The sequence below is a fragment of the Sabethes cyaneus genome, chromosome 1 (assembly GCF_943734655.1).
Source record: "Sabethes cyaneus chromosome 1, idSabCyanKW18_F2, whole genome shotgun sequence".
Classification (NCBI taxonomy): Eukaryota; Metazoa; Arthropoda; class Insecta; order Diptera; family Culicidae; genus Sabethes; species Sabethes cyaneus.
In genome coordinates this window covers 137,527,496-137,599,584 of record NC_071353.1, presented here as the reverse complement: position 1 = coordinate 137,599,584, position 72,089 = coordinate 137,527,496, and the positions used below count along the sequence as shown (strand labels likewise).

The 72,089-nt window shown below is 40.5% G+C and overlaps 1 protein-coding gene across 1 annotated transcript in view; it reads right to left on the bottom strand.

Annotated features, from left to right (window-relative positions):
- Positions 1-71,723: 71,723 nt before the first annotated feature.
- Positions 71,724-72,089, bottom strand: part of LOC128733179 (TSET complex member tstF-like) — a 770-nt gene continuing 404 nt past the window's right edge. The window contains exon 2 of the mRNA XM_053826852.1: positions 71,724-72,089. This exon is cut by the window's right edge and continues 258 nt beyond it. Coding sequence (XP_053682827.1) covers positions 71,724-72,089 — 366 coding nt within the window.

The window sequence follows — 72,089 nt, the reverse complement described above, 5'->3', positions numbered from 1 at the left end:
GACTTTTGGTAGAGTTACCAGTCTTCTAGATGGAATGTTTTTGCAATTACCTATCACCTACCGATCTACGACCCGACCAGATAAGAAATAGACACACATTCTCTTTACGTCCTTACCCAGTAAACCATTTGGTTTGTATATCTCAATTGCAACTGAGATATACGAAATCATATCTGAACGAAAAAGTTATATTTCACGCCATATAAGAACATATATGTACCAAACTGGAGGCGATATACGTGCGAGAATTTTGACAACCATTTGTAATTCTATTTTGCGTAGTTTTTATAACACGCAACTAAATACTCCTGAATATATGATTAAGATATAATCAAATACTGCAATCGTCTATACTCCTTTATAATTCACAGTCATGAATTGTATATGAAGACACGCACGACTGCAAAACAATTTATTGTTCACTTCGGTTTGACATATTCTAATCATTATACAATTCCAATCTGAAATTGGCATGAAAACGATTTAATGTGAACTTTCTATTACGATTTTGTGTTATCTGGGTAAATAAATAAAAAACGGAGATATTCAGTACTGAAATAATATATTACTTATTACTATTATTACTTATAATATCATTACTATATTATAATAGCATTTCTTTTTCATGCATATCGACAGTTTACATACAACTAACAATATTTGCTTATATACTAACAAACTTTTTAAACTACCAATTTTTTACACTTTGCTATTTTGCAGATTGGAATTTTCGAAAAACTTAATTAGATTCCTAACATTGCCTTGACCTGCTTCTAAACCAGGAGCGACTCGTTCTACCTTAACAGCGACCTCCTTTTGTGGTTTGATGGTTCCAACATTCACTTTGCTTTTTTGTACGTATTTTACGATATCACGTAGCGTCTTTGACGTTTCTCTTAAGCTTACTGCAGAGATCAGATTCTTGACCTTGCCATGCCCAATTTCTAATCCGGCAGCAGCTACCTTAACGATGACTTTTTGAGTTTTGCTGGGTCCAGCATTACGAATGGCCTTTGACGTTATTCTAGAGTTTTTAATGCCACTACCGTAGGCTGTACCAGGCTTTGGATGTGCGGCAATCCCCGACTTGCTACAGGCGACGCTTGTTATAGATCGGAGAACAAGTTGCTCAACTAGTTGTAGGGCCTTAGACTCTTCGCTGATTTCAACCTTTGGGACCGTTGGTTCTGCCATCTTAGAGTTTTGGTGTTCATCAAAATTGATCCCATTGGTCTTCGGAATCATTGCCACGATGCTTGGTATGTAGCGCTTAGTATAGTGTACTTTGCGGACGTCCACATTCGAGGGTTTCAACTTAGGAATCATGCCGACAATCCTCGGAGTATGATGTTTTAGCGATGAGCTGCATTGCGCCGATTGACATTCGCCGCACATTTTCGATTATGTATGTAGAGTAGCTTATACAAGGAACTGAACGGAACTGTTGCAGTTCGGTCCAGTCACATAGCTTTTAAAGTATCAGTAATGGATTTTTTCCTGGGTAAATTATAGAAGGGTACAGGTGTATATGTTGAATGAAATAGGCTATCTGCTGCACTCTTCTAATTGATTACCCCAGGGATAATACTCTTATGTGTACGCTATCTGTGCGCTTCTTTCAAAAGTTAAAGAATTGTTTGCGTACGGCTGAAATCATTGAAATTTTCCATGGACAAATTTTATTCATTTTCCACAAGCACACCTAATTTGATAAATGTTTCTTGTAGCATTTTTGCTAAGCTTCCCAATGGTGGCCTTAAAATTAAAATCGATTAGGGGGATCATGGCGAAAATAGTGTTTTTTTTTATAATATTCAACATAATGGTAAAATCCAAGATGGCCGTCAATTATTTTCACTATACCCCTTTTACATGCCACATTGACGAAAAACGACAAAAATAAATATGAAAATACTATAAAAGGACGACGAAAAGACACCAAATCAACGACAATACAAATACAAAAGTAGACAAAAAGACAGGTAGCAAATGTACCGCACTAAGCCGACAAAAAGGTAGTAAAGGACAACAAATAAGACTTGTCGTTTTTTGACCAGAAATAAGACGAAGAGAAAATGGAAGAAAAGTGACGAAGACAACTGAAAAACGAAGAAAGCGGAAGTCAAGTCAGACGAAAGTGACAAAAATACCAAATTCAGAGCTAAAAAAACGACGAACAGACGACGCTAATACGATCAAAATGTAGCAAAAGTACTATGAAAAGATGATAAGAATACAACGATTTTGAAGAAAAGACAACAGTGAGATGGCGAAAGACATCGCATCGGCATCGAATAGACAACAGTGAGATGACGACAAAGAAGGACAAAAAATAGTAAATAGACAACTAGGTAAAAACTAACTAAGGGCTAACAACCATTAAAAAGACAACATAAAAATGACAAGAATATGACAGCGAAAGGTAGTAGATCACATAATGAAAAAGACAAAAGACTGCTGAAAGACGTAAAAACAAAGGTGAATCGTAAAAGATCTAGAACAAAAGCTGAGAGTAAGCGCCCTTGAATGATTTAGGTCAAATCTCAAATGTGTTATGTACTGATTTGATTCAAAAAAGTATGAATTTCCATCAACAAGAACAACAATCAATCAACAATCAAGAACAACACCAAAACGAATGCGATAAAGAGTGCGCATATGCTTAGACGGAATAATCCGTGTTAATAAAATAAAATCTAGTAGATATTATAAGAAAATCGTACACATCAAAATAATTGACACCTATGAGCAACACTAACAAACACTTTATTCTAACAAACCTTCAAATGAAGCACAAATGTCGGTTAAACTTTCAAAAAACCAGTGGCGATGCTTAGCTGTTACCTGTTTACCAGTCGGGGATACTTACCTGTTCAAGCTTTGTTCAAGCAAATTCGTCTATCACTTTCTCATAAAATGAGGGCCTATGCGTTAGCTCCTTAAGGAACTCACCCTGTACTGCGATCAGCATCAAACCTAAAAGATGTGAGATTATCTAATATAGGGTGTCGTGTACTGATAGTTTAATTGTCAAAACACTTGGGCGCAAACCGAGAGAGTGTGGGTTAGAGTCCCACTCAGTAATTGAACTACGCAAAATATTTTTGGTCCCAAATCGAAGTTTCGCAATACATATCATCCAGTCTACCATTCTTCCTCACTAAACGTTCCACCACCTTTAACTAAAAGTTGGGTTTCCCCATTGTCATCCTCATCAGTGATGCCTGGTTTTGCTGAAGAAAAATACGTAGTTGTACCATTTGTGTTTTTATCGCAGAAAAAAGGGTTATAATTTCACTTCAAACTTCAAATCAATCAAATTTGAATCAAATTTTTGGACATTTGTCTTTCAATTGAAAGTTTGAGAATGAGAATGAATCAATTTCGATATGTATTGTTTTCTGTACTCGACTCTCTTTTACACGGACAAATCCCGCTTCATTCCATCCGAAAATGAAGCAGGATTTGTCGTGTTATCATTTTTTATAACATATTGTTCTTGATTGTATTTGAAGGAAATTAATAATTTTTTGAATCAAGTCAATTTAAATACATTTTAAATTTTCCCAGAATAGGACACTACACGAACCGTTACTTTTCAAGAGATGGCGTTTTTCTAGTGATAGATAGTAAAATCAAAATGTCTCATGTATCTATATTTACCTACCTGAAAAACAATCACTAATCACACTTCATTTGTGGTACAGTTACTCTGGTATACTTAATTTTCATGACTTATCCATAGCATCTTACTATCCATTCGTCCGTAAGCTCGGAAAAGTGATTTGAAACCTTACGAGAGCCGGGAACTGAGTATGTTTGCGACATTTCAATTCCAAACAATAAAGTTTCGCAATATGAACGCGATAAATAAAAGCAATGTGTACCAACTAGGTATTTATTGGTTCAGATGTTAAACGTTATATTGCGATTAGCGATAAACACAAAAGAAACTGAGATGCATGAGAGAGTAATGTTGCTGCGTTGAGTATTTATTGTCGCGCAAAATTGAGCTGTTTCCAATATGTACAATATGTCATATATGGGTAACAAACAAACAATAAGCGTTACAAAATAACGACATCTGTTGTATTCAACAGGGAAACATTGATTTGATAGTTTCAAGCATACTCTCACGCATGACGCATGATGAGACACTAGCGCCAACTTCTGTTCTTTATTATCAGAAACTAGAGGCGGTGTCCTATTATTCAAGGAAGCAAACTCACGTCTTTCTACATCCGTCTTTGTTTTCCATATTTCAGATTTCATTTTTCATCGAATGGTTCTTTTGTTTTCTATTTAATACTATTGCCTTTTGCTATCGGCTTCTTTTCGTTTTTTAATTTAAGTTTTGATTATAGTCACATTTGTGACTTCTGTGGGGTAGGAACTTGAGCCCGGTGTGAGAGGCGCGAATGCTATCCACGACTTTCGTTGTCTTTTCAACGTCGTTTGTTAGTCGTTTTTCGTTATTTACATTAAGTTTCGTTCTTTCGTTATACATCTGGCTTTCTGGCATTCGATTATGGTCTTTTCATCGTTTTGTTGGCATTTTTATCGCTTTTTGTGCTCTTTCGTCTTTTCGCCTACTTGTCTTCACTTCTTTGTCATATTTCCGTCGTCTTTTCGCTGTCTAATTACTGACTGTTTGTCGTCATTTTACCGTTTAAGGCTTGTTCGCGACACCCCTAAATACACACAGCTTCGGAAATACAGTAACAATGAGTGAAATATTTTGCAGAGTGGTAAACGTATGTCTGTTGTTTCTGAAAATATTACACTTGTTTTTATTACAAGCGCTCAGCGTAAAATGGCGTCGAAAGAAGAGCAGCTGCGAAAAGCAATTGTGTGCGGTCGCAATGAAAATCCGGATCTCTCATTAAGAAATCTTGCCAAAAAGCTTGGATTTCCTCCAAGCACTGTTCACAGTGTTTTAAAATCATTCGATACTTGCTTGACAATAGCTAGGAAGAAGGGAAGTGGAACAAAAACGGATCTAAGGAACCACCACAAGGATGCCAAGGTAAAACAAATATTACGGAGGAGACCAGATCTTTCTGTACGTACCATTGCTCGTAAAATAAAAATGTCGCCAACATTCGTGCACACTTCTAAGCAACGACAAGGCATGAAGTCTTTCAAGGTGCCAAACTGCAAAATACGACGGCCAAAACACGCGCTCGTAAGCTTTATCGCGAATATTTAACGAAATTCATGCGTTATAATGGACGATGAAACGTATATCCTAGAAGAATTTAGAATTTAGAATTTAGAATTTAGAACTGATTTCTGGTATGTCTTTTTACACTGCCATAAAACGGAATAGTGTTGCAGAGCATTTTAGGACAAAGGAGAAAGCCAAGTTCCCCAAAAAATATTTAGTATGGCAGGCCATATGCAGCTGCGGTCGAACAAGCAAAAGTTACATCACTACGGGAACGGTTAACAAGGAAATATACTGTGAAGAATGCCTGCAGAAACGATTATTACCGTTCCTACACAGCTACGATGTATCCTCGTTGTTTTGGCCTGATTTGGCATCCTGTCACTATGCTAAAGATGTTTTGGAGTCCATATTGTACTGAAGGAGGCGAATGCACCTAACTGTCCAGAGTTACGCCCCATCGAGCGGTATTGGGCTTTGGTAAAGAGAGAGCTGTCCCAGCACAAACAAAAACGAACAACTATAGATAAATTTCGAAAACCTTGGACAAACGCAGCTAAATTGGTCGCCAACAAGTCTGTACTGACCCTCATGGCAAGGGTAAACTCCAAAGTTCGCCAATTTTTCATGCAGACCAAATAAGTCATGTTAATTTGTTTGATTAACGATACACACATAAATGATATAAAATTGTTTCATGGATTAAACTTCTACCAAATTTGTTTTATTGCAAAATTGAGGTGTCCAGATTTTGTCGCGAACAAGTCTTATTTGCTGTCTTCGCCGCTCTTTCGTCGTCTTTTTGTCATCTTATCATTGTCGATTATTGTTACTTATTCGCAGTCTTTTTGTCATCTTTCTGTCGTATTACCGCTCAGTTGGTTTCGAGGTACGAATGCTGGTGTGCAGGTCTAACGCTGGTCTAATAAGCCAGTCGTCGTATGTTCGAATCTTGGCTAGGCGGTGTTGCTAGATAGAGTCAGTAGGATTGTTGCACTAGCCCCGTAATTGTCCTGTACTCTACTAGCCGGCTGTGAAGTCTGTCGATAAAGAAGGGTCAAGTCTTAGAAAGCCGTTTAAGCCCAAGGCTATGCCTTTTTTGCTGTCGCATTATTGTTACCATTTCATGGTCTTTTTGCCATCATTCGTATGTTCGTCGTTTTTTGACGTCTGTTTTGGCATTTTCGTCACTTGCTTTTGGCGGTGTATCGCCGTTTTTGTTGTTGTTACTGTTTTGGCGTTATTTTGTTTAGTTTTCTTCGTTTTTTTGTCGTCCTTTCATCATTTTTTGTCCTGTCTGTTGTTTTTTAATTGTTTTTTGTCATTCATTCGTCGTCTTTCTGACGTGTTCGCCATCCTTTCGTGATCTTTTTGCATGTTTTATTGTCTGTTTCGTAAGTGTTTCTTGTCGCTATTTTCGCGTCTTTTCGTCATCTCATCATCGTATTGTCACGTTATTTTCATCGTATTTTTGTTCGTCAATTTTTCAATGTATGTTCGTCATAACAGTGATAACACTGTTCCGTCATCTTTTCATCACATTTACGCCATCTTTCCGCTGTTTTGTCACCGTCGTTTCGCTGTTTTTTCTGCGTATTTTAGACATCTGTTCATCGCGTTCTGAAGGCCCTAATATCCAACAACGTTTAATTATCGCGTGAAAAGAACGTATAGCATTATCATATGTAGAACAAGGTTTCTTTTTCTCCGAAAAAATAAAGTTATGGTTTTCGGGACATAATTCGCGGCACGTAGCGTCGTACTCGTTATTTTTGTAACTAAATGAAACTTTCAGCCTTTTCTGTAATATTTATGACAATCCGTAGATATGAGCGAGGAGTTTTAAAATACCACAAGCAGTATGTGGTAGTAAGTAAGTTCAATGGTATCGCTGAACGAGCATGATTGCGAGGAGCGTACTGCTCGAGCCAAAGATCTTGGTTTTCATATCGAGTAGAAGTTGTTTCACATTCTCAATTTTGATTGATACCCTTATTGATTCTTATATTTATTTATTGTTGTTTGTACCAAAAAAGTTCCTACGAATAGCCCTACGATTTCGGTAGAAGTCGAACCCAGCTGATACTTGACTGAAAACTCGTTATAACCCAACGATGGCCCCGCTTGCTGCATAATTTGTCCTTCGAAACGGTACTTGAAGGAACATTCTGCATTCTGAAAAGGTCGTGGTTGAGACCGTAGACTGATATGGTGGAGAAGCCATGAACAATACTGAATTAGAACCAGGAACAATGTGCCGGTGTGCTTGTTCAATGAGAACGCTGAACCAACAACACTCTTGTCGTGTTGAACGTTTCGTAGCTGAATGGAAAAATGGAATCGAAGCGCAGGCCATAGGAATATGTAGTAGTAAGTTGTACAGTGAAATCTCTGAATCAGCTAATGGGAAATTCCATTCTGTATTTGTAGCAATGAAATAGGAAGCATTCTAGCAAGAAAGTTAAATAAAATGCGTATTGCGTGTGAGTCGGTTAGAACAAGTTGAACATGCGGACGAGTTGCCACTGATATAAACTGCAATTTGATTTAATTTTGCTTGTTTTTTAATTTAAGAACGAAATTATAACCTTTGCTTCGGTGATAAAAACACAGATGGTAAAACTTCGATTTTTTCTTCAGCAAAGTCTGACAACGCTGGTGTGACTTTCGACACGCGCAACGAATTGGAGACGAGTGGCCCAGGATCAACAAGTGGAATTAAGTTCTTATTCTAGCACGAATCACGCCGGATCTAGGCTGCTAGCAGGAGGAGGAGAAAAGTATAATAATGTGTACACTCAACCCCCGCTAATATGAAAAACAGCTCGTTCAGATTGGGCGAGTTCATTTTTAATCTGAATATTTGGTAACTCTATTCATTTTCACACACGCGCAAGATGCGCACCCTATGAACTTGTTGTTTTGATTTGACGAAAACAAACGTTTTGAAAACATCTCAAACATGCGCGAATTCTAAAGGTTCGGTTTGTATAATACGAAATTGACTCGGCAGTTTCTACTAAAATGGTCTATTTTAAAAATTTTTGAGTGCTGGAGAGAGATAAGTTGCATATGAGCTATATTGCCAAAGCTCCTGAGCAAGAGGAAACGCATTAAGATTTTTTGCTTTTTTTTTAATTTACCGGTCCACTTTAACGTCAATTGTGTGTGACACTTGATCGGTTTTTAATGTGAACGCATTCATACCACCGGGGTACAGATTAAAAATGTTCAGATTAAAGAAGGTCATACCAACGGGGGTACACGGTATGCAATTTGTAGCATCCCAAACAATTGGCGTGCTGTCCAAACCTCAATCGTTGATGCGGAGGTGTCGAGAATGGAAAAAATGAGTGGACAAGTGCATTCGGTAGTTTTCAACATTTTTTGTTTGCAGTACAAATGGTACTAATTATCATTCATATTTATTGCAAACAGTTTTAGGGCAAAGTATGATTTATACTATTTATAATGGAAGGATTTTATGTTTTATTGAGAGATTAATATCAAACAAAATGATTCATATACTTAATATATTTATTGACTAAATTTTATTCATTGCGTTACAGCTGAAATTGCGAATAAAATTAAGATTCATGATGATAATAATTGAATTACAAAATTAAAGACAGCATCCCAATAAATATTTTTAACGCTTTTTCCGACAACGATACTTGTGGAAAATTGTTGAGATGTTTAGTTGTTATAAGCGTCTGTAATTGTATTGTGATTCTGCAAGACTGTAATGCTATTTATTTGAAATCGATGGTTGTGATGCCCAAAATACAAAATAGTACGTCAGGCACTCTGTTTTTTTTTTTTAACTTTTGCTCAATGATGCCAATTGTCGGCGGAGACCATGTAGCGTCAAAACAATTTTTTCGTCGTATAAAAATTACTACCTAAGCTTATAATGGCTACTCACAATCGCGTTTACGAGCGCGCTTTTTGTTCGAAAAACTTGCACAGCTCCTTTACAACCCGTCGCTGCTTTAAATCGGCCCTTACGACTTCGTCTTCGGGTGTCCCGTTTTCCTGCTTCACCGTAAAGACCGTTCTGGTGAGTGGCTTTGGTGCCGCCGCCTGTGACAGTGATTGCTCGGTTTTCGCCGGTTGGCGTTCGGAAATCAGCGGAAGCACACTGATCCGTTTCTGGGCGACCGGTGGTGGACGTGTGTAATTGGTATTCCGCGAGACTCGGGGCATAGTATTGCTACTGTTTTCGAACTGCTTGATTAGATGCGTTACCTTGTTCGGCGGTCGAGGTTTTTGTTCCGCTGGCTCCAATGGATATGTCGGACATTTCGGCGGTGGTATCTTTGATTCCATCGGGGCGGGTCTCAGTTTCGGTATGACGGCCAGTATCTTCGGCATGTTAGGCAGCGTTGAGATCTTCACATTGATCAGCTTTTTTGACGGTGTTCGCGGCACAGGCTGTGCTTTCCGTTCGACGGCCATAATTCTTGGCCGATGTGAAATATCATTGCTGGCGGGACGTTGTCCGTTCCGGTGGCAGAGCTTCATGCCAGTCGGCATAGAGTGACGAACGGCTGCATCGTTCGCCATTGCCTCGCGATAGATTTGATGTAACACTTTCATCTCTAATTTCCCATTCGGGGAGGAAACCCTGATGGTTTTGATCGAATAATGCTTAAGGTGATTCTCGGAGACCATCTCGAATAAATTAAGACACTTTTGGAAATTATTGTTTATACCTCGACGTAAGCACAGTTACTGATAAACTGCCGACAGACTTATATGAGCTAAAGATCGTTTCTCCACACTCTTTACCTACATTACATTACCTGAACATTCTAATTTAACGGTTTTTGGATTACCCGTGCAGTAGCTCGTATGCTTTGACTTGGGGAAAAAGGAGGAGACATTCGATAGGTAGAATAATTGAGAGGGCTTTCTATGCCTACCGACATAGGCTAGCGGCTTGTTGTTTAATGTGTTTGAGTTTTTTTGGATAGACAGAACAATCATCTAACTGATTACCTCCTTTATTGTAAATTTGTCTACCTACCATGTTGAAGCCTTTTTTTACGCGGTTTATTTTTACGATTTTTCAACATTTTTGTAAAGTTCATTTTCATGCATTTTTTTATGAGGATACGCATCCTGTAAAAAAAGATTTGAGTGTATAATTTTTCATCTTAGATTAAAAGTTCAATAGTTCTTACGTTGCACGAAGATACTAAAGCGAAAGAATAAAATTGTAAATTATTTTTGAGCGTCTTAATTTACTTCACCTTAAGTCGCTCAGCAACCATCATGCGACTGCATTACTTCATACTTGATGGAAGGAAGCATCTTTCGGAGGGACGATCCGTTAAGTCAAAAATCAAAGCCATAATTTTTTCAACACAAAAGGCAAATAAAATATTTGAATGCGCCCGCATAACAAATAGTAAAAAATGATTTACGACGTTGCTAGCAGATTCCAAGAAAAAACTAAAATAAAATAAACATTTGGTCGTGGTGGATGAAAAAGCAGAATACTGATAGGACAGCATAGGAAGTGGACAGCATATTGCAGTGGCGAAAAAAGAAACAATCACTGAGCTCTCTTAACAATGTTTGTCCGCTTTAGAATCGTGCAGCATCACCTCAATGCAACAGAACGCTACGGAAAAAAGCATAGTGGGATTTGATCCGGCAACGAATGCACGGACGTCCTGAAGAGTTGGTTGTTTCGATTTATGTTACTGACGAGCTCAGCTCCTCGAGATGATTGGTCATATCATGGTCGTACACTGTACTGATTGTGGAGCCAAGATAGAAGCAATGAAGGGAGAAAAAAACCTGCAAGCTCGAGAAACTGATGCTCTTCCTGCTGCTGCTGCTGCTGGAATATCCGTTCTGAAAACGGGCGTGAGAGAATGTAGGTCAAGTCTGTGCTGCCTGCTGTCTGATGCTGCTGCTACTGCTGCTGGTGATGTGCGCTGAGATTATGATGATTTTACGATTCTGCGGTGTGGTGGTAGAGGTTCGCCTAGAAAACGATCACTAATTGCTGGTTACCAGCGTACTATACGGAACGAACGTCCAAGCTCTCGATGGGCAGGGATCCAATGACGCGAATGAAAAGATGCTGAAATTTTTATTGGTCATTTTTATTGCTTTCCCCACTTTGGCAGAGTAATTTATGACATTCGAGATAAAATTGATGAAATTTGCTTGCAGGCAATTAAGGGGTGATTTCCATAGGGACTATTGACTTACTTCTTGGAATTGAGCATCTGCAGAATATTATTTTGAAATTGATGCTTTATTTCCAACAAAATATACCGATCGATACTCAATGAGAAATTTTGGCAGTTTTCAATGCTCTTTACGGCACTCAACGATAGGTTTGCCAGTGCCAGAAGTGTTTTTATGTAGGGTACTTGGAAATTTTTTGATTTTTTTCTTCTTTAACAATTCAACAAAAATTTTACAGTAGCGTTAGTTATTGCCAATAGCACAGGTCCGCATTAAAAATAAAATCAAGAGATTTTCAATAGATTCTTAAAGATGTGTATTTACTAGATTCAGGAAAAATAATAAAACAACCCATTTAATTCACCTGGTCACCTGGTCCCCGTGATTCATACGAATCCGCCACTCTCCGCTATCAGTTTGTACTCCAACAAATATCGTCTGCAGTACCTTCCTGTCGATTCTCCTGTTTTTGATCTAGCGTTTTGTGAAGGGCAGAGTAGGTCCGATTTCCCGCTTGAATATTGTGTTGTCTCGCTTGAACTAGTGTTGATATCCGCGGTCGCGAGTGATGCCTATTTCTAGTTCGTCGCCAATAGTTATTGTCCATGGGAGATACGTGTTTTTTCCTTGGAGCCTCTTGCTTTCATATATTTGGTGTTCGACGCATTTGTTTTAGTCCAATGCTCCGCTTTCAGTCTGGTGTAGATTGTCTTCGCCGTCGCAAAGTTCATGGCTATGATATCAAAGTCATCGGCAATGCCTAGGAGCTAGCTACCCTTAGTAAACATCATGCCTCTCTTTCCGATGCCCGCTCGTCGGATCACCCCCGTCAACAGCGATGTTGAACAGCGTGCAGGATGAACCGTCACCTTGTCTGAAGCCTTGCCGCTTATCGAAGGGACTCGAAAGTGTCTCCGAGCTGCGCACGAAACACACCACTCGATGTACTTAGCTCTAATCAGTCGCGGTAGTTTATCCAGAAAACCGTGTTCGTGCATTATCTGCTATAGCTAGTCTTGATGGATTGTATCGTTTGTTGCTTTGAAATCAATTAAAATGTGATGCTTGGGCACATTTTACTTCCGATGTTTCTGCAAGATCTGTCGGATGGTAAAGATCTTGTTTGTAATTACGTGAGCCCCTATGAAACCCGCCCCTATGAAAGGGGGGCTCTGTAGCCGCAAGGTTACCGAGTCTGCTTTGACAAGCAAATAGTCATGGGTTCGAATCTTAGTAGAATCAGGCCATTCGATGGCAAAGTGACTTTAGCATGGGTTTATTCCCAGGCCCCTCACCAGCACCACCCTTCCTTCGTGCTAAATTCTCTGTTATCCCTGTTATGGCCTATTGACAGTGCAAAAATGAGACCCTTATAGTTCAATGCACGAGTTAGCTGTTCCAGGGATGGCTATAATTGGGGACAGCGCTGTCATGTGGAACGAGGTGGGTAAAGTAGAGAAAAAACATTGAAGGAAGGGTACTCAAATTACACACAAGCACGCATAAAATTCAATAAGCATATCGCTCACTCAATAGCGACTATAGCCAAAATAAATGCAGTGCGGGTTATACAACAAACACCCGGGCGATATCAAAATAGATCTAACCATACTGGTCGCAGTGATGAGTCCATACAGGAAAAAAAATGAAACCCGCCTGGTGATTCCCTACGAAACTCTGTGCATAACAGGATTTGGAGTACATACAAGAGTACCTTGCAGACAAGGATGGCACAATCACTTTGACTCAATTCACATTCATTTGACAGTACCGTCTCAGTCATGCAGAATTTGAAAAAGCTATATATGGGACGATTGAAGAACTAATTATTATGTGATCGTGCCATCCCTGCTTGTAGGTAGCGTTTAGCAGCATAGTTGTAGATAGGATAAACCACTCCTTCCATCCATTACTCCGGTAGCTTCTCCTCATCCCAAATATTTTTTACGGGTAGCGAAATCTGCTATCAGGCACCTGGGAAGACGACACATGTGTTGTGTGCTTGGCTATACCGACTCCCCTCCTCCCCCTAATGAGGCGTGAGGATGCCGACCCACTAAAGCCCTACTCGAGTCTCCAACCTCAATCCTCCCTGCGCCACCTTATCGGTATTACTTCAGGGAGGGGCTATTGTGCTTAACGCACCCTCTTAGATAACTACTGGACTATGGTAGTTATGCTGTTTACTCGCCGTTGATCGACTCTCCAGTGGTTTTGTAGCTCAAGTACAAGCTGGGTTGCAGCCGCATTGACCGCTCCCCAGACGTCCGAGCTGGAACACATCCTTTGGACTAAATTATCCGGTGTAGTGTCCTGTCCGCTCACTGGCATTATGCTACTTCTCGCGCCCACGAAACATTGGCATATGATGAAAGCATGTTCTGCAGTTTCCTCTACATCCACGCATTTGCGACACGCGGGGTACTCCGCATGCCCGAATTTGTACAGATACTGTCTAAAACATCCATGCCCTGACAGAATCTGTGTCAGCCTGTCGACCCACCCGGATATTTTCGGAATAAGTTGATGTGTCCACCGGCCTTTTGTGCAATTAAACCATGCCCGCAGTCATGTGATCATCGAGGCCGATCTAGTGGTACTCCGTATGCCTCTAGTTCCACGTTGGTTGAAGCACTCTGCGTCCTCACTGATGATGATGCCAATAGGCATCATACCCGCTAAGACGCAAAATGCGTCATGTGAAACTGTGCGATACGCACTCGTCACTCTCAAGCACATGAGACGATAGGTACTTTCCAGCTTACCCAGGTAGCTTTTGGTTCCTAACACCGATGACCACACCGGTTCGCCATACCTAAGGATGGACTGGACCACGTTGGCTAATGGCCTTCACTTGCTGCCATATACCGAAGAGCTATTAAATATCATACGAGACAATGCCGAAATAACTGTGGAAGGCTTCTTGCAGGCATAGTCGACGTGGCTCCCGAACTTGAGTTTGTCGTCGACCATGACTTCCAGAAGTTTTAAGGACCGCGTTGACGAAATAGTGCAATCCTCGACGCTGATCCTTGCTTGCTGCACGGACTTGCGGTTGTTCACCACGATAACCTCCGTTTTGTGATACGCTAGCTCCAGTTTCCTGGAGCGCATCCAGTTTTTAACAATGCTTATAGAGTGGGTAGCCATCAACTCAACCTCTCTGATAGATTCACCGTAGACTTCCAAGGTGATGTCGTCCGCAAAGTCGACAATCACAACCCCTGACCCTCCTCCATGTTGTAGCATAGCACACGACTCTGGAAATAATTTTCCAGAATCCTGTACAGCGACACCGGCACTTAGACGTTCCAAAACGAGTTGGCTATGGAGTCCCAACTGGCGCTATTAAACGCATTTTTCACGTCGCGCGTGACAACTGCGCAATAGTGTATACCCGTTCTCTTGCATTGGATTGCCACCTGGGCTGTCTTAGTGACAGCCAAGATGGCATCAACCGTAGATTTGCCTTTGGAAGCCGAATTGGTTCCTTGATAGACCGTTTGTATTCTCCGTGTACTGTACGAGCCTGTTAAGGATAAGCATCTCCAGCACCTCGCAGGCAGTATCGAGTAGACAGATCGGCCTATATGACGATGCGAACACCCGGAGGTTCTCCCGGGCTCGGCAATAGGGCTAGGTTCTGTCGCTTCCATCTGTCCGGGAAGTGGCCATCTTCCAGGCATTTACTCATTACTGCCCGAAGAATTCGGGAGCCTCCAAAATAGCCGCTTTAATGGCCAAATTCTGGATTCCGCTGGTCCCGGTTCCTTGCTCACAATTAGGGATTTAGCGATCTCAATGATTTCCTCGTTCGTAACTGTCGCTTCCTGCCTGACCTCTAAACCGCCGTCGCCCACATTATTTTGGGTGTTCGGCGGAGAAGCCGACCATCTTACGCTATGGTCTGAGATACTGGAACGTCGGCCGTGGGACGACTCAGCGACCTGAGGCCAGGGCCTTAGCTCGTGGCGCGGAAAGAGGCCCTCAATGATCCGCTCCAGCACCCCTGGCGATCGCTCTGCGGGCGGCATCACGCCCTTGGTCTTTGCCATTACGACCCTGTAGGCATCACCCTACGGGTTCGCATTGGAACTAGCACATAACCTTTCAAAGCAGGCTCGTTTACTAGCTTTTATCCCACTCGTAAGCGCTGCGCGTGCAGCAACAAGTGCTACTTGACATTCAGCCCTGCCTTCGTGCGAACGAGTTCTTTGCATCAGTAAGCCGGTGACCTTCCATACCTAGGCCGGTCGTTCCTAGGCATGGTGGCGATACTACACGCTCGCGATAGTATCTCAACCAAATGATCAGGGTTCGGATCGGGCCTACCGCGATCACCGCACTCTCTTCGGATCGCTTCTACTAACACTTCCGGATCAAAGTATGATGTCTTCCATCCACGGGCTCATAAATCGTATTTGATGCGCAAAATTGGCATATCCGTACTTTTTTGGAGGCGATATTCGTGATTAGGAATAAATATAAGCGTTACGCGGTTACGTTGAACGCGGCTTGTCCCTTGCTTTATTGTCAGCCTTGCCGCATCTCCTGCACAATTGGCTCCTATCTAGCCGCTTGCAGTTCCAGGCCTTATGCCCGTGTTCGAAGCACCGGAAGCAAACCTGCGACTGTTTGGGCACGCTCAGTTGACATACCCAAATCTTGGAAATTACCCTATGTAGAGCCATTGCCAGCACTTCTCGAACTTGATTATAAATCTCTGCCGGTTGGCGGTCCTCACCAGCGGTTTTGTTGGGCCTTCAACAACCCGATTTGTAGTTTGACTACTTAGAAATTAGGTGCTGGGATATTACTATCTTCCATGGGCACTCCTAGGTTAACTTCCGTTCCACCTCCTTCTGCAACTTCGCCATTGAGGCGTTCAACGAAGAACTGCTTCCACCTGTCGACCACTTCGCTCTGGTTTATGATTAGATTTCGTCCCTCGTCCCTACACATGACAGGTTTCGGTGTATACTCTTCTGAGCCGATTTCTTAAATTACTTTTAGTCGTAGGTGAAATACGTATCTGTCTTGAATAAATATTAATGGTGGAATTTAATTTGGAAAAGTTTTTTCATTTCTTCAATTTCAGACGTAATTAGTTGTTACTACCAAGGTGAATTTCAGTTACAACGAAATACCGTTAAAAGCTATACTGAATAGAGTCTCTAGAAAAACTATGCTGAGTAAATTTTCTCACCGAGCCAGCGCAGTCCACGCACGTTTTGGTAATAAAGCAACAGGCAGGCGCTAGTCCAATATACGTTAAGTGAGCGGAACTTGCACAATAGAGGACAGTGGAAGAAAACGGCCGCTGGAAAATAAAGACACTTCAATGAGTAAGCCGTTTTTTGACAATGAGTCGGAAAATACCGCTGCATTAGTTCAGATTGCAGGATTGCAGTGATGAACGTACCTGATGGGGAAGTGATTTCGAAATACTCTACCTGCTTCGAGTCGGCTCTATGAATTTATCGATTCCAAAGTAAAGAAGGGTAGACCGGAATAAACAAGGCGATTCTCTCGATTCTTAAAAATGTATGGGTACGTATCATAATTTGGTGTATTGATTTGATTTGATGTTAATTTTTCAAAAACTTTCAAGATACTGGTGTTATTAATTCGGTACTGATGTTAGTAATTCGGTATCAGGATAGGACATTTTAAACATGCTATATTTTGTACACAATTATTTTGAGGAGTTTGCATCAGAGCCATAACCGTTTAATAACGTAAAAGAATATTTACTTGCCCCGAAGACATTTCTGAAAAGTTACTCGGAAATTGGACTCTACAACGATAAGATGAACTTTATTTATTTTTTGGCTTATAATCCATTTGAAGCCATGTTTAGCCGTCTCAGCCTGATTTATTTCCTTTTTGTCGCCTTAAGCCAAGTTCAGAAGAGAACGGTGCAAACACAATCATCAACTGGCGGAAGTTCTGTTCCGTGAATTCACAGACTATGTACCAAAGTGGCTGCCATCAGAGAAAGGTCATAGAACAACGATACTTAAAATGTGACAAACATTTATTTGTTTGTCAAATAAATAATCTGTTTCCTGGTATTTCGTCTACGGTCTCCATTCATTTCGAATTACGTCATAAAAACGTCATACCAGTATTGAGTCCCCTAAAACCTACCAACCAGCAAATGCCATCTGTTTTGATCCTGTCCCGACAATAGTGTGGACTTACAAGAGCCTACAACCTATCGGTATAAATAAATGAAAAGAAACAGCGTCGGAGTATAGTTTTATGGTAAACATTCCCGGCTGCTAGGCTCTCAAGTAGACGCGAACGAACGTACATCCTCCACGCCACCAAGTGTGGGGTGATTTTTATGACGACTCCTGTTTAGACGCCCTTTGCTTTTCTCCCCGGGCGGCTGCCCAGCAGCCAGTCGGCGCGCCAAGATGGTAGGTTATACGATACGACGCTGTGCATGGTGGCAGCAACAGTACACAGTAGATGAGCCTGCCGTTCGCTCTCTGTCCTGCCCTACTGGCTGGCTGGCTGGCGTAAAGATTGTATCTACCTACCTACAGTCGCTTCTTGCGTTATAATAGCTGTTGAACAACCGGAACCCCCTTCGGCATTCGGCGGGAATGTAGGTCAAGCAATCGTCGATATCGGGACTTAACTAGCAATCGGCAGCTCTTGGAAGTGAACATAATTTGCTGATTTTATCGTCAGTCACAGGCGCTGAGGGGTTTGTTGCCTCCGGGATGAAGATGTTGTAAACAGTAAATTCATTATCGACAGGCCAGGACTTAAAACTGCGTTGCGTTGTAGTGGTAATGATTTATGCTCTATTTTGTGCCAAAACAGGAATGTAAAAATGAATGTTTCTGGTGGTTTGTGTCAACCCAGTGGAGATATTTTCATGCTGCCAAGCAGGAAATGCCGATTACCGGCTGCCGAGTGCAGGCATTTTTGCATCAAAATAATCGGTAAATTCCGATGAAAGCTGACAAATAATTAATTACACAAAGTCTCGGTATTAATATTAACTTCCATACATATATTATACAGAGAATCACTCGTTTTAATGATAACCATCATTAAAAAGTATGAAACAGCGCCATAAAGCTTATCACGTCACTCCGTTCGATTCCATCGACGCACGGCTGCGCTTCGCTGGTTCCCTGCTTGCGGGACTGATTTCATTGATGGTCTCCCTCCAGTTTATAGTGCGGAAAACAGATTCCCGGGTAGTATAATTATATTAATCCAATCTATCATTTCAGTGTTACTTTTATTTTTATTTTATGTGAGCTATGGATACTCACGGGATGTGAATTTTTTTGATACGTTGATTCATTGGAATAAAGGATGTATTTCAGAAAATATATGATATTTCTGTTTCCGAAATAAATAAGCGGACACTTTTAGATAATCTAAAAAGGTGTAATGAATACTTTAAAATTTCCACTGAAACTTTACAGTGAAAGTGAAACCAAAACCGGAATACCTATTAAATGTTGAAAGATTCGCTTTTAAATATACTACTATCACCATCAGCATGCAGGGAAGCTCATTAATATATATGTGCCGGTCAATGATTAAGAAGCATTATTCATGCATTTAAACTTTTAATACCCATAATAATGACATTCATTGGCATGGAAGAAGATTCAGCCTTCTGCAGACGAGCGGTAGCGTTCAACTTTTTTTTATTTGTGTTTTTGAAAGGATACTCTCTAACACATTGGTATGAAGCTGTGGCTCAAACTACGACAACAACGGTCGAGCTAAAATAAAGGTCACGAGAATGGAATTTCCAATGTCGGTGTTAGATGGATCTGTATAGTGCTTAATGGTAAAACTATATATATAGCACCGGCAACCAGTCAAACAGATAATGATCCAATAAATATTTCACATTTTAATTCTTTATGGAAACTCTTCATTCAAAAGTTCAAAGCTTAGAATTTGAATTCAATTTTCCATCAGGATGGATTTCCACATTGAATTTTTCAGCCTTTTAGATTTAGTTTTTATTAATTACAGTGCAAACCTATCGAGGATTTAATTTAATCAGCACATCAGCACAAAAGAAGACCTGAAGATATTCCTTTCAGAATTCAATCCAACCAGCTTGGGGGCTGGGGAAAATAGAGCACTAAACTAACTGCACAATTATGCAGTTATGCTCGGCGGAAAAGACACACACACAAGGGCTGCTTATCTAGCAGAAAATGGAGAGAAAAGAAAGTTTTATGTTAATCTCAAACATGATGAATGGTAGCAAAAAAACCCTTACTCTGCGCTGCAGTACCGAGTGGTTTTGATGAAGGTTGAATTTAAATTCAAATGAAATCAACATTACAAAGGGAGACTTGAAAATTTACTGCTTTTAAATTAAATTATAGATTCCAAATTACCCCTTTTATTTTCTCCATTGTTGAAGACTATTTATTTTCTCACGAGGATATAAGCCTTCTTGGACCAATATAAAAAAAATTAATGCAATTTGAAAAGTGACCAATTACCACGCCAATGACGGCGTGTCCAAATTTTGACGAAAGATATGGGACACAGTTTTAATAGCACACAATAAAACTGTTATGTGTATTGTATTATGGCACTTAATCCGACCGTTAGCGAAATATAATTTTCTATGCTCTATTCTCTTCCGAAGTTGACTAAAGCGACAAGAAGGAAAATGGATTATAAGCGAAATATAAATAATCTTCAACTTATCTTTTTAGAGTCTAATTTCTGTTTGCTCGATATTAACGAAAAATTGAACTACCAGTTGGTCCTGACGTTTCGAGCTACTATGGGTCTTCGCTCATCATCGGCGGACATAATTATTTCGCTGCAAAAACGTCGATAAATCGAGCAAACATTGGATGACGGCGAATCTCTCAAATCAACCTTAGAGTTTAATTTCCGAACAATTTACCAGAAATTTCTTTAACCCATTGAAATTCGATTTAAAAATCGGGCGGCAAAAAAGATTTGTTGGACATGAGTCACAATTTTTGGTATAAAATCAATTGGCCGTGGGCTAAAGAACCAATGTTGCAAATCGAGCGAGAGTTCAACGATGCCAAATCTCACACAAGCGAGCTCGAGAATATAGCATTCAACGCTTACGCCGCTCACGCGAGTGTAAAACAAACAGCCGCCGCTGTTGTGTGCAGACATTCTGCTACCTACATACTCACGAAAGCACAGCCTCATATCGTCTTTCTACAGAACTTACTCGCGAGTCAAATAACTCATCAGAAATCAGCGGCCCAGGAGGGCTAGTCGCGCACTGGGATACAGATTTTCCATTACTTTTTCTTTTCTTCTTCATCTTCATCCCGGCCATGGGCCGGGAGTGTGAGCCCTAGCGAGTAATCGACATCAGCAGTTCGGGCCGCAAAGACGAACGAAAGCACGATCATAGCTGTTAGCCCAAGTAACATTGTGGGTTTTATTACACTCTTATGATGGCATTTACGACCAAAGTTAGTCGTGAAGACCGCCATAAGAGTACAACAAAACTTACATTGTTGCTTGGGAGGTAAATATACACTCGCAAAAACTCGTCCCTGTGCATGAATAAATAAGAGCGCGAATCCGAAAGGGATGCTTAGTTTGACGCATCCGAGCTAAAATACGAAGAGAGGTGTTTCCGCCCAGTACATGAAATAATTCAAGTTTTAAATTCATTAGGTTAAGGCTTTAGTTTTAAGTTGGATGGATGGATGGATGGATGGATGGATGGATGGATGGATGGATGGATGGATGGATGGATGGATGGATGGATGGATGGATGGATGGATGGATGGATGGATGGATGGATGGATGGATGGATGGATGGATGGATGGATGGATGGATGGATGGATGGATGGATGGATGGATGGATGGATGGATGGATGGATGGATGGATGGATGGATGGATGGATGGATGGATGGATGGATGGATGGATGGATGGATGGATGGATGGATGGATGGATGGATGGATGGATGGATGGATGGATGGATGGATGGATGGATGGATGGATGGATGGATGGATGGATGGATGGATGGATGGATGGATGGATGGATGGATGGATGGATGGATGGATGGATGGATGGATGGATGGATGGATGGATGGATGGATGGATGGATGGATGGATGGATGGATGGATGGATGGATGGATGGATGGATGGATGGATGGATGGATGGATGGATGGATGGATGGATGGATGGATGGATGGATGGATGGATGGATGGATGGATGGATGGATGGATGGATGGATGGATGGATGGATGGATGGATGGATGGATGGATGGATGGATGGATGGATGGATGGATGGATGGATGGATGGATGGATGGATGGATGGATGGATGGATGGATGGATGGATGGATGGATGGATGGATGGATGGATGGATGGATGGATGGATGGATGGATGGATGGATGGATGGATGGATGGATGGATGGATGGATGGATGGATGGATGGATGGATGGATGGATGGATGGATGGATGGATGGATGGATGGATGGATGGATGGATGGATGGATGGATGGATGGATGGATGGATGGATGGATGGATGGATGGATGGATGGATGGATGGATGGATGGATGGATGGATGGATGGATGGATGGATGGATGGATGGATGGATGGATGGATGGATGGATGGATGGATGGATGGATGGATGGATGGATGGATGGATGGATGGATGGATGGATGGATGGATGGATGGATGGATGGATGGATGGATGGATGGATGGATGGATGGATGGATGGATGGATGGATGGATGGATGGATGGATGGATGGATGGATGGATGGATGGATGGATGGATGGATGGATGGATGGATGGATGGATGGATGGATGGATGGATGGATGGATGGATGGATGGATGGATGGATGGATGGATGGATGGATGGATGGATGGATGGATGGATGGATGGATGGATGGATGGATGGATGGATGGATGGATGGATGGATGGATGGATGGATGGATGGATGGATGGATGGATGGATGGATGGATGGATGGATGGATGGATGGATGGATGGATGGATGGATGGATGGATGGATGGATGGATGGATGGATGGATGGATGGATGGATGGATGGATGGATGGATGGATGGATGGATGGATGGATGGATGGATGGATGGATGGATGGATGGATGGATGGATGGATGGATGGATGGATGGATGGATGGATGGATGGATGGATGGATGGATGGATGGATGGATGGATGGATGGATGGATGGATGGATGGATGGATGGATGGATGGATGGATGGATGGATGGATGGATGGATGGATGGATGGATGGATGGATGGATGGATGGATGGATGGATGGATGGATGGATGGATGGATGGATGGATGGATGGATGGATGGATGGATGGATGGATGGATGGATGGATGGATGGATGGATGGATGGATGGATGGATGGATGGATGGATGGATGGATGGATGGATGGATGGATGGATGGATGGATGGATGGATGGATGGATGGATGGATGGATGGATGGATGGATGGATGGATGGATGGATGGATGGATGGATGGATGGATGGATGGATGGATGGATGGATGGATGGATGGATGGATGGATGGATGGATGGATGGATGGATGGATGGATGGATGGATGGATGGATGGATGGATGGATGGATGGATGGATGGATGGATGGATGGATGGATGGATGGATGGATGGATGGATGGATGGATGGATGGATGGATGGATGGATGGATGGATGGATGGATGGATGGATGGATGGATGGATGGATGGATGGATGGATGGATGGATGGATGGATGGATGGATGGATGGATGGATGGATGGATGGATGGATGGATGGATGGATGGATGGATGGATGGATGGATGGATGGATGGATGGATGGATGGATGGATGGATGGATGGATGGATGGATGGATGGATGGATGGATGGATGGATGGATGGATGGATGGATGGATGGATGGATGGATGGATGGATGGATGGATGGATGGATGGATGGATGGATGGATGGATGGATGGATGGATGGATGGATGGATGGATGGATGGATGGATGGATGGATGGATGGATGGATGGATGGATGGATGGATGGATGGATGGATGGATGGATGGATGGATGGATGGATGGATGGATGGATGGATGGATGGATGGATGGATGGATGGATGGATGGATGGATGGATGGATGGATGGATGGATGGATGGATGGATGGATGGATGGATGGATGGATGGATGGATGGATGGATGGATGGATGGATGGATGGATGGATGGATGGATGGATGGATGGATGGATGGATGGATGGATGGATGGATGGATGGATGGATGGATGGATGGATGGATGGATGGATGGATGGATGGATGGATGGATGGATGGATGGATGGATGGATGGATGGATGGATGGATGGATGGATGGATGGATGGATGGATGGATGGATGGATGGATGGATGGATGGATGGATGGATGGATGGATGGATGGATGGATGGATGGATGGATGGATGGATGGATGGATGGATGGATGGATGGATGGATGGATGGATGGATGGATGGATGGATGGATGGATGGATGGATGGATGGATGGATGGATGGATGGATGGATGGATGGATGGATGGATGGATGGATGGATGGATGGATGGATGGATGGATGGATGGATGGATGGATGGATGGATGGATGGATGGATGGATGGATGGATGGATGGATGGATGGATGGATGGATGGATGGATGGATGGATGGATGGATGGATGGATGGATGGATGGATGGATGGATGGATGGATGGATGGATGGATGGATGGATGGATGGATGGATGGATGGATGGATGGATGGATGGATGGATGGATGGATGGATGGATGGATGGATGGATGGATGGATGGATGGATGGATGGATGGATGGATGGATGGATGGATGGATGGATGGATGGATGGATGGATGGATGGATGGATGGATGGATGGATGGATGGATGGATGGATGGATGGATGGATGGATGGATGGATGGATGGATGGATGGATGGATGGATGGATGGATGGATGGATGGATGGATGGATGGATGGATGGATGGATGGATGGATGGATGGATGGATGGATGGATGGATGGATGGATGGATGGATGGATGGATGGATGGATGGATGGATGGATGGATGGATGGATGGATGGATGGATGGATGGATGGATGGATGGATGGATGGATGGATGGATGGATGGATGGATGGATGGATGGATGGATGGATGGATGGATGGATGGATGGATGGATGGATGGATGGATGGATGGATGGATGGATGGATGGATGGATGGATGGATGGATGGATGGATGGATGGATGGATGGATGGATGGATGGATGGATGGATGGATGGATGGATGGATGGATGGATGGATGGATGGATGGATGGATGGATGGATGGATGGATGGATGGATGGATGGATGGATGGATGGATGGATGGATGGATGGATGGATGGATGGATGGATGGATGGATGGATGGATGGATGGATGGATGGATGGATGGATGGATGGATGGATGGATGGATGGATGGATGGATGGATGGATGGATGGATGGATGGATGGATGGATGGATGGATGGATGGATGGATGGATGGATGGATGGATGGATGGATGGATGGATGGATGGATGGATGGATGGATGGATGGATGGATGGATGGATGGATGGATGGATGGATGGATGGATGGATGGATGGATGGATGGATGGATGGATGGATGGATGGATGGATGGATGGATGGATGGATGGATGGATGGATGGATGGATGGATGGATGGATGGATGGATGGATGGATGGATGGATGGATGGATGGATGGATGGATGGATGGATGGATGGATGGATGGATGGATGGATGGATGGATGGATGGATGGATGGATGGATGGATGGATGGATGGATGGATGGATGGATGGATGGATGGATGGATGGATGGATGGATGGATGGATGGATGGATGGATGGATGGTCCCTGCGCCTGTTACTACGAGACATATTTTCGTTGCGTTGCGTTCTCTCATAACTTTCCTATTAAACAACCAAACAAGAAACAACTCAATTCATGACGCTTAGCTTTCTAAAAAGAATAATGATGCTCATCGAAAACTTTAGCTAAGCTTTGGCATTCCAAAAGAATTTATGCCATTAATTTTTCGGAAAATCAGAGATTATGTCTTAACATAAACAACGAAATCCCTCGTGGCTCAGTCTAACGTATCCTACTGAAAACATTGATTGAATGATCTGTTTGATTGTGGTAACAAGTCACAAAATCATCTCGGTTTGAAAGTTCAATCAAAAATCTCTGAGGGATTAGTGGGTGACAACAAAATCCTTCACATACCTACCACAGCACAGTCAGAGTAGCAAACATCAGTGCCGGATACCAGAGTCGGTAGGGTAGACAGACAGTGAATCTCCGCCGCCTTGGACGCAGCGGTGATTGCAAGTAGAATAATGGTACCACACGGGGCGAGTGGGTGGGGAAAACGAATGACTCCCTGCTGCTGCTGCTGCTTCTGCTGCTGGGCTGGCAGGAGTGAGTGCCTGCCGGCGGCTGCGAGTAAGTACAACGAACGGAGCACGTTTGTCGAAATGAAAACGACTGTACCTAGGCGGAAGACGTGCTGCCATAAAGCCATACCGCAATGATTCATCATCGTACTTCACCCGTACATCCGGTAATACTGTTACCAATTTCATTTGCCATGTAATAGAAAGCTCTGTCACATGGAACGACGCATGATCTGGTCGGCATTCTTTCTACCCCTCGGACGTAGGCAGGGTGAGGGACACACAAAAAAAATTTACGGAGATCTCTCAATCTTTGTTTGGACAATGGACAAAAAATTCTCTGTTTTATTGAAAGCTAATCATATTTACGATCTCTGTCTTATTACTTGGTAAAAGTTGATTTTATCAATGTATTCCAACATAAATTTCAGTTCAGTTTAATGTTACTGAAGGGTCTTGAAAGTTACCTACATTCGGATATAATGATATAACTTTTGAGAAATAATATTGGAGCAACACGCAAGCGTTTATAGTAATTCTGTTGTGAGATATAAAAAAAGAACTGTAAGATTTGTCCAATCATAACCGCTCCTCCGTCTGTAACCCTAAAACCGCAACCGTCGAACAGTTGCTCGTTTGGGCACATTTGCATTTCTAATTCAAATTTCCAGTAAAAGTAAATATATTAGACCTTCAATTATTAAGTATTCAAATCTGTCGCATGTCATTTATGTATATTCCTCTCCTGAGGGAAGTATATTTGTCGGGAAGCGCACACACATCGACATGCCGTGGCACATGCTTACCCATGCCAACGAGGAGCGATTAGGCAGATTTGACAAACTTGTAGCAGGTAGGTATCCTATAGTGCTCCGCCATTTCACTCTGCCAGCCGTGTGCCGTAAATATACACGCTGGGTGGGACACACGCAAAAGAACAATGTTGACATCGTTCGGTATCGTCGGGATCGGTGTTCGACACCATAGTCAGTGCACTGACTGGTCTCCGCTGTTCGACTCCTGCCATGTCCCCAATCGACCTAACCTCCACTCGCTTGTGTGGAAGGGGGCGGTTTCAGCATCGTATCCGCGCCAGACTTTCGCCGGTTGAACGACAGACGCATAGGAAATTATTTTGATGAAACTGCGGGGAATACCAAAATAAGCCATTCATAAACATGTTTATGCAAATGAGCACCCATTTTTCCGTGCCTTGCGGGAAACCGTGATATCAGTCAATCAAACGTTCCGTTTAGGAAAATTGCGAGGTGCGAAGTAGCTTAGCAAGGCAGTTGAAAATACTTCGTGACTTTAGGTACGTGTTGACTTCAATTAGGATATCCGCGTGTTGGCATTTTTTTCTTTCGCCCTCTCCGGATGGGTGAGGCATACATTACATTCGGCGCGTCAACTGGATGGTGATTGCCATCTCCGTCGTCGGTGGGATTTTGTACGACAAAGACGATAGAATCTACAACAGGAGCAATTAAATCGATGATGGAAATTTACAACATGTGATTAGAGTCTACGACAAAACCCTCCGTAAGCCGTTGGATTCCTCGCATTCACGTTTGTTTATTCTGCGTAACACAAGTGAGAGAAAGCTATATTATAACTACGAAGTGTTATTGCTGTTAGAAATTTTCCCATTGGAACAATTGAATGGGATATGAGCTACCGTGTGATTCGCATCGTTGAGGTTGGTTAACGTCGAACATTTGAGACTCATCCTTCGGGATTCAGCATAAATTGTTGCAGTTGTTCACGAAAATGGATCGAAATACTGAAATATCATTTTAATTAAATCAAATGAAACTCATTCATACGTTGGCAGTCACTGCTCGGGACACTAACTTCAACCGACGCACCGAGGGACGAGGTTTCAAAATAAGTAGCACATAAGTACTATGTATCATCAAAACCTATAAAGAGCTGCTACATTAATATCTTTCAAAAAATCTACTTTTGTAAAGCACTTTTAAGGTGAAGGTCGTCAGAGTCCAGTTGCATTTTTTACTGATATCAGTACTTTCACGATGGGAACAGAGTTGCTAGTAGTAGGTGATAATCTGTTATGAACAATTATGAAACGTAGAATCGTGTATCTATTTTTGCTGTTGAACGAGACCCGACAGTAATTCTTTCACATAAAATGCTGTTTACGGTGAATTATCAGTGAATTTTATAAATATACTAGCTGACCCGACAAACTTCGTATTGCCACAAATTAACCTGTGTTGTACATAAATTATGAATCTCGGATGATCTTTGTCACAATCTCGAGTTTTGCAAGTTTCTGAGGAGTTCAACCTTAGATGATTCATTTTGGCAGTTACGTAACTATGAAAGCATCCCAGGTAACCAATAAGCATCACCAATGCTATTCAAAGGTTGGCCATTAAGCATTTAAGTTGCCTTAATGCTATAAATGCTATTAACCTTTTTATAGTGCTGACAATGCTAATTTGCAGCTAATTACCGACACGAAGAATTTGAATACAATTTTGGATGACAATTTACAACACCTATGCAGTCAAAAGGCTAACATACAATAACGTGTAGTATAAAATGCCAGATACGCTGATTTGCTGCTTATGTTAATGCTTATTAGTTACCAGGAATGGGTAGTTTAATATACAAATTTGCAATTTTCCCTCACACTAAGGCAGAAAACAACTCCTCTGTCCCCTCATTGCATAGCCAGAAAGCGGATAGTAATATTCGCCATGATTGTACAACATTTCGCCGAATAGCATTTTGCGAAAAACCTTAAGCGGAATGTACCATTTCACGGAAATTTTTTTTTGTGGGAAGTACCATTTCGCGATCCTCTCCTTACTCGCTGTCGCTCGTTCCAGGAAACCCAGGTAGACCTAGGAAAACAAATAAACCTAGACAGTAGTAGTTTTTTTGGTCTTATTATTGACTAATGTTTTATGGAAGAATTTTTCAAGTTCGATTAGTTTTTAAGTTTCGCAAAAAATTCTATTTTATTTGTATGAGAGTCCATATCCCCCTACCACAGGGGTGAGAGGTCTCTAACTATCATAAAATAAATTCAAGACTCCAAAATCTCCCACATGCCAAATTTGGTTCCATTTGCTTGATTAGTTCTCACGTTATAAGGAAATTTGAATTTCATTTGTATGGGAGCCCCCCCTCCTACACAGGGGAGGGGTCTTAATTCATCATAGAAAAAAATTCTGCCCCCTAAAAGCCCCACATGCCAAATTTGGTTCCATTTGCTTGATTAGTACTCAAGTTATAACAAAAATTGTATTTCATTTGTGTAGAAGCCCCCCCTCTTAAAGTGGGGAGGGTTTCTAATTCACCATAGAAAATATTTTTGCCTCCAAAAACCTCCACATGCCAAATTTTGTTCCATTTGCTTGATTAGTTCTCGAGTTATTAGGAAATTTGTATTTCGTTTGTATATGAGCCCCTCCTTTTAAAGTGGGGAGAGGTCCTAATTCACCATAGAAAATAGTTTTGCCCTCGAAAACTTTTACATGCCAAATTTTGTTCTATTTGCTTGATTAGTTCTCGCGTTATGCAGAAATTTGTGTTTCATTTGTATGGGAGCCCCCCCTCTTAGTGGGGGGGGGGGTCTCTAACCATCACTAAAATCTTTCCTGGCCACAAAAACCTCTACACGCAAATTTTCACGCCGATTGGTTCAGCAGTTTTTGATCTATAAGGAACATACAGACAGACAGACAGACAGACAGACAGACAGACAGACAGACAGACAGACAGACAGACAGACAGACAGACAGACAGACAGACAGACAGACAGACAGACAGACAGACAGACAGACAGACAGACAGACAGACAGACAGACAGACAGACAGACAGACAGACAGACAGACAGACAGACAGACAGACAGACAGACAGACAGACAGACAGACAGACAGACAGACAGACAGACAGACAGACAGACAGACAGACAGACAGACAGACAGACAGACAGACAGACAGACAGACAGACAGACAGACAGACAGACAGACAGACAGACAGACAGACAGACAGACAGACAGACAGACAGACAGACAGACAGACAGACAGACAGACAGACGGACAGACAGACAGACAGACAGACAGACAGACAGACAGACAGACAGACAGACAGACAGACAGACAGACAGACAGACAGACAGACAGACGGACAGACAGACAGACAGACAGACAGACAGACAGACAGACAGACAGACAGACAGACAGACAGACAGACAGACAGACAGACAGACAGACAGACAGACAGACAGACAGACAGACAGACAGACAGACAGACAGACAGACAGACAGACAGACAGACAGACAGACAGACAGACAGACAGACAGACAGACAGACAGACAGACAGACAGACAGACAGACAGACAGACAGACAGACAGACAGACAGACAGACAGACAGACAGACAGACAGACAGACAGACAGACAGACAGACAGACAGACAGACAGACAGACAGACAGACAGACAGACAGACAGACAGACAGACAGACAGACAGACAGACAGACAGACAGACAGACAGACAGACAGACAGACAGACAGACAGACAGACAGACAGACAGACAGACAGACAGACAGACAGACAGACAGACAGACAGACAGACAGACAGACAGACAGACAGACAGACAGACAGACAGACAGACAGACAGACAGACAGACAGACAGACAGACAGACAGACAGACAGACAGACAGACAGACAGACAGACAGACAGACAGACAGACAGACAGACAGACAGACAGACAGACAGACAGACAGACAGACAGACAGACAGACAGACAGACAGACAGACAGACAGACAGACAGACAGACAGACAGACAGACAGACAGACAGACAGACAGACAGACAGACAGACAGACAGACAGACAGACAGACAGACAGACAGACAGACAGACAGACAGACAGACAGACAGACAGACAGACAGACAGACAGACAGACAGACAGACAGACAGACAGACAGACAGACAGACAGACAGACAGACAGAAATCCTTTTTTATAGGTATAGATTTTCGACACTTTACGACCGTTAATTTAATAGCGAAAATTATTGGTCAATTTCATGCTCAACGTAAATATGGCATCACTGCACAGATACGCCCGTTTCCTTGGTAACGTACAACAACGACGGTCGCGGATTCGGAATTGCATTCGAAACGAAGCAAAGTTTTTTATATCAATTCAAGTGAACAGTTTGGGCAAAATCATTATAATATCTTACCAAATAACTGTTCGGGTGGTAAATTAAAATTTTCTGTGTCTCAAGTTACGCAAGTGATGGAATAGCCGAAAAAAAATTTTTTCCATTAATTTTCCATCGACGGCGAAAAAGTGAAATAAAGTGATGAATTTTAATTGGGCAGAAATCTCAGTATTTAGTGTAATTTATGCCCCAAAAAGTGATAGACCCTATAGAATGCAATGTTTAGTGCTTCGAGTTGCATTTTCGTTAATTTTCACTTATTAGTGATTGAAAAAGAAAGTTATAATAGAAATTACATAATTACTACATATAATGAGTCGATCGGTATCTAAACTATGAAAATCCATTAATATTGGCAGAGCTACTAGCGTTCAAAATCTTTCATATTTTCGTGACATTATTTGATTTTTTGGAATGACACTCTGTCCCAACCCTTGCCGTAAGACGTAGTCCTACGTCTAAACGTTATAGATCTAATTAGAATTGCTGATATTTGATGTATAATATAAAGCTCGATCTTTTCCTGTTTAAAAGTTACCGCAGACTTGAGAAAATTTTTATCAGGAGCAGCTGAACTTATTGGTTTTTTTAATTAAATCCACTCATGCTGTATTTCACTCTCTCAAAACATTTTTTCTTCCCCACAATTTTCAGTCTTTTAGTGGTGAAAATATCACGGTTACGTTATTTTTCGTTCTTGGTTCAAGAGTTATAAATTATTAAAATATGCGATATCCAAAAAATCGGAATGTTTCCTTTGGAGTTTCCAGGGAAAATAGGAGACACCGAACCCTACGACCTAAACCTGTACGATAATGCCCAGGTCGTATGATTAAGCAAAAAAAAATGTGTGAAAATGACTATAAAATTTTTTCCCATTCACTCGGAATCAGCATGCAAACTCTCCATCGCATTTTAATTAATGGAGCCGCATGGTCATTAGCTGTCGATTTTGGATTTTTTTAAAACTTGAAACGATTTTGATCTGCATACTGCAGGATCTGTCTAATTTATGACCATATGTTTTAATCTTTCGATTTTTCATGGTTTCGCCTTCTAATTTTTATTTGTCTGACATATTAAGTAACTTTTTAATTCCATGACCTTAAATACATATATGTGAAGCAAGGCAAAACTAATGCAAATTTCTTGACTCTTTTGAAGAAAACTTTTGATGCAGGATGTATGCCACCAACAGATATTTCGCAATCCATAAATTACATTTACTGAAAATCAATTTAGCAAATGTTTCAGAAACACGCCTCGACCGACTATAGAGCTTACACGCCGTTACATAGATAAACTTCTCCTAGAGATTTCATTAGTGCAAACATCTGCGATAATTGTAATTGTGCGTAGCATGCCACATTTAACTAAAATAATCACGGCGTAAATCAAATTCATCAACTTCCTCTTCAGCATGCTGCCAGCGGTAGATGATCGGCGGGCTCGAACGTGGCAATGAATACTAGGAATTCAGCTATCTGCTCACTACCGAACCCGCCTCCCACGAACAGGACGAACCAATTGTGCGCGAACTGTCTTTCCGCAGAACAACGTTGCAAATTATAAACTTTCTCCACGTTTCCCACGACCGACGACTGTCATTCCGCGCGCGCCGTATCGCTGAATCGGCCGGAGAGAAGCGAATCGGCGTCAAGAACTACAGCAACAGGTTCGACGCTATAATAATCTGTAGGCGATGCTGCCATCCTCGCAGACGCGTGTCCTTTATATCACATTTGGCACTCCACCAGCAGACTTCTAATTAAATTAAAAATCCCGTCACGTACCGGGTACGTATCGGAAGCGACGACGACAACGACGACGACGAGGGAAAAGTCCACCGTTTAACGCATAATCGTCTAAATACATTTACACCATTCCCGGCCCCTCCCCGCTTCGTAGGACGACACTTGGGCACGTTTGCGGTGGAGCATTCGTCGAACAGATGTTTAAATAACTTCGAAAGCGACAATAATTCCATTCCCAGGACCAGTTGAGCGGCAAACCGGATGAATGGATGATGAAGTGTTTTTCATTTTGCCGTTTAATTAAAATTATTTATTCCGAAACACTTACGAATCACCATAAATCACGGCTTTATTGTTTGCGTTGCTCGTCGCGCGTGCCCGAAAGCAAAAAGTTGTTCCCGAAAAAAAAGAGTCCTGGCAAGTGCATCAGTGCGTTGGTCAACTGGCGTCAACTTGTTCAAAAGTATAAGGCAGTTCGTTGGTCGTAGATGATTACTCTCGATGATTACGACTACGATGAATTCAAATGGGTATTATTTCATTAGGTACTTATAAAACTAATTTAAAAAAAATGATTACACGTGGGATTTCTGCGGGTTTCTTAGAACTGTGATATTCGTACCCTTCCACCGTTTGAAGTTCCGATAAGACTATAGAGCCTCTACAAATATTCTTTCAATCCAACCAGACGGGAATTCAAATCAAATGATGAATAAAAAGTGATTTCAACAACTCCACGCAAAAGTATTAAACTTCAACCATCCATCGGCGGTTATGGCGCTCGATCGAAGCAGCAGCAGCAGCAGCGACACAACTTTATCAACAGCCGTATTATTCATGTCCGGATGAGCTCTTCCTTGAGTGCAATTTTTCTTCTCCTTCCCTTCCCGGGAGAGTAACCGGAATCGAGAATAAACCGAACCGAAATGAAAAAAAAAAATCCGCCGAAGGATGGGAAATGGAAAATTATGCTACTGGTCCATATTGAATAGAACGCGCCCGTCGTATATTTATAACTCAATCACCCAGAAACCGACATCGTTATCATTTCTCATCCAACTCTGTCAAAGTAGCTCGGGATAATTCCGACGAACACCAATAACAACTGCTTCAATGTTCAGATATAATGTACGGGGACGACTTAAAGCTGGTTTGTTTCTAAACAGATTTTTATTAGTTGAGGTTGGAAAACTATGGAAAAATTATGAAAATGCGATACGCGATTCCGCATTCATCCCGCCAAGCAGGGATGGTTCCTCCTCAGAAGAAAAAAAGAGAAGAGAAAAATTCAAACTGTGCTCAGTCTTCAACGCGATTTATTCTGCTCCGTTTCATTTTAACTTTGCTCTTTCTTGCTGAACGCAGCTGTATGAGCAACCGCACACTGCGCTACTCATTGAGGAGAATGTTAATACACTTTGAATACGTTGATGCGATGCGCTGACGTATGACAACTATGGATAGTTTTAACATGGGTAGTGCGTTGAGAAAAAACGACCATTGTCTGTAGCGGTCATTGCCATCAGAAAAATATTAATCCATTAATGCAGTTGAATCATGATTCTTACAATTAGTATATTCAGTTGAGTTTGGCTGCCCGTGAACGCAACTGCATCATATGGTTAGGCATGTCACAACGGCAACAGTGCGAAAAATGTTATTTACATATGACAACATTTGAAATCCTATGCATTTGCTTCTTGACGCACACCAACAGGGAAGTCCCATTATAAACAAAGATAATTCTCCGCTAAGATTCAAAATTTAACGACTTTTGATTGTCTTGACGCCTCTGAGTCTATAGTTGCTGTACGCGCACCGGTTGTTTTGTTTTCACGTTTACTGCTGTAGCTACCGAGAGGACTGGGAGCAAAACCGAAAGTTGCTCATTTAAAGAGCGCATTAAGAAGTTTTTCTGCGCGCCAGTTTTTCTCATTATGTTTAGTCTGTTTCTCATTGCGTGGAATTATTTCTCATTTCTGAAAGCAGTTCTGCTCATTGCGTTGAACAAAAAAAGTTGCACGTTTTGCACAATGAGTAAGGAAATAACAAGCCTGCCGCCAAGAACATCATGATACCTATATTGAGTTAGAGAATCATTGACTTAAAATGCAAATAGGTTCTCAATAATTAAATGATAACATGTTTTGAAAGGCTTCTAATTTTGTTACAATAATGGAATAATTTATTGATTCAATATTTAAATTAGATTAATTTGTCTCGATTGTTGGTAATGGTAATTTATTGCTTTAATATTTAATCGACGTGCAGTATTTTAATTATCGAATGGGTATCGAATGTATTCGATTGTCAAGCAATTGATCATAACTATTTAAACAAACTTATTAACTTATTAGCGCTACAAACGATTTCCGATCAACTGTTGCATGATGCAAATAAAAGATTTTATAGTAGAGTTTGGTTTTGGCTGAATACAAAAAATCCAAGCTCAGACCGGATATGATTAATGAGAAAAACAGAGTAGTCAAGCACGACTCAGCTTTGAATTTGCACAATGTTCAATATTTTTCATCCAATTCAGAGTCACCATAAGTGAAGCGAGCATAGATCAACTAGCAAAACAATATTGTGAATGCTATACCCGGTATTTTAGGATTTGTGTCATTTGATTAATGGATTTTGTTTTTTTCAACAATCATTACATTTTTTATCGATCACATTACATTCATGATTAATACGCGGAAAACTATCGACCGTTATATCAAAATTTGTAGGAATTCTATACGATAGTAGAAACCACACAAAACGCTTTGTGCGAAGCAATGCAATGTAGACCTATGAAATTACCATGCATCAAATCATATATTAATTATTATTTGTTTATTTTGTTTATTTACTTTTCTTCTGTTTGCAGGTATATAGTAAATCTTGTTTTAACTTTCTCAATTGGCAAAATACCTACTTGAAAATATTTTCGAACATCCACGTTTAATTTGAACTTGAGATATTACAATTATATTTAGAAAAAAAGACAAAACTGAATGAAAATCTTTAAATTTTTGGGTAAATTTGCATCTTTGGGGTTTAAATTGCTGTCTACTTGAGTTTATAATTCTCAAAAGTTAAAACACAGAGAACCCCGCACAGAAAATTAAAGATATTTTCGAGACCCAACTCTTATCTACAACCATTGCACAATGGGCAAAAACGAGCTCGTAATCCCAAGAATTAGAAGCCGCTGGTTTGAAATCTTACAAGATACCTATTCTTATGTAAAAAAATACAGGAAATCGATTGGTGATGGTTTCATCCCGCGCAGACTTCGGGAAGTGGTCCATTTTGCCCTATTTTACCCAAAAATCATGTTAAAAGCCAATTAAACAGTACAAAAACTTATTTGCCGCCCGTGAAACGAACTCAAATGGCTTCCAAATTTTGTCAAAACATCAGAAGAATCAAATTCCATCCATTCCATACTGTGCGAAATGCAGGTATAGTCCATTTTGCCGAATTCACCCCTAAATACATAGTAAAACCTAATTAGAGCGATTAAACCTAATTCAAAGACAGGGGAATGACCTCGAATGGTACCAATTTACTCGAAAGACATCAGGAGAGTTGATTGTCATCGATTTAGTACAGTGATGAATTCACAATCGGTTCATTTTACCTGATTCTCTCCTAAATCTACAAAAACACGTTCATTTGCTATTGCGTAAAGAATCGTAATTTTTCAACGATGGTGTCTCTGAAGAAGTTTATCAATAAAATACAGCGTATCTTTTCAAACTATCAAGGTGATCTTATATTCATTTATCATGGTGATACAAACTTTGTTTTTTTTTGAATGCGTCCACAAAAATTTTTTTCTTCAGAAAAATTATAGAACATACTAAAATGAGCAACTTTGCTGAATATAGTAACTATCTATCTTTTGCTAAATGCGAGATATAATGATTTATTTAAAAAGTACACATAAAAATCAATTCTGCTCAATAACTCCGCATCCAATTAATTGATTGTTTTCAACTGTTCTCCAAAGCTATTCAGTAAGATAAACTACACATTTTTTTGAAGACTGTTTTTACCTTTGAGTTAGTGTTAATCGCTTTAATTAGATTATCTAATGTATATGGGGGTGATTTGGGCAAAATGGACTATTCTTGCATTTCGCCCAGTACAGAATGGATGGAATTTGATTCTTCTGATGTTTTGACAAAATTTGGAAGCCATTTGAGTTCGTTTCACGGGCGGTAAATAAGTTTTTATACTGTTTAATTAGTTTTCAACATGATTTTTGGGTAAAATAAGGAAAAATGGACCACTTCCCGAAGTCTGTGCAGGGAGAAACCATCACCAATCGATTTCCTGCATTTTTTACATAAGAATAGGTATCTTGTAAGATTCCAAACCAGCGGCTTCAAATTCTTGGCATTACGAGCTCGTTTTTGCCCATTTTGCATTGGTGCGCCCAGGCTGGGGTACGTGTCCCACATTCTCTAAGAGCTTTATTTCGAAAAATAAAAAATATCAAGGTGTAACCCGGAAGTCTGGAGGACCTAATTCAATTTGAAACCCATTTAAAACTCCGATTCGAACTTCACTTTTATATTATACTAGTTGAGCCCGAATCTTACGATTCGGAAAATATAAATGTCTTTTAAGAATTCAGAAAACTGCGGATACATTCCATTGGCGAAGATGTTTAATCTTTGTATTAGTTCTTTGAGTTCTTAAATTGCATAATATAGCTGTAAGACGTTGTACATACTAAAAGAGTCATAGCCGGAAACTGAGATAAATAGTTTTTATGGTCGTATTGGATTTAATTTAACTGAATAAAAACATCTGGCTGCTTGCAACATTTATGTAGTCTGATTAGAGTAAAATTTTGCTTAGAAAATTCTTGATCGTTTGCTATCATAAACTCTTTTGTTAAAAGTCTTGGTCCGCGACTTGGACCGGTGATTTAACACCGATCATATGATATCGCGACAAGCAAGTGAGTCAAGCAGTTGGGTCGAGCAGTCAAGTCGAACAGTCAAGCCGAGCAGTCAAGCCGAGAAGTCCATTCGAGCAGTCTAGTCGAACAGTTAAATCTAGCTGTTCAGTCAAGCAGTCCGGTCGTGCAGTTCATTCGAGCAGCCGAGTCGAGCAGTTGAATCGAGTGGCCGAGTCGAGCAGTCCAGTCGAGCAGATAAATCGAGCAGTCCAGTCGAGCAGTTAAGTCGAGCAGTTAAGTCGAGTAGTCCAGTCGAGTAGTTAAGTCGAGTCGTCCAGTCGAGCAGTTAAATCGAGTAGTCTAGTCGAGCAGTCAAATCGAACGGTTTAGTCAAGCAGTTGGGTGAAGCGGTTAAGTCGAACAGTTGAGTCCAGCAGTTTATTCGAGTAGTCAAGTCGAGCAGTTTAATCGAGCCGTTAAGTCGAGTAGTCCAGTCGAACAGTTTATTCGAGCAGTTTCGAGCAATCGAGCAGTCCAGCAGTCGACCAGTGAGGTGACTGAGAATACAACCCATTGCTACGAAAGCATGACGTCCTGTCAGGGACCTGTTTTTAGTTACCGATAAGCCTCTTATGACGTCCTGTCAGAGACCTGGTTTTCGGTACAGGCATAGGCCTCTTATATAAATAGATTATATAAATAGATAAATATATAAATATAAATTTATTTTATTCCAGCGCAAATGAATCAACCGGAAGTTGCCGAAAACTACGCGTTATCTCTTTAAACCGCGCTGCCGGAAGAGGGTGAGCTAGATGAAGCCTCTCTTGAGGACTGTTGGAATGCCGTCAAAACAGCTATTAACAGCGTAGCGGAGAACGTCCTAGCCCGTGTGGCACCGAATCGACGTATCGAATGGTTTGACGAGGAATGCCAACAGATATTGTCTGAGAAGAACGCAGCCCGGGTACAAATGCTGCGTAGAGCCACCCGTCAGAACGTGGAACGAAACAAACAGGAGCGAAGATGAAGTAGCGCCACCAGGAGGAGAAGGAGTGCGAAGAACTCGAGCTGCTGTACCGCTTTCACGACACACGGAAGTTCTGTCAGAGACTCGATGAATCTCGCAAAGGCTTTGCCCCGCGGGCCGAAATGTGCAGAGATAAAGATGTAGGCATCTTGACTGACGACCGTGCGGCGATCGAAAGGTGGAAGCAGCACTACGATGAATACCTGAATGGCGTGCAGGCGGAAGACCATAATAGCGGAGGAAGTGACCACATTGGTGTAGCAAGCAACGAAGATGTGACAGCCCCATCGATAAGGGAAGTTAAAGAAGCCATCCAGCGGCTGAAGAACAACAGCGGGAAGCAGCGAGAAAGGATGGCATTGGAGCAGAACTTAATAAAATGGGCCCGGACAAGCTGGCCGGTTGTCTGTCCATGTCACTCAAAAACTCGCATCATTAAACCAACGACACTCACTGATTTCGTGAAACACGTGTCGTTGGTTTAATGATGACAAGTTCTCGCGAGCTACAGAGATGCCATGGCCAATCTCTCAATTCAGAACTCTAGGTAGAGCCCATATGAGGATGGCCGTAAAAGGATGGAAGGATTGGTACACATCTCGATAGGTAAAGTGGCGTCGTGAACTCGACGGTGCAGTGCTAAACTCGATAAGTAACCCTGCGAGGGTAGCCGTGAGAAGATGGAAGTCATGGCGGTCATTATCTCCGGGTCGGTACACATCTTAAGAGCTATATGAATCAGTGTGAAAACACAACCTTTCCCCGAAGTAACATATAGCGGTAGTTCTGGAGGGTTTAGCTCAGGTGCCTGGGAAGTGCTGAGTCAGATGTTTACGCTAAAGCTGCGAGGTGGCGTACACTGAGATGGGATGGTGGAAATTAGGGCGAAGATCGACGAGCTCTACGATTTCGTCAAGGACAGATACAACGTTCACGCGTGCAAAACAAGCAGCAAGTGGCGATCTGCTGTGATCACGGCTGTTAAATGTGCTGTGACTATACCTGAACGAGAGTAGCAGTATCTGAGGGCTAGATCTTTGACAGCGGGAAATCTGTACGGCGGAGGATGGTGATGTGTCGACTCTCAAATCAGGGGAAGTGATCAATGCCATCAAGCAGATGGAAAAGAAGCAGATAATCACAGAGATTATCAAGATGAGTCCGGATAGGTTGGCTATCTGTCTGCAACGGCTGATAGTAAGGATCTGCGAAAAAGAACAGCTACCAGAGGAGCGAGCGGAAGGAAGAAGTAATATGCCCAATATACAAGAAGGGCGATAAGTTGGAATGTGAGTGCTATCGAGCGACTACCATATTCAACGCCGCATATAAAGTGCTTTCTCATATCATCGTTCGCCCTCTATCGCCGCAAGCAAGTAGATTCGCGGGAAGTTATTAAGCCGATTTTGTGGACAGGCGATCGACAACGGTCCAAATCTTTGTGTTGTGACAGATCCTTCAAAAAGCAAAACCCGTGGGCTTAAACCGTCATTAGACATTACCCTTCTTTATCGACAGACTTCGCAGCCGGCTGTTAGAGTACAGGAAGATAGGAAGACAGATCCTCCAAAAGTGTCGCGAATGCTAAGTCTCGACGCACCACCTATTCATAGATTTGAAGGCTACCTACGATACCATTGACCGGGAAGAGCTATTCAAAATTATGGATGAAAACAGCTTTCCCGGGATGCTGACAAGACTGATTAAGGCCACTATGGACGGTGTACAGTGCTGTGTGGGGATCTCGGGTGCGTTACCATGCTCGTTTGAAACACGTAGGAAACTTCGTCAAGGCGATGATATTTCCTGTCTCTTGTTCAACATCGCGCTCGAAGGTGCTATGAAACGTGCGGGTTTTAACATGCGGGGCACGATCTCCAATAAATCTAGACAGTTTATCTGTTTCGTTCAAGACGTGGACATTGTCGAAAGGACGTTCCAGACGGTTGCTGAGCGGTCTACTAAAATGAAACGTGTAGTGCAGTGCAGTGCAGTGAATACGTCTAAAACCATGTACCTGGTAGGAGGAACCGAGCGCGATCGAGCTCGCATAGGCAATAGTGTCGTAGCCGACGGGGACGAGTTCAAAGTGATGGATGACGTTAGACCAAGTGGAGCATAACCCGGAAAGTGTGGGACAGTCGATATATTAGAGGCCGACAGCCATGAACCGAGTTTGTTGACGGAACATTGTTATGCAGGACATCGCACCAGGATTAGTACGTAAATAAGCTTTGGCTGTAGAAAATGAGAGACCTGCCGAAGCACGGAAAATGCCAAGATGACCTCTTGATCTTAGTCCATGCTCGTATGAAAGGAAGAGAGAAGCGTCCGGTGAAACAGAGGAGTAACAGGATGCTAAGAACAATGTAAGGGGGAATCCAGTTTTAACAAAGCGGCGGTGGATGGCTACTGTCGACAGCCAGAAGAACAAAAAGAAGCAGAAACAAAGTGGAAGGTAGAAATGGGGGAGCCGAAGAAGCCTGCCCTTGGCGGAAAAAAGTATAAAGGGCCAAACAGAATGCTGCGTCAACGCATCCGTCAGCGTCAATTTGACAGTAAACTCAGTACAGTAATGACACATTCCAGTGTTACGAGACACCATGAGCAACCGTTTTTTCGAAGCAAATTTGTTCATATTTTACCAACAGTCTGACGAATATCTTTCAAAATAGGTGTTTTGAGATGCTATTTAGTAGTACTTTCTCAATACGAGGGCGAAATATTTATTATAATAAGCATTGAATAGTGGCGGAATACTTTTCGTTACGGGACACCATCGCAGAAAATGCGTATTCTGAACATGATTCAAACATTTGCAAAACTCTGCTCTGTTTCAAGTTTTTCAAAGTCGACATGTTCCGAAAATTTTTAGCTGAAGGCACCCTGAAACTCAAAATGTAAAAATATATTCAGGTTTTGTGTTTAGTTTTTAAGATATAATAAAAATCATTTCGTTACGGGACACCATGCGCTGTTGGGCAAACGGTATTCTGCAAATGGTGTCCCGTAACGGAAAAAATAAACTGCATTATATGGTTTATTTTCTCTAGATTTCTGTTCAGGCCGTCATATTTTCTATATCTGGTCTAAATTCACTATATTTTGTAACAATAGTGTGCTGATTTGGTGTGATTTGGTAGTCTGGTAATAAGACATACGTAACGAAGTATATGTAAGGTAAAGTTTACTTCCAGGTAAAGAGAAATACCCATGTGAGAACTATACCGTAGTATTATAATGAAATGCTTGCCTAATCTTAGGGTTTGGACACATTAGTAATTAAAATGTAGGGGCTGTGGATTAATTATGTAACGAGCTTTCCCCATTGTTGACTAATCGCCCCCTCCCCCTATGTAAGATTTTGCATGATTTTGGCCAAAATAACAAACTGTTAATATTCGACAGGGCAGTCTTCGGAGAAATTTATCAAGACTGAAGTTTGATGTTTTCCCGACGTTTCGACACTTTGTTGATGTCTTTTTCAAGGGCTAATATCATTTAGTCTTTTGTTCTGTTATTTGGATTGTACATATTATGGTCATGGAGGGTAGTAGTTGGTACATGAGTTGGAATTGGAGTTTTTTTTTCGATCGATCGTGAGTACGCTACATTTGTCAAAAGCGCGTATTTTGAATGAATCGGGTGTTCATTTATTAAAGTCGCACGAAGCGTTTTGCCACGTTTTTCTTCGGTTAAGTTGGCTTTTGAAAATTGGTCGATCAAACAGATTAAAAATGCTAAAGTGAATCAATTCAAAAGCGAGTGAGTAAAGTGCATTTGTGGTATCAATTTGAGAAATTGATGATCCAAACTGAGCAAAGCTTTTTCATTTGATTTGAGCATATCAATGTCTGACGAAGAAAGTTCAATATGGATGGCCCCGATGGAGTTATGGGCTATTGTTAAGATTTATGTAGGATCCAGATTAGTTTTATACTCTAGTTTCGAAAGAGGAGTAGTATGGACTGGGTCTTGTGCATCTGGGAAGCATTATTCAGTCATTAACATGTTGTAAGAAGAGGCCGTTAGGTTGTAATAATGTTCTGAACAGTTTCAAAGTAAAGTATGGACGCAAACAATCGAATTCCAGTAAGACAACACTAGTATTCGCAACATTTCGTCTGCAAAATCCTGGTTCAATACCCGGAAAATCGAAATAACGTGATAACCATGGATAGCAAATAATATAACAGCATTGATGAACTGAAAGCGGCAGTTTAGCAAGTGTGGAAAGATGCTGAAATAAATTTTTTTAATTGTTTGGAATTCTGCCCAAAAAGTTGTTCTGGTTGGTGTATTTCAAGAATGTCATCATGCATGTCGCTTGTAGATCCAAAACACAAAATTTATTCACTAAACGAACCATCGCTATTTATTCAATGCTCCTGTCAGAAGTCATTACAATTTTAGTGCTCGGTTTTCGGATCATTGAACATACCATTATAATGTACCATTTTCGTACTCTTCAAATCATTTATTTTCAATCAAATAATCTGAGTCAAATAACAATTAATTCACTATCTCTCGCTATCAATATCACATTAAAGAGGAATATAAAATTTAACCTTATCTATACTGGTTTATGCTTCCCGCTCTTTGTTTGTCTCCTCCCCACCATTTTATGTGCAGTTTTCTGTCTTCACTAGTTAACATGTGCGTACACTTGTCTTTTTTTTTTGTTTCTGTAATTTCGAACTAATCTCCGGTCGTTTTAAGGTTGTGCCTATCCACATCAGCGGAAAACTTTCCTTACCCTTATTACTACAGCTCAGTGTGAGAGTGTGTGTGTGTATCTGACACTGACTAAATTAACTTATTTTTGTTTTGTTTTTTTTTTAATTATTATTATTTACCTTTTACTTTCGGCGAGTTTCGTTCTACCGTAACCGTAGAATTATTCTCCTATAGTTGTTTTGCTTACACAAAATCGCAGCCTGATGATGATAATGATTCACTGATGCCGGGCGAACTGCTCCCATCTTGTTTTTTTGTTTGGTTTGGTTTTGGGTTCGTTCGTTTAAACCGGCCCGTTTCTTTCGACAAAAAATCGGTACCATCCGCAGATCGAAATTCGATCCACGAATAGCTCTAAACGTAGGAGAATTCGAAATCAAACACTTTTCTTACATTACTCACTAGATACTTGCTTAATTGCTGACTTGTTTTTTGTTTTTATTTGGTTAGTAGTGGTTGCTCTTTGTTTCCTTAAGTTTTGTTTTATTGATGTTACAAAGACTTAGCATTCGTTCTACCTAAATATCCATCTAAAACATTAGCAGTTTTGTTTTTATTTTTGTTTGTGTTAGATTTTTCGCTTCATTTCATTTTACACTAACATGTCTCACTTGAGTTGTTGCTTTTGTTTATAGCTAAACGGTGTGTGTTGGCTACCTGTTGCTAGAAACGAGGAAGTTTTTGAGAATGTATGAATATATTTTTGGTTTGATGAGTATCGTTCAATACCGTGGTAGGTACGTCTCTAGGATAACTATACAACATTACATTGTAGCATTTCAGATGAGCTGGTTTTCGTTTTCGCGAAACGGGGATTGTGTCCGGAGTAGGTGGCACTGGGCACTTGTGACGACGGAGAACGGTCAGTACATTGCGTAACCTTTACTGTTTTTTTAAATTGCCCCATTGAATGGTTCACTAAAATCAACAGCTTTTCATTTATGCATTGGGGGCCAGTGAACAAGGGAAAATCGATAGAGTTTTTGAGCAAACAATTTCCTCCATTGAGTATGTGGAATTTTTAGCTATTTGCACTAAACCGAATGGAAAATACTTGCCATGAAAAACATTCGTTACGCCTCAGCGGAAATGTAAATTAAAATCTCAATTGAATGGCAATTATTCACACGATTCAGCGCCGGGCGCTGCGCTGCTGTTTTGAATTTAGTGTCAAGCCTTTCGCCGTCCACCGGAATTAATTCATAATTGGAAATATCGATTTCTCGGTTAAAGTGCTGGCTAGGCCAGGGGTGAGCATTAAATTAGTATCTGCAAAATTAGGGCATTGTATTATGAATTTTGAATGAAATATGTTTTAACGTGCCGCTCTTGGAAATGGGCTAAATCATGTTAAGAATAAGTTAAATTTATTTTTTAACGTAAAACGTTAACAAAAACATTTGCAATCTTAAGACGGCACGGAATAACTATGTATTAAGCATTATCTATATACAAAATAATCATGTTACGTTACTCTGGTATTCATTACAGTAAGGACTGTTAGCAAACTGTATGGTTAGCTTCATCAAAGAATTGTTATGAGGAAAAGTAAACAATAAAAAGGCATTGGAAATTTACCAGAAAAATAAATTTTCGTCTTCGAGTTATTTGCGAGAAACAGCTTAATATCGAGGGTAATACTTTAAAAAGAGGAATTCGAGCAAACCAATTAGAGTTCCGCTAGGGAACTTCTGATTGCCTCACGTCCTTCCTGCTACAATAATATATGAACTCCAATTGAACTGGATATCGAAAAATGTGCCCCGTAGACTACGTGTCCTGATGTGAGGAACGTGATGTGCTCAAACTACAACAATAGTCTAGGTCTAGGGCACAAAAAAAAACAAATGGGAGTCTATGAAACTGCACTGCACTGCTTAGTGACATTAATTGAGAAATAACTCGAATATCGAGAGATGGCACTATGTGCTTTTCTTCATCTTGAAGGTGCTTCCGATAACGCATCCTTCATTTTAATCAATATGTCTCCCTTTCATAAGGGCATTCACCACACTCATGGATCTATATTCAAGCAATGCCTTTGTGCAGAAAAATCACAACAGCATTGGGAGATACGTCGGTCACGATTTTGGTGATCAAAGGATGTCCACAAGGAGGCAAGGATGGATGTCCACAAGGACATGAAGTCGGTTTCATAGTTTTCTTCCGGTCAGAGCCGTAGCGTGACATTGTGACGCCCTTGGCGAAGAGCCAATTTAGCACTCCTTCGTTTCTTAAATCAGCGTTTCTTCCAAATTATTTAGTTAGATGAGATCTTAAACCACCAACCAGATTCCGGACCTGGACTAAATTCTGATCATTTTTTATCAGATTTTGGACCAGATATTGGACCACATTCTAGACTATAACCAAATGTTGGACCTGGACCACGTTTCAATCCACATTTTTGATCAGATTTCGAACCAGATTTTAAACCAAATTTTGGTTCAGTTTCTAAAACTGGACCAGGTTATATACCAGATTTAGGACAACATTTTTGATTAGATTTTTCAGATCAGAATTTGGACTATTGTGTTACCTGACTCATAACGAACCCCTGTTTCCGAAATTCTAAAATCTCTCATGCTTTTATTTTTGGAGTAAACATGTAATTTCTTATGTTATATAGTTAATGTTTGTATGCTCTATTCGAATTTATGATCAATTAAATGAAAAACCACAAAGTTTGTGAGTTACGAGACCCTCCCCCGTATATAATGTATATTCGTAATGAGTCAGGTAACACAGTAGGAGCAGATTTTGTGCCACAGTGTTTTTTAATCAGTTTTTAAGTCACTAACCAGATTTTGGATTAGGTTTTGAACCAGATTCTGGGCCTGGACCATATATTGGAGCTGTACTATCATCGTGGACCACATTTTTATCAACTTTTGTTTCAGAATTAAGAACAGATTTGGGCTAGATTCTCGACCAAACCACATTCCGGACCACATTCTGGCATTTTTTGGACTGCATTTTTATCAAATTTGAGTTTGAATAACATTTTGGACCACATTTTTGATCAAATTTTGAACCACATTTTGGACCTGGCTCAGATTGTGGACCTTGTCTCGATTCTGGACAACATTTTTTATTAGCTTTTGAACCAGATTCTGGACATAAACCGTATTGTGCACTTGGACTAGCTTGCGGACCAAATTTGTTCCAGGTTTTGTAACAAATTTTGGAACGAACTTGAACTAGGGAACCAAATTTCGGAATACATTTTTGATTAGACTTTCTCTATATATTGGACCAAATTTTGGATCTGAACCAGATGTGGGACCTCCATGAAATTCTGGATCAGATTTTGAACTACATTTTTATCAAATTTGAACCAGATTTTGGAAAATATTTTGGATCAGATTTTAGGCCACAGTTTTAATTAGGATTTGGACCCGGTGCAGATTTTGGGCCCCATATGTAATCACATTTTAAACAAGTAACCAGATTTTGGACCAGATTTAGGCCCTGAACCATATTTTGAACCTGGACTATATCGTGGATCACATTGTTTTATAAAATTTTGTTCCAGGTTTTGGAATACATTTGGACTAGGTTGTGAACCAGAGTATGAAATGAGGAAGGCAAATGAGGAAGCGTCCAACATAGCTCCAGCCATCCCAAGCCCCTACCTAGCGTCTCCACGTGGCCTTACCTGGTAATGCTCTATTGAGTAGGCAAGCTAGGAGGTGCGATGATGGGTAGTTCCCGGCTGCCTGATCTCAAAACTGCGGGTTTGGATGTCGGCTGAGCCACACGACCTTGTTAGTAGGTAAGCTTAAGATAAGGTATTTTAATTATCTGTTTCGTTTTAGCTCATGGAGCAAGTACCTCCTACTGTACAGTGAAAACTCGGGCCGAAGAAAGTTTATATAATGCTCATGGATACTAGAAGAAAAAATTACATTAATAATGGAAGCACTCATGTAAACTCAAATGATGCAACTTTATTCCATTCGAAGGACTGCTGGTGAGATTGTTCTATTTTTGTCCATGTATCTTCATCTAACATATATTCATATAACACCTATTTTATTACATTGCCATATACCATCATTATCGTAAAGGAGAAGGATCATCAGGGTATCGAATGAACCGAAGACTGGATCTGACAGTAAAACTTTGCTGCTCACGTATGTATTTTCAAGTCGATAAAGCTGGCGAACTTATGTAACTTTTTGCCAGAGCGAAAAGCGAAAAGCTTTATTAAATTATGGCGACGGCTGTCCAGCAGCGAAAGCTTAACCGGTTTTATTGCTGCTTTCAGCAGAGCGTGATACGACTACTTGAGCTTGTAACCTGATTCTTATAGAGGTTATGAAAACCTTGAGCCACTGAAGAATGAGCCACTTGGTAAGAAGGCAGGCTTTCTACAATGGTGTATATTTTTAAGTCGTCAGCATATACCAGTTTACATCTACCGTTAAGTAAAATCATCACATTATTAAAAAATAGCGAGAATAACAACGGGCCAAGGTTGCTACCTTGGGGAACTCCAGTCTCATTCACGAAACTATCAGAGAGCGATGATCCAATTTTAACCTGTAGCTTCCTATTTTTCAAATAAGACTTCAACTAATGACAAAGTCGTTGAGAAAACCCAAGCTTGGCGAACTTCTTCAGGGCAATATCATGATCAATCCGATCAAATGCTGACTTAAAATCCCTGTAAACGGCATCGACTTGGTTGCCCGAGCCAATTGTGCTAATGCGAAATGTAGTGAACTCTAGCAAATTTGTATCAACTGATCTTCCTAGTACGAAACCATGCTGGTCAGGAGAAATGTAGTTTTTACACGAGAAAAGAATTACATCACTCACAATAATTTCGAATAGCTTGGAGCCTGCGCAAAGTGATGTGAGGCCCCTATAGTTGCTAACTAATCGTTTCTCGCCTTTTTTAAAAAAACCGAAAACATAAACGACTTCTTCCAATCCGATGGAAACTTTTCTTGATCCATTGATAGGTTTGGTTTATAGCGACCATAATAAAATAACCCATAGAAAAATTAATAAATTTTCAGCAGTCTTCGTTGGTTTGCAGCATATGCGCATTAAATTTTATCGCGCATATTGATATGATAGGAGGATAAAATTGCAATTTTCGAAAACTAATTGTTTCAACAAAATAAGTACAGGGTATTCGGTAACTTAGTGCAGATATTTCAGGCGGTGATAGAGGATCACATTTGATGAAAAAAACCCTTCTACGCATATGGCCAAATCTAAATAGTTACAGAGTTACAATTTTGTTACTTTCATTCGAAAACTGAGATAATTTGGTAAGGAAAATTGATCTTAAACCTACTACTTCATGAAATTTAGTACTTTTTAGAAGCAAAAATCTCTGAAATAAGTGTTTCTCACGGCATTATTATCGAATTTCTCCTAAAAATGTGTGATAAAACTAATTGCTGTTATTCACCAATTTAAAGCTCTAGTTCTACAATTCTTTCTTTGACGTAAAATGTCTATCTCTTTTGGTTTCATTGCAATTTTACTTTTAACGTATGATTTTGGGTGTTGAATTAGTATCTGAAAACTGCAAGAATTCATACATCACGCATAGCACACTAGACTACCGCGTGCGATGACACATTCTGACACGTATGAAAAACAACAACAATGTTTTTCATAAATTGAGGGTTCGCCGCCACTTTTGCTTACATAATCTTGCAAAACTTAAGCCGCTTAGGTTTATTCTCTGGCAGCAGCTCTTGAACCTGTAGTGTGGAAAGGATGCATTTTTACCCGGTTTAGCCCGTTCTACACCTCCATGGTGACAAGGGACTGTGTTGCAATTTGCCTTGTGCTTGTCTTGAAATCATTTTCCCCGATTCGCAAAATTTTATGGTCTGACGCCCTTGCTGATGAGGCTGAGGCTTTCCTTGAAGCCTCGTTGAAAACAACGTTTCTTATCGAAAGCGACGATGCTTTGCTATAGACGTCTCTGAATTAAAATCATTGTGCAACACAACGTACACTTCTGTATTTGTGTTCACTTACTTGCATTAGCTAGCCGACGGTCAGAAAATCTACAACCATACACTATACACTACAAAGCCCAGCAGGAGGCTGTCGTTGCTACCTAATTAGCGAAGCCATAACGAAGGTGATTGTCTGCGACTCCTTCCGAAGAATACATTTTAATACTGCAATCGTTTTCAGAAACGTCCCAGTGAGACCTGAGAAGTCAGTTTCGAAACTGTTTTCCATATGCGGTTAATCATGTCCGTCGCACGCGTTGATCTAGTATGCTATGCGTGACGTATGAGTTCGAGCAGTTTTCAGATACTAATTCAACACCCAAAACCAGACGTTAAAAATGTAATTGCAACGAAACTAAAATAGATGTTTTACGTCAAAGAAAGAATTGTAGAACGGTACTAGAGCTTTGAATTGGTGAATAACAGCAATCGGTTTTATCACACATTTTTAGGAGTAATTCGATAAAAATGCCGTGAGAAACACTTATTTCAAAGCTTTTTTCTTCTGAAAAGTATGAAAATAACAGAATTGAGCTAGCTAGCATAACTTTTGTACCAGAACTAATTTAAGGTAAACAGAACCGAAAACTAAAAATGTTCAATAACTCTGTAACGATTGAGATTTGGCCATATGCGTAGAAGGGTTTTTTCGTCCCTCACTTCGCAATTTAATAATTATTTCATCCAACAAAAACTCTACTTTCTATACTAGAATTAAACTCAGCTAAAACTTTCTCATCAATCAATGTAAACATAAAATTTTATTAGCTTACACACGAGTTGGCGAAAAGACTCGCAGGCCGTTTTCTGAGTGCTCTCCTCAAGGGTAATAAACTTTCATTACGACGAGCCTACAATAGCGGAAACGAAATAATCACCCGGAGAGGTGGTCGCGTGCAAATTATCGCAACCGCTTAAATCAAGTGCTACTAGACGGGCCCCTTCCGGACTGACTAAAAACCCGGCGCCCTCCTACCCTAATAATTTTTCGTCGACCTCTCGCAAGCAGAGGCCAGCAGGCTTTATGTGGCCGGTGGTCAATGGGTCATAAAATTGCCGAATTATGGGCCGATCCAAACTCATCGTGTAGCAGCAATTTACAGTTTAACGGTGAGCCCTTTTTTTGTTTCAGTAGAGTTTTACGCCCTGCAGCGCGAACCAAAGCCGGCCGGACCGGCGAATAATGCAAGCAATGGACTTTTCCGCATCCTCGAAAAAAAAGACTCACATTACATGACTGGCGAATATGTTCCTCGGCTGCCGGACGGTGCATAAATGGCGGATGCTTCTGTCAGTCTTCTCGTTTACCTCAACAGAAAATCAGCGACTGCACCAGGGCACGGTGTTTGGGTCCTTTTACCATCGCAAGGCGATTCGGTAGCATCGAAAGTTGCACAGAATACGCTAGCTTCGGTAATTGTGCATTGCAAAAGTGGGTGGAAAAATAATCCAATTTTGACCTGGTGCTTGGTCGCTTTGTTTCTGCTGTAAAACGACGACTCCCGGGTAAGTTAAGCAGCAAAATGGGGCATTCCGAAACCCGCTGCTTTGCTCTGCTTGCTGCTTGTACTGTATCATCACGGTTCGCGCTACAAAACGGGTGAAAGAGGAGAAAACTAGTTATTTCGATAAACGCTAGCTGTCGGGTCACGATCCGACAGGATTGACGGCGGAAGGCGGTAAAATATCAGAATAAATTTAATTAAATCAAATTGATACGGGTACTTGCTTTGCTGCTGAAACAAAAAAAAAAAAAAAGAATATGCTGAACGTACGAAAAATTATGTACAATCTGGTGTATTATCTATCCAGTGTGCAATGCCACTGTGCTGTGCAGTTAGCATTGGAATGAATGAGCAAAGCTGCTTTCAACATTCCCATCGGAAAGCGTGTACTTGTCCTGTACGAGTCATCCAGGGACGAAATTATCCGGTCGTATTAGCACCAGTAGATCGATCCAACTGGGCAGTAATGAAAGTAAGTGCTTCCCGAAAAGGGCACAGGAAACCCTCATCAAAATAAATTTGAGGTGTGAACGATGTTGGGCGACCGGAAAACGGAATTGATTTATCTATACATGGAATTAATTCGACCTACGGTCGACTTTCATCCCGAAGCCGGCCTAACAATGGAATGGAAATAAAAATAGAAAGTGGAAAACAGTTCATTGATTTTTCAATTGCTTTCTTTCATTGATAAGTTTAACTTTTTCCGACCATCTTAAATAATTTGGCGAAAGTTTAAAACGGCACAAAATGCAATTTCATCCGTACTATGTGTTCGTTTGTGTGAGTGTGTGATTTGTACTTTTCTAATTCGTGTTTTCCTTTCGTGTGCCATTCAGTGCTGTTGAAAAGTTTGGACAATACCGCTTTACCATTAATTTAATGGAGTGCCACTGCCGTCGGGGGTCTAACTTTACCGCTAGCAAAGATACATAAATTCGTGCGAAGTCATTTCCACCACAATGAGTGGTCAGTGGTGGCTGTGGCTGTGGCTGTGGCCAGGCCAGCACTTCCAGTCAGAATCCGTTTGTGGGTGGGGTCGGTGAAGTATCACCATACATATAAAATCAATTTTCGCTCATTTGACCTCGACTTGCCGGAGCTGGTCGTTTGTTTAAATCTTGGATGCTAATGCTACAGACGGCACGGTCCGTTCCGTAGCGGGAGCACCGCTATTGTCCTGGGATTCGACTCTAAAATATATCTATAATGGACTATCACAAAAATAGTAGCGAATAAATTGAGCAAGAACTGGAAAGCTGATTAAAAATACATTAGACTCTTCCGTAAAACTGTTTGAAATTTACGCTAATATCGCTTATAGTAGATAACCTGCAATGAGCCTTCATTAAAACCTGTAATTAATGCCTTGTGGTGCATGATAAATGAACTGGAAATACCTGGGTGAATGTTATCAGGATTTGCCTACCTCTAGAGTTGAATTCTATCCGAAGGGATCGGTTGAATCGTCTACTTTGAATGTAGTGGAAATTTATCGGGATTAAATAAGTACATATTATTCATCTGTGACTAAGGTACTGATTCTGATGAAATCGCTTCGAAAAGCGTAGATAGCGTGGAAGCATTCTTGCTTGCGTATTGGATTGGTTAGGTAATCAGTGATTCTAGGTTGACTGTCAAGGACCTGTTGGATTTTGGAATTGGTCGTATTCAGTCGTATGAAGGGACGGTGAGGGAAAGAGAGGGTGGAAAGGTGAGGGGGGGGGGGGTTTGGTAGCTACGCTTAACAAGTTGTCGTTGTAACTCTTACCTTTTATCCAATGCTGGAAGGTACATGGGTCGAACCAAGCTATAATCTGATATTATAACCGGATTCGAACCCACAACACCCGCCAGGGCATGTGGCATGGCCCCTCACCTTTTTCCATTCAAAAAATTACTTTCCCCTATCGTCTCTTCATCAATTGTAGAACTACCGTTACAAAAAATATTAATTTCATTTCAAGGTCAAGACTAAAAACATGAGGTTTGGTCAGTTATCGTTCGCCATCCAGCAGTGTTGACGTTAAGTCTCAATCTCACTACTTTCCATTTAAAAGGCCTAAAAGCCTCTTCCATTGTTCTACGGTTGATTCCGATGATATCAAACTCGTACGCAAAACCTAGAAGTTGGTGAGATTTCGTGATGATAGTCCCGTCCCTTTCCAAGTTTGCTCTTCATATTGCACCTTCCAAGGCAATGTTGAATAACAAGTTAGAAAGTACATCCCCTTGTTTCGGTCTATGGCAATTGTGGGACAAGGGTCGGATAGCGTTGCGTAATAATGACGCGTACCAATAGAGCGATAACTAAAGACTAATTTATTTAGATTGCCACCTGGCTTATATAAGAAATGTTATAAAAGTATAAGCTTTGCTTTGTCATATCAATACAATAATATTATAGGAAAGAAACTGATCATTGTTCATTATTTTACATTTGCTTTGCGCTTATTGTCGCAAGCGAATTTAATTGTACGATGTGTCACCTCTGCTGTCCATGTCGCATTGTTGGCGGCAGAAGCTGCGATGAAGATGATCGAATGAAGATCGTCGATAGATGATGCTACAGGTCCATCTAACGTCATGAAAGCGGCTGAGGTTTCACCCGCCATTGTGATGCATGATTATGACCCATCCAGTGTCGTATGAACCAGATTGAATAATTTCGTCGGGAAACCATGTGCTAGCATTATCTACCACAGCTCATTTCGTTTGACAGATTCGTACGCCGCCTTAAAGTCCATAACCAGTTTTGTACTCGTCGACGAAGTACTCCCCTAGCGGTCTCAGACAGAACAGGAAACGGGAGAGTTTAAGGCGCCTGCCACGATAGTTTTTACACTCGAGTCATTGTACTTTTTTGAAAATAGGGCAAATTAGGCCATCCACTGACTTCGCCGGCATTTGTCCTTTTTTCCACAGATACTGATCCGGTGGATTACATCTTCGTCCGTTTCCTTCTGCTTTTCATCGATACGTTGATCAAGCTTCCTGCGTATTCCGCTGTCACGCCATCTGGCGGTTGATGGCATGGATGTTTAAAGGTAGCGTCCTCTCAGTGCAAGCTTTCGCCGCGTTCGACAACCTTGCGCTAATCGTACACACAATGTGATCACTGGCGTGCCCAGCCATTAACAGAAGGTGGGCCATCGATATTTTAGAAGCATGTTTGGTCTAGAAAAATCGACTAAGCGTAGGGCGGATCTATTTTGCGCATTTAATTTACTTATCGCAAAAATACCGGACGATTAGATTAAAAGCCCCGGACTTCCGGTTACATCATGAGAATTTTTTATTAAACATTTCATAGAGAAGACGGGACACATGCTACAGTCTGGGCACCTGTGGCATGAAATAGGCATTAGATTAAAATTTGCATTTAACCTTGAACTTGGATTCGGCCTCGAACTTGGACTTGAAAGTGGAATTGAAATTGGACCTGAATTTGGGACAATTTAGAGTTGAAGTCTAAAATTGAATTATAATTACTAACTTTTGAGCGAATTGAATTCGATATCGGACTTGATTTTGGACTTGAGATTTGAATACAAATCTGACAATAAGACCATTGCAAATCATTTTCAAAGTTTTTGTCACCCTTCCTTTGGAAATTGGTTTGAAAAAGCGAGGGGCAAAAAAATAATTTGTAGGATATGAGTTAATTTTTTTTATAAAATCAATTTTCTGTGGGCTCTACAGCCTGAAAACCATAAAAAATGAGTGTACGAGTGGAGTTAACGCTTCTAGCATGAAATAGAAATGGAAATTCAAACAGCGGAATTTCCGAAAATCGGGCAAAAAAATTTTCTTTCCTTTTTGTCTTTTTTCGTAGGTTTTTGCATGGAAAATAACAACGTATATACTAAAAGCAAGAATAGATTTGGTTTTCACGTTTAAACTTAAAATAAAAATGCCTAAAATCCATTTTTTTGCTCGATACACTGGAGGGACAAAAACTTTTTAAAATATTTGTAATAGCCTAAATAGCAATTAAAATGGGACATGAAATTAAATTTGAAATAGTACTTAAATTGGATTTGAAATAGTACTTAAATTGGATTTGAAATCGCACTTGAAATTGATCTTGAAATCGGAGCTACTTAAAATTAAGCACGAAATATCACTTGAAATTAAACATAAAATTGAATTTTGAATTTTACTTGAAGCTTGGAGTTAAGTTTGAAATAGGACGTGAAACTGAGGTCAAAAACGGAATCAAACTCATTTGCACTGAAAACTGAAACGGAACTGAAAATGAACGAAGAATTAAACTTGAAATTAAAATTAAAATAAAATTAAATTAAATTAAAATAAGACTTGGAGTTAGATACAAAATAGAACTTGAAATTAGATATGAAAATTCAAATTGAACTTCGAATTAAACAAAAAGCTGAAGTTGGACATGAAGTTGAACTTGAAATAGGATTTAAAATAGAGCTTGAAATTGTAACTATTCCAGACTTGAAATTTAATTTAAACTTTTTTAACTTGAAATTTTGCATAAAATTGGAATTTAAATTGACACAAAATTTGACATTCAATTGACCTAATTTTTGACCGATATAGGCTACTGGTGCTTAGGACAAATGCCCCGCCTACTGTAATAAACTTTATGTACATAACAAAATGATTTCTCAAGGTTGAAGCCAATTTTAAGCTTAATTTGAAGTGCAACTTGAAATTCAATTAAGGTCCAATTTCAATGTCCCATTTTACGTCCGTTTCCAAATCTAATTTAGTTCCGATTTCACTTCCGATTTCAGGTTCAATTTTAACTGCAATTTAATGTCCGGTTTTAAGGTCAAATTCAAGTCTAGTTTCAGGTGCAATTTGGAGTCCCATTTTAAAGCCAATTTATACTCTAATTCGATTTCAGTTTTACTAACGATTTCACGCCCATTAAGGTTCAAATTGATCTTCAATTTCAAGTCCAATTTCAAATCAAATCAAATTTCAATCAAGTCCTATTTATTTCAATTTTATGTCCAATTTAATGTCCCATTTTAAGTCCAATTCCGAATCTAATATAGTTTCAATTTCACCGCCGATTTTAGGTCAAATTTCAAATGCAATTCAATGTCCGATTTTACGGCCAATTACAATTCTAATTCCAAGTTCAATTTCGATTTCGAATGCAAATGCAAATCCAAGTCCAATTCCGTGTCTATTTTAACTCTTATTTCACCTCTGATCTTAATCTCAATTGAAGTCTAATTTTAAGTCCAATATAATGTCCCATCCCAATTGGCTTGTATGATACTGGCCTAATAAGCCAGTCGTCGTATGTTCGAATCTCGACTGGGAGAGGCTGTTAGAGTCAATAGGTTCGTAGCAACTGGCCATGCAAATGTCCTGCACTCCAACAGCTGGCTGCGAAGTCTGTCGTATAAAAACAGAAGGTCAAGTTTCGATTACGGAATGTAGCACCTAGCTGTGCTCACTTGGCTTCAGCACCGTGGTATTGGCCGGATCCCATTCCTTAGGAACTACGCTCGGGGACGCCATTATCTTTGTACCACCCTGTTCGGCCGAATTTGAACAGTAACAGCTTGCGACGTGGGGTCATAAGTATCAGCCATAAGTGACTCGAGTAACACGTTCCTCAAATCATAGTGGTCATAAGTAACAGTAACATAAGTAACAGTAACATAAGTAACAATAAGTAACAGCAACCTCTTCTGAAGGCACTTTTTTAAAAAACTTTTTGATTCAGTAAAGCCTCCAGTTTTTCGTTTACGAACTTTTTCTTGGCTATTTAGGCTCGGACTCGTCTTCAACACCGACCGGGACACCCCGGAACTATTCTCTACGTGATTAATCAGTAGCAGTATTGTACAAAAGAAATTTAAAAAATCCCGCATAGTTATTACCAAATTCGACCGTTGCCTAACCAGTAAACAAAAAGGTTTTTTCACGAGACAAAAATCGATATAGACTGAAGATTAATGACTTATGCCTAACCTCTCTGGAATCACCGAAATCAACAGTTCCAAATTTGAAATAATCTAAACAACCAGGGGCCGTCTCTTAAAAATGGTGGAATGAAGTCCCACTTATTCACCACATCACGACTGACTGACCGACACCCGCATTTAACGCGGGAGGCTGTCACCTGTCGCCTCACTCTGACCTTTTTCCTCTATCCCGTTACACAAAAAGCAAACATTACACATTACAGGCAAATTCTGTAATATAGTATGCCATGATGCCACATTCTCCCCATGCGTAAAATGAACCACTCAATATATATTATTTTAGTTCAATTATTGATACTTTACATTGCTGCTGCAGTCGTCAAATAATTCTTGCTCAGTATATTGTAATTCGTTAGCTTTCACACTCGTACATAGCCCGGAAAGAAAATTGCTATCTGTCCTAAAATCTTTGTTAGGACACACATAATAGTCCCAGTGTTCACCATGTCATATCTTACCCTCCTGAACTTAATAGTCATGATCAGGGCTTGAAAAGGGATCGCAAGTTGAATGTGACTGCCGTGAATGCGAACTTTCCGCATTCAAACTCCGCTTTTTGAACGATCATTTGACTGTTTTTTGAATTCAGTCATTCTGCCGCTTGCGCTGCTGCCGTCTTACAATTCATGCGGCATCTCAGCAAAAGCAAACAGTCGATCTCCCGTTTTGCTTTGCGCTTTGAGAATATAAACTGCAAACTGACTGGAAGCATACGGTGACGTATTTTTTCGTTTCTCTTTTTGTCTCCAAATCGTCTGCTCACAGTAATAGTTTGTCACCCGGACGTCGGTCCGACGCAAGCAAAATATTCGTTTGTGTTGGACGGAGTCCGACCGACTTCTTCCATGCACATGTAGTGGTTGTTTTTTTGTAGTATTGAATCATACGATGGTGCGGTTGCTTTTCGTTAGCGTGGTGATTGCCAGTTATTTGACTGTTTTGCAGTCATTCGCTGCTTCAAACGGTAAAGGCAACTTGATCGAAACGAAAATGTCAAAAAGCACTAGAATACGTTCGTTCTGCTGTGTGCCATCGGCGTTTGACTGAGCAAACTGCCAGTTGTGTTATGCATAGCGTTCGTATTCCACCTCTAAACGGACGGTGTGAACTTGAATGCGCGTTGGTGTGACTGCGGTAGAAAAAAAGGATCGGTCGAAGCCCTGGTCATGATATTCTACCTATCCAATATTTTAACGGTTCTTAAACATTGGCTATGGCCCTCTGGCCGGCTCAATACTAATTTATATTGTACATGGCCCTTTCGCCGGCTCAACTTTGATACGAATTTGCCAAACTGCTTTACCATTTATTGTTGTTGTATACGAAACATTTCGAACACGTGCGATTTGTTCACTGGTATTATAGGAAAACATGTAACTAACGCGACCAAAAATCCGGTACCCAGTATTCAATAGTATGGCTAAACTAATCACAAACCTAAATACTATCTGTTGATAATAAAAGATAAAAGTTCATTCTATTGCAGTAATAGCAAAACTACGGCCCGCGGGTCGCATGCAGCCCTTTAATATGATTCGTGCGACCCGTGGTGAAAAAATCTCGGGGTCACGCAGTTTAGTCGTAATGTTGTAGATCTGAATGCTTTCTGGTTGGAATCTGGTTGGTTGAGGTGATTTCTGGCAAACGGGTTTTGTTGCCGCATATTATCCTTTTTGTTATGCGTAGGAATTTGGCCCGCACCACACCTATGTATGGGCACCACTGTAAATCAATTTCTAGAATATGAATTATAAATATTATTACTCCAATTGAGTTTCCGACCGATGAAATCAATCCGTATCCGAAATTTCTCTTAAATTGTATTTGAAAGTGAAATTTGTTGGCATCTTTTGTGCTAACTCTGCAGTATTGTACATTGTATTTCGCTTACTTTGGGATCAATCTCAACAAAAGCCAGCATGATATTTTCTTTTTCTCGTGTGCAGATTTGCCTTTCCGGCTCCATTAATATGCGGTATAGCGTACCATTTCATTTGCGCTGCAAAATCCCTATATTCCATTTTTCTTGCTCTAATATTACGACGAAATTCATCGCGACAGTTCGATTTGGTAATAGATCGCCAATGTGATATCCCATTTATTCACCATGTCACGACCAACTGACCGACGCCCGACCGAGCTGGCAACTGACTCTGACCCTTTCCCTTTGCCCCGTTACATGCTACCGGTAACTGTTTAAGAAAGTAATATGTAAATAACACACATTACAGGCCAATCCTCTAACATGGTATAAATACCAGGATGCCATAGGTGGTAGTCCTATTTACTTCTACTGGGGTTGCAGGAGGATATGATATGTAGAATAGTAGGGAATTATTTGTGGGGTTGAGGTGTTGGCTTTTATTTTCTGAATTTATTCTACCTGTGATAACACGGGCAAGCGAGAAAAAACACAACAATTAAGCCATTGATTACAAAACAAAAATTTTCGTATTTTTTCTCGTTGACGTTATAGTTTACCATTTTCTGATTTATACCCAGCTTCTATAATTCTTTAAAAAAAGTCAACTTTCTTGGTTTTCTTCTCACCAATCACAAAACGTGCGCCCTCTTTTGGCAGTCAACTGAAGTATCTACGGACTTGTGTGACATTGTGACGTTGTTGGACACAGCCAGTCAGTGGCCTGGTAAGGTACGTAAATAGACATCCTTACCATTTGCTTCACTTTCTTGGGTACGCAAAAAACGACGGAAAAATTTGCGTTTGAGAAAGTACATGAATAAAAAACGAAGAATGACGCGGCGATGCCGGCCGGGCTTTTATCAACTGCAGCTGAGGCTCTAGCATGGCCCGGACCGCGCTGGACCACCTGAAGCCACTGTGGCTGGCTTAGTAGTAGGTACAAACAACGGAACAGAAAAGGGCTTCGTTAGAGTGAGTTTCATTGCTCAAGTGTTGCTTGCAGGTACTTAAAACTAGTTTTTTTTTTGTTTTCTCCAGGAAACTTAAAGACAGTCAAGTGCGGCTTCAAATGGACGGAGGATCGTCCCATGAAATAATGCTCGAGTTTCATTGTTTTGTGGTTGACAGCGTAAAGCTCTCGTAGTAACCACCCCCTCCTACTCGGATTGTTGTCGAACGGGTGGTGACGCTGCGGTCGGTGGCGGGACAGTCTGTGACACTTTTTCTTTCGCTATCCCGAAGCTTATCAGGCGTAGGTACTTTTATGCTTTTTCCATGATGCAACGACCAGCTGTGCGCGCTGTCGATGGCGGCTAACATTTTTCGTGGGTGTAGAAAAGTTTTCCAACAAGTTAACAGAATATTTAAGATTAAGAAATGAGCTATGTTAATTACTAGCTCGGAAACGAGCAGGTTTCTCCCTTCCGCGAAGTTCCAAATTTATGCAACGAGCTTCGAAAAATGGGTACGCTAGAGTTCGAAAACCATCATTCGCTGCGCGATCTGGCAACTTTCGTTGTTGTCGGACTAATTAAAATAGACAAGAAGCTTTAAACGTGCCTTCGTGGTAACGCACGTCCCGGGTGGACCACGGAGTGGGGTTCCTTCAATACCTTCACCAACGGAACGTCACTCTGCTGAGCTCCGCTCAAGCTAACTTGGGATGGAGCAAATGACGTTCATTGATTTGATTTCTGAAACATAAATCTTTACTGTTCGTTCAGTGCACACGCTTGGTTCTGAACTAGTGGAAGTTAAAAATATTTACCCAACACAAAACATTGTGTTAAGTTTTGTGCAAACGTCGGAAAATGGGGCGCTTTTTTTGGGCTTTATTTGAAGTTTGTGTTTTTTTTTTGCTTCAGATTAACGTGCTTAACGTAGAGTTATTGGCAGAGCAGCTCTCAACTAAGTTTACTTCAGCGTACACTGCTTGCTGGCTTGCTTCCGAACGAAGACACCCCCTACGGCATCATCGGAAGCATCGGAAGCGAGAGTTTGCAATTGGAAGGAAGTTATTCCATCTTATATTATTTTTGTAGCTTTTTGACACGACCTGCCCTGCCCTTGTTCGGGCAGCCGCCCGATTCAGAGGGGCCGTGGAAGGGGTATGCTGTCCGGACTCCGGACGGAGAGGAAATTCTTAGCCATCTGGAAAATAAATACTCTCGGGGATAATTTGAAGGCAAAAGTTAGACGTTTGTTTCGCCTTTGTGCTAGCTGTTTAGGAGCAGCGGTTGATTTGTATTGATTTTGCTTGGTTGGCCGGCTGGCGGAAGCAAGCAATCTTGGGGTTTGAGCAGCGAGTTTGGCCGATTAGGCTAGGGTTAACTTCATTAAGGATTATCAAATTAGCAGCTTAAAAGAGGCCTATCGATTAAGGTTGTTACAAAAGTTGAAGATGCTAATAGAAATAATTTGAATACATTTTCTGCTGTGTAGCTTCGAGGGTATTATTATTTCGTTATCTGCCGGATGGCAGACGTAATTTCTTCACTCCTTCGGCCAATCTTAGTAGTGATGGGTAATTAAACACAATTTAATGTTTCTGGTGTCCGAAAATGATAATTTAGAGAGCTAATAAAAGATAATGCAATTGCCTGAATGCATATGGAAGTTTCAAGCAAACAGCTTTGTCAAGAGCAAACCATTGCCAACGCAACATGATCATTTCTTTGAAACTGGAAACAGACAAATATTAAATATTAAGTTAGTTGCTAATGGGAAGTATCTTTTGCGGCATTGCATTTCATCCACTTGCAGCCATCAGTGCAGTGCAGTGGTGCAAATTTCGGATACCCGGAATGCCCGGCGCTTTGTTGCATTGCATCACAAACAAATTGTTTGCTTTTAGTTGGTAATGATAGTCCCGAATAATTTATGGCTCGCTGTTTATTTTCTGTCGGGGGGATTTTGTTATTGTTATGCATGCAGGCAAGTGGGAAAACTTGCGGGTGGGCGTCAGCCAGCCGGAACACTGCCCCGGGAGGAAGAATAATGTTTCACTGTGCTTTGCGAATTATGTAGGCAAATTATGTAGGTCCGTGCCTAGGTCGGTAGGTGTGATTATAGGGCATCGGGGGTTAGGACTTCCAATTTGTGACCGTTTGTCCAGTTATTGGAAAGCAAAGTTTGTCACGTGCTGGTAACCTTTATTCAACGGAAATCAATTTCAAATGATAACATGAAAAAAATAATATTTTTCAGCAGTGTGTTTACCCCTGGTTCACTCACTACTTTAGTATGAAGTTTTAGTGTTCCAGTTGGAGCAGTTGTGCAACCTTCCGGTAAACGACCAAGTATTGCTAATAATATTCTATCTTAAGCCTAAGTTTCTTGTTTGAACAGTGACTCAAAACTCAAAATAGTAGAATGTGTTCGCACAACTACTGTGGTTTGTTTGTACAACCACAGCCTCCATAAAAGTTTAGTAATAAGCATGAAACATTTGAATATATATACTTTCAGTATGCAATTAACTACTTCTTTGTGTTGCCAATCAAACAGAAAAGTTTGTAACACTGGTGAGAAAAACAGACGTTTTAATTTTGTCGTTGATTTTACATGGGGAAAAGGGAGTTGCTTGCTTCAGAATGTTTTACCTAAGGAAGGACGCAAAATAAAAAGTCTGTAGAATACTATGGCGTTGAAAATTTTGAAATAAAATTATACTCATTGAAGAAAAAAGGAATTTACTTTTAAAATCGAAGAAAAAAGTATTTGGCAGCACTGCCACTAAAAATATTAAATATTCTTTCCGATTTTATTTTCATCGCCTGACAGTCTCATTCGGAATTGGAATAGATTCTATTCTTTGACCGACGTTTCGACTATATCTTTGTAGCCTTCATCAAGAGTCTACTTCTGTCTGTGCTTTATTTGATTGTCAATTGTCCTTGTCTTCGAGCTTGAATCTGTGAGGACAGGTCTCAATATAGTGTTCGAGGCAAATCGCTGCAGCAGCAGCAGCACATAAAGCAAAGCCTTGGCTTAGAAGTCTTTAAGACTTGACCATTCTTTATCAACAGCCTTGACAGGTGGCTATTAGAGCACAGGACAATTACGGGGCTAGTGCAACGATCCTACTGACTCTAGTAGCACCGTCCAACCGAGATTCGAGCATCCCAAGCAACAATGTGAGTTTTCTTGTACTTATATGATGGTCTTCAAGATCAATTGTGGTCTTAGATACCATCATAAGAGTATAAAAACCCCAAATTGTTACTTGGGATACAACGATTGGCTTGTTAAATCTGCATTGTACATGGAGGCTAACTATGAGGTCACACACAGGTCATTTACGCCTCTCACGACGAGGACCCGGGCTCAAATCTCAACGCCCAATAATCACGAATGATCCAAGCTGCTAAAATGATTATAGACAAAAAAAAAAGTTTAAGGGCGGTCAAAAAGATTGCCAAAAGGACACCAAAATAAGGGTAAAAGAAGGTCAAAAGGAGGTTAAAAGAAAGCCAAGCCAAAAGAAAGAAGGTCAAAAAGAGACCGTGAGGAGGTCAAAAGGATCCGAAAAGGAGGCTAAAAGTAAGTTTAAAGCAGTTTGAAGGATTTTTGAGTTTCCTAAAAGGAAAAGGAAGTCAATAAGAAGGATAAAAAGGAGTCAAAAGAAAGCCAAAAAATGGTTAAAGGCATGCCAAACGAAAATTTAAAGGCCAAAAGGTCACTAAGAGGAAGTTCATAGCAGTCTAAAAGAAAGCCAAAAGAACGCCAAATGAGGTCAAAAAGAGATCAAAAGGCAGTCAAAAAGAAGTCAAACGGAGGTTAAAGGGAGGTCACTTAGTGGTTAAAGGCAGGCCATAAGTCAGTTTAAAGCAGTTCAGAAAAAAACAAATAGAATGCCAAAAAAAGGTCAAAAGGAGACCAGAGGAAGTCAAAAAGGGGTCAAAAGGAGATAAAAAGGAGGCAAAAAAGTCCAAACGAAGGTTAAGGGCAGGCTTGAAGATACTTTGAAGAAGTCCAAAAGAATTAAAAAAATAGGGCAAAGGAGATCGAAAAGAAGATCAAACGAAGACCAAAAGGAGGTCAAGAAGCAGATCAAAGGAGATCAAGAAGCAGATCAAAAGGAGGTCAAACGTCGGCCAAAAAGAGGCCACAAGGAAGTCAAAAGAAGACCAAAAGATAGTCAAAAAATACCAAAAGGAAATTGAACACAAAATAAAATATCGATTGGTATATGTGAGTTGCCCCTCCGGGCCTCGGATCAATTTCGTGTTTTTCGACCAATTTTTAAACCTTTGTTATAGTATAACAAAGGTAAAAAGGTCAATGGTCAATCTCGGTGTAGTGGTTAGCATTCACGCCTTTCATGCCAAGGACTTGGGTTCGAATCCCAACGCCGCAGAAGTCACGAATAATCCAAGCTGTTAAAGTGACTATAATCAAACAAAAACAAAAAAAATGAAGGTTAAAAGGCGATCGAAAACATAGTGAAAAGAAGCTCAAAAGAAGATCAAAACAAAAATCAAAATGAAGCTAAATGGAGGTTAAAATGAGGTCCGCAGTGGTTATAGGGAGGCCAAAAGACAGTTTAAAGCAGTTCAATAGAAAATCAAAACGGAGGTCAAAAATAAGATCTAAAGGAGGTTGAAAGGGAGTTAAAAGGTGGTAAAAAGGAGGTAAAAACACAGGCCAAAAGAAGGCCAAAAAGAGATTAAAGTTAAGTTAAAACACTCTTTGAAGGTGTTCAAAAGAAAGTTAAAAATAAAGACAAAAGCAGATCAAAAACAAGATCAAAAGGAGACCAAAAAGAAGACCAAAAAGAAAGTCAAAAGAAGATTAAAAGGAAGTTACAAGAGTGCCAAATGGAAGTCGAAAAAAAAGTCAAAAAGAAGCTCAAATAGGAGACCAAAAGAAGGTGGAAAGCAGATTGAAAAGGTGGTGAAAAGAAGTTGGTAAAGAAGGTCAAAAGAAAGCCAAAACGAGGAGCTAAACTTAAGTCGAAAGGCGGTCAAAAGGATGCCTAACGGATGCCAATAGGAGGCCTAACGGATGTCAAAAAGCAAAGCAAACCCTAGGTGCTACATTCCGTTATCGAAACTTGACCTTCTGTTTTTTTTATACGACAGACTTCGCAGCCAGCTGTAAGAGTACAGGACAATTGCAGGGCCAGTTGCTACGATCCTATTGACTCTAACAGCCTCTCCCAGCCGAGATTCGGACATACGACGACTGACTTATTAGACCAGCATCGTACCTCGAGGCCAACTGGGAGGCGGATGCCAATAGGAGGCCAATAAAAAGCCAAAAGGAGGTTAAAAAGAGGCCCATAGTGGTGAAAAGCAGGTCAAAAGGACGTTTAAAGTAGTTCAAAAGAAAATCAAAAAGGAATCCAAAACGAGATCAAAAAGAAGGTCAAAAGAAAGTCAAAAGGGTATCGAACGTAGGGCAAAAGGAGGTTTAAAAGAGGACAAAAGGAGGTCAAAAGAAGCCAAAAACCAGATTAAGGGCAAGCCAAAAGACAGTTGAATCGAGTTCAAAAGAAGACCAAAAGGTCACCAAAAGGAGGTCAAGAAACGCGTGAAAAAATTAAAAGGAGGTTAAAGGGTTCAAAAAGATGTTAAAAGCAGAATAGAAGACACTTTAAAGCAGCCCAAAAAGAAGTTAAAAATCAATTTAGTTCAAAAGGAAGTTAAGAGGATCGAAGTATTAGATCGAAAAAAGGCCAAAAGGAGGCGAAATAGATGCCAAAATGAGACCAAAAAAAAGCCAAAAGGAGGTTGAAAAGAGGCTCACAGTGGTTAAAAGCAGACCAAAAGGACGTTTAAAGCCCAAGGAACAATTTGGGGTTTATTACACTCTTATGATGGTATTTAAGACTAAAAATGGTCTTGAAGACCACCACAAGAGTACAATAAAACTCACATTGTTGCTTGGGAGCAGTTCAAAAGAAAATCAAAAAGAAATCCAAAAGGAGATCAAAAAGAAGGTCACAAGGAGGTCAAAAGGAAGTCAAAAAGGAGTCGAAAGGAGGCCAAAAAAAGATAAAAAAGAGTCCAAAAGTAGGTTAAAAAGTCCAAAAAGAAACAAAAGGCAGGCTAAGGTGCTCAAAAGAACGTCAAAAATAAAATCAAAAGCAGCTCAAAAAGACGTTCAAAAGAGGCAAAAAAAGTAGACCAAAAGGATACCAAAAAGAGATTGTAAAGAAGGTCAAAAGTAGGCAAAAAAGGTAAAAAAGAGGACTAAAATGTGATGAAAAGAAGGTCGAAAGAAGGTCAAAAGAAGGCCAAAGGAGGTCAAGAAGTCGGTCAAAAGGAGGCCAAAAGATGGTCAATAGATCAAAAGGAAGCCAAAAAGGGATCAAAAGTAAAGCAAAGGGAGGCTAAAAGGAGTCCAAAAGGAGGTCAAAAGAAGTCCAAAAAGAGATTAATGGTAGGCCAAAAGAGAGTTTAAACTGAGCCCAAAGGTTGGTTAGAAGAAATCAAAAAGGACGCTGAAAGGAGGTTAAAAAAACGTCAAAAGGTGGTCGAATGGAGGCCAAAAGGAGGTTAAAAGGAAACCATCAAGGGACCAAAAGGAGGTCTAGAAAAAGGTCAAAGGGACGTTAAAACAAGATCAAAAAGATGCTTTGACGAGGCCAAAAGGAGGTTAAAAGAAGTTCAAAAAGCGGTTAAAGGCAGAATAAAAGACATTTTAAAGGAGCTCAAAAGATGGTCAAAAAGTAAGCTAATAGAACGTCAAAAGAAGGCCAAAAGGAGGCAAAAAAAGTTCAAAAAGAAGTTCAAAAGGAAAACAACTTTAAAAGGAGGTCAAAAGTAAGCAAAAAGGAGGTCAATAAAAAGGTTAACATGAGACCATACGAAGGTTAAAAGGAGTTCAAAAGGGAACCAAGAAAAGTTAAAAGGTGGCAAAAAGAAAATTAAAAAGTAGATCAATTGGAGGCCACATGGAAGAACCACAGGTGGAAGAAAGGCCACAGGTGGAAGAAAGGTCAAACGGTGGTCAACAAGAGGCCATAGAAAGGTTAAAATGAGCCGAAAAGGTTACTAAAAGAAAACTTAAACGAGTTTAAAAGATGGTCAGAGCTCAGAGAGAATGCCAAAAGGAGACCAAAAAGAAGTTGAAAAAAGGGTCCAAAAGGAGACCAATAAGAGAACCAAAAAGAGGCCAAAAAATGGTCGAAGGGAGGTCAAAAGGATATTAAAAGGGGACCAAAAGGAGATCAAGAAACAGGGCAAAATGACTTTAACGTCAAAAGGTCAAAAACGAGACCAAAGGGAGGTTAAAGGCAGGCCAAAAGATAGTAAAAGAACGCCCAAAGAAGGTCAAAAGGAGATCAAAAGACAAACAAAAGGAGGCCAAACAGAGGCCAAAAGAAGATCAAAAGGAGGTTAAATGGACAAACAGGTCAAAAAGGATAATCAAAAACAAAACAATGTTAAAAGTGGCCAATGAGAAGGTTAAAAGAAGGTCAAAAGAATGGCAAATGAGCACTTATAGAACGTCAAAAGGAGGCTAAAATCAGATAAAAAAAGATCAAAATGCGGTCAAGAAGCAGTTCAAAAAAGGCCAAAACAAGGTCAAAAGGAAATTAAAAGAAATCCAAAAAGAGGCTAAGAGATAGTTTAAAGGAATTCAAAATATGTTCAAAGAGAATGCAAAAAGATTGCCCAAAGAAGGTCTAGAGGATGTTAAGAGAAAAACAAAAAGAGGCCAAGTGGAGCCCAAACGGAGGTCAAATGGAGACCAAAAAAAGTCAAAAAGGAGAATCAAAAGCAAAGCAATGATAAAATATGGCTAATAAGAAGGTAAAAAGAAGGTCGAAAGAAGGTTAAAAAGATGCCAAAAGGAGATCAAAAAGAAGGTCAAAAGGAGGCCTAAAGCAGGTAAAACAAGATCAAATGGAAGCCAAACTGCGAGCATGAAGTAGGTCAAAAGGCTAAGAGGAGGTCAAAACGAGATTAAAAGAGGTCCAAAAAGTGGTTAAAGGCAGGCTAAAAGACAGTTTGAAAGATTCCAATAGATTCAAAAAGAAGGCCAAAAAGAACACCAAAAGAAGGTCAAAGGGAGGTTAAAAAGAAGAACAAAAGGAGGCCTAATGAAGGCCAAAGGAGCCCAAAAAAGCTCACAAGGAAGTAAAATGGAGGCCAAAAAAGATCAACAAGAAGACCATAAGTAAAACAACGTTAAAACGAGGTCAAAAGTAAGCAAACAGGAGGTCCAGAAAAAGGTTAAAAACGATTACTTAAAAGAGGCTGAAAGGTGGTTAAAAGAAGTCCAAAATGAGGTTAAAGGTAGGCTAAAAGACAGTTTAAAGGAGTTCAAAAGATGGTCAATAACAAGACCCAGTGTTGAAAAATTCATAGCAGCAAAAACTCAATGAGATTTCAAGCACATTGAATTTCAACCTTGATCACAAGCGCGAAACTCACATGTGAATTTCTCTCGCTATTATACGCGATGTCTCTGTTGCTCTTGCTATGCGATGTGAACCAAATTCAGCTGTGAGCATTTTGCTTAATTCTTCCACAGCTGGCATTTCATGCAACGAACCAAAGAGCAAAAGAGAATCTACCGTCAGAGAAAACATCAGTAACGAAAAATGCAGCACACATTCATGAATTAAGATAGCAAACATATTGGCGGAATTTACGTTTTTCCTTCGCGGGAATCGACATTTTTTTAACTAGAAAGTAGCAAGCCTTATAAGAATTAGATAAACAAGTAATTTAAATGTGCGCTTTAGTTTAACTTTGCGATTTATTTAGAGATTCATTCCCTCACGCTCATTCATAGCTACGTATCGCACGAGTGAATGCCTATGCTATTCAACAAGGAATTTGTATGTATATGTGCATAGCTCCAGGTAGCAGTTGAAGCAAAGCAGAATGTGATCAAGCGGGAAGAAATATGTGTGAGTTTTGTGCTTCTTGCTATGAAAATAGAAACAGAAGCGTGATTTTTGTCTGTACAGGATCAAGCTGACATGATTCACAGTTGATTTGGATTTTCGATGAGTTTTGAGATTTTGAAGGAGGTCAAAAACAAGATTAAAAGGTGGCCAAAAGGAGTCAAAGTCGAAAGGAGGCTAAAGTAGGTTAAAAGAAGGCCAAAAGAAAGTTAAAAAGAAGGTTAAAAGGAGGCCAATAGGAGGTGAAAGAAAGGTCAAAAGGTGATCAACAAGAGGCCACAGAAAGATCAAAATGAGCCAAAAACGTTACCAAAACAACGTTTAAATGAGTCCAAAAGGTAGTCAAAAAAAGGCCAAAAGGATGTCATAACGACTATGAATATAATGGCCAAAATGAGGCCAAAAAAATGGCCAAAATGAGGCCAAAAAGTGGCCAAAGAAAGTCAAATGGTGATCAAAAGGAAATTAAAAGGGGGTCAAAAGGAGATTGAAAGGAGGACAAATGGAGGCTAAAAGAACCCAAACGAAATTTAAAGACCAACCATAGGAAATTTAAAGTCTATAAAAATTAAAAATTAAAAATAAGGTCAAAAGGAAGGTTAGACCTGGTGGAAGGTTAGAAGGTGACTAAAGGAGGCCAAAAAGAAGTAAATTCAGACTTCTGAGTTGTGGTCAAGTATCAGCGTTCAATGCCGTAGTTCTATGCTTCAAGGGAAACGCAAACTAGAAGGACACAAAATGAAGCGTAAGAACATCGGTTCCCTTTTTCATCTGTATGAGGACTCGTATAGCATCTTGAGCTGGTTGTCCCGAACTAGTTTTTCTATGATATTAGTAGTCACTGTGAGATGGGAACGCGCTAGATCCAATGCTCAATTATTTACGTTGGCGTTACTGTATATTCATGCTTGTTGCCTTGGTTGCGTGTCAACAAACGACTGCAGTGGATTCACAAATGTAATCGGAATTAGTAAAAGTTTTTTTTTTATAAATTCAAGTGATCACTATAGATAAAACCATCATCGTTTCTTTGTAAAATGTACTCAGTGAAATTTATGACCCAAAATGTAATACACTCTATATAGAATGCAATGCAGTGCAGTGCTTTGAGTTGCAAAATCTTACGGAGGCGGAAATACGGAAGAGAAAATATCTCCTTTCCATACTGCCATACTGATTGCCATAAATGTACTTTGACGATTAAGTATTTTATTAATTTTAGATAAAATTCCCAATTCAGTCCCTTTAAGCTGATAGAATATTATAGAAAATAATATTCTAAAAAGGTATGATATATAGCGAAAGGGCTGTTGCAAAGTGAAAGTATAGATTAATATAGGTATTAATGCGTGTACTACCAAAACGTTAGAGGATTCCGAAAAAAATTGATTAGCTGTTTCGCTTTTTGTTCACTGCCGAATTCAATATCGTGGTTTTAGCCGAAACCTGATTGAATATTCAGTTCCATTCAACACAGTTGTTTCGGATTTGGAGGTATGTCGATTATTGATATCAGTAAGTTTGGGCTCTATTAGGAGGGTTGTTATTGCCATTTGTTTGGTCAAATGATCAACTAGCAATAAGATTCGTTTGTTCGATCGAACATCTGATTTTTGTTACCAGTAGAGCATTTAGTCGTTAACAATGTGAAGTCTTGAAGCCTCAGTCGACTCCAATTTTTCCGGTTTGATCTAGAGTTTACAATCAATTGGCTGTTCTTAATGCAATTGTAATAAATAAACTGTAAAAATTCCACGGTGTCGTTTTCCCGAATAGTGCGCCTGAAATTACCTTGTTTCGACCCTCTCCTATGATAGGCGTGCCAAAACACTCGCGCGGAAACTGCCGCTTCTGTGAAATTGCAACCAGCCAGCTACGTGACACTGACAGTTCATGCAAGCGTAATTTTAAAAACTGCAACTATCGTTGCAGAAGTCAATACCTACATGCAGGTCACGTCCAGCGAAACCAGAATGAGATTAAACGGAGTCCGAAATGGCTTTCGGTCGTTCGTTCGTGAATGTGCAATGAAAGTAAAGAGTGGTTGTACATCCGAAGAATTGATTACATATTTGGCGTGCAGTTTCTATTTGCAGAAAAGTTTTCATTTTCAGCCATTTTTGCCTGACTTGTGTTCAGACTTAACGGACTATGTTTGTATGCTTAAAAAATTGACCTGCACACCAAATCTTCTACCATCCTACGATTACTTGATTTTTCCAGGTCAAAATATGCTCCGAAATTTGCCTGCTCTTGTAATGGTCGAACAGGATCTAATAATGTTTTTATTTTGCCGTTTATATTCAATCCAAGTAATCCAAGTAATTTTGAGAATTGGTTGCCAGGAAATGTTTAAAAATACAAACAATTCAAATGTTCCTCAAGGTAGCAGCAAGGAACCACTCCTCTTCAGCTGTTACAGCGTCTATCGCGTATATAGATGAATAAGAAATAAAAAAGCGTTTCGTAATATACTAGGGCGTAGATAATGTAAGAATAAAATTTAATTCGGGGCGCAAAGCTTAGCGAAAAAGGTAATCAATCTTTAGTAACCTGCTTCGGCATTAATTTTATTTTCCAATGTTATTAAAATGCTCCAAAATATATTTTGATCTCTTGAGTAAGCATTCTTTAAAAATGCGAGTTGTCTAGTAGCGTATATTTTAATCTCTGGAAGGATTGAGTTTTGAGTAATTCCATTCATTGAAACTATTTTGCAATCAAATTCGCATCAACTTTGTGCTCAGCCTAACTTTATCACAAAGTACTAACCGTTTCCAACGTACTCACGCCGGTGCCTACCGCAATTCAGGACAACACTCCCTGAAAAACTCTTCACAACACACCTCAGGCCCATGATTTGTCACCCATTTAACATCCGACAAGTTTAATAATTTAACACTCAAAATTTGCACTCACCACTCAACTCACTTACTCACTCACTCGAGAATCCTCAACGACGATGTACTGCTGTTTGAGCTTTGACTGTGCACTGTGATGTGTGGATTGTCATCGAATTGTACCAACTCCCGCGAACCCTGGCTGACCAGGGTCGGCGCGAGGGGTTTCGGCTTTCGGCTGCTACCGTATCTGCCGGAGCTGTGCGTCCTGCCGCCTTCACCTGCTGGGCCGCCGCCTACGGCACCCACGCCACCGGTGCTGTTGGGAATTGTGGTTGTGGTCGCTGCAAAAGTGCAACGCTTTCCACTGCCACTGCTTCGGACGCTTCCTCCTCCAGCGTCGCTTCGACGGCAGCTGCTGCTGTTGTTGTTATTGTTGTTGTTGCCGGTATTGCTACCGCCATT